The sequence below is a fragment of the Cryptotermes secundus genome, unplaced genomic scaffold, assembly GCF_002891405.2.
Source record: "Cryptotermes secundus unplaced genomic scaffold, Csec_1.0 scaffold89, whole genome shotgun sequence".
NCBI lineage: Eukaryota > Metazoa > Arthropoda > Insecta > Blattodea > Kalotermitidae > Cryptotermes > Cryptotermes secundus.
This window is the reverse complement of record NW_019725837.1, coordinates 118,363-190,451: the sequence shown is the minus strand read 5'-3', so window position 1 is coordinate 190,451 and position 72,089 is coordinate 118,363. Positions and strand designations below refer to the sequence as shown.

At 40.6% G+C, this 72,089-nt stretch overlaps 2 protein-coding genes across 3 annotated transcripts in view; both read left to right on the top strand.

The window, feature by feature from the left end:
* LOC111863516 (OTU domain-containing protein 5-B) overlaps positions 1 to 15,418 on the top strand; it is a 47,830-nt gene extending 32,412 nt beyond the window's left edge. Inside the window, exons 9-10 of one of the 2 annotated variants that reach the window (XR_004512914.1) lie at positions 2,587 to 2,766; positions 4,046 to 4,126. Coding sequence is in view for 1 of the 2 variants with exons in the window: in XM_023849880.2 (XP_023705648.1) it covers positions 4,046 to 4,205; positions 10,626 to 10,635 (170 nt within the window). In the remaining variant the exon portion in view is untranslated. Of the gene's footprint in view, positions 1 to 2,586; positions 2,767 to 4,045; positions 4,206 to 10,625 lie in introns of those variants that run through there. The other variant, XM_023849880.2, reaches the window with a different exon arrangement.
* Positions 15,419 to 42,948: 27,530 nt separating this feature from the next.
* LOC111863527 (carbonic anhydrase 2) lies at positions 42,949 to 71,281 on the top strand. Its single transcript, XM_033751101.1, has 8 exons — positions 42,949 to 43,012; positions 51,323 to 51,403; positions 54,523 to 54,711; positions 60,628 to 60,795; positions 60,885 to 61,023; positions 64,239 to 64,344; positions 66,556 to 66,783; positions 70,610 to 71,281. The coding sequence occupies exons 2-8, from the start codon at positions 51,346 to 51,348 to the stop codon at positions 70,709 to 70,711; spliced, it is 990 nt and encodes a 329-aa protein (XP_033606992.1). The 5' UTR covers positions 42,949 to 43,012; positions 51,323 to 51,345; the 3' UTR covers positions 70,712 to 71,281.
* Positions 71,282 to 72,089: the final 808 nt, after the last annotated feature.

The window sequence follows — 72,089 nt, the reverse complement described above, 5'->3', positions numbered from 1 at the left end:
TTCTCTGTGGATTTCTGTGTAATAGGCATAATCCCTTACAAGGTTAGCACTGACTTTTGAACCTCTTCAAAATCCGGATCATGCTTTTTCAAAAGAGCCATGCCAGCTTTGAAATTAGAGAAAACTTCAGAGAGAATTTGGAAGTTATGCCTTGAGGCTCAATGATGGATACCTCTTCAGGTACATCTTGCCTCTGCTCTTCCAGTGCCAAGGGATGAGAATTGGAGTCCATAAGTTCAGCTACATCTTGTGGCTCCACTTCTACCTCTACCTCTAACGGCCTTGCCATCTTTACAGTATTCTCAGTCACTTCAGGTACAGGATTTTTGAAGCTTTCAAAATCATCTGTCAACTCTGGATATAGTTTTTTCGAGGCACCATTCACTGTAAAGATCTTAACATCATTCCATGTAACTCATTTAGTCTTGATGCCATCTAAAATTGTAAAGCCTTCATCATCACTTCTTGCCCAGTTCCTTCTTCAGTGTCTGTTGCTGTAATACACCTGCTGAAGGTTCTTCTTAGGTAGGAGTGGTATAGCTTGAAGGAAATTGTGACACAGTGATCCATGGGCTGCAGCAGTGAGGTGGTTTTGGGTGGCAGAAATATCATTTGAACATTAGGGTGCAGATCATCTAACGATGAAGGGTGGCCAGGAGCATTGTCTACAAAGAGTCAAGTTTTGAAAGGGATGTTCTTACAATAGCCATTCATTCACCTCTGTTACAAAGCAGCTGTCAAACCATTCTTCAAAAAGTGCAGCAGTTATCCATGCTTTTGCATTAGACGTCCAGTGCACTGGAAGTCTATTTTTAACATAATCCCCCCCTCCCTTTTTTCTTTCCTGAATGGTAAATTAACATACACTAGCTTTAAGGTACCAGAAGCATTGGCACCTAACCGAAGGGTTAGCCCTACTTCAGGTGGCTTGAAGCCTGGCACGGTTTCCTCCTCTTTTGCAATGAAGGTTCTTGATGGCTTCTTCCAGAACAGCCCCATTTCATCAACAATAAAAATTTCGTCTTTTATATAGCCACTGTTATCAGTGATTTTCTCTAAGTCCAATGGAAAACTTTCTGCAGCAGCTGCCTCTCCTTGGGCTACATAGGTTTGCCTCTTCTTGAATCTGTCAAACCATCCACAACTGGCTCCAAATTCAGCATCCTTCGTTGCATCGCTTTTTTTAGCCTTCATGTCCCTGAGAAGATTTTGAGCTTTTATTTTGAATAATGACCGGTTTATAGGAACATGGCGATTAGTCTGATCATCATTCCAGACCCCCCTTCAAGAGTTTCTACATATCAGCAACAAAGGTGTCCTTTTCGTAATTATAGCAGTGTTCACTGGAGTAGCACTTGAGTGTTACCAGAAGTGGGAGGAACCTAGCCTTCTGCCCATCTCAGCTTTCAGTACATCTTTATCACTAAGTTTAATAATTTTAATTATTGAATGGAGTATAATAACCTTATGATTTTTCTTCTCACTTTTATCTGCCATTATATTAAGTTATTTTATATTTTAATCACAGCAAAAACAGTAAAGTTAAAGTTTTAGACAGTTTAATATTCGCTTCAGCCTATGCTAATCGCAGCGCACAATACAAAGAGACGCTAATGTACATAACAGTCTTAAAGACTTCTTTTAACTTTTATCTGCTGTTATGAAGTTATTTTATATTTTAACCACACCGAGACAGTAAAATAACAGCTATAAACAGTTTAATATTAAATTAATTGCAAAGTGTAACACAATAACATAAAGCAATGCAAGCAAACCATCTTTGTAAACAAACTGGCAACAGCCAAAGCAGTAGTTGGAAGCCAGTAGGGCAATGGCGTCATGCCACTGAAGAACCATAACTCCAAAGCAAGCGTCGCAACTTCAGGGAATGGTGGCAGCTCAGTGTTGTTAATACCCAAGCATGTCTTTCATGAGACTGAAACCTGTCAGAGTATAAACAACACAAGAAATAAATCAGGTGTATTTGTATGATGAATCTCATCTGCCCGCATATTTCAACCAGTTTGGATATTACAAGTATCTGTTAAAACAAGCATTTTGATTAATTTTATAAATTCCTGTTTTATTCTTACTGACTGCATCCTGCAATGTTAGCTGAGGTGTCATCTTGATAACCCATATCATCCCAATATTGCAGATTAAAGATAAGTTTTACTAGCTTGTGTACCCCATGATGGTAGGCTGCTGACCATTCTGCCCCAGCATATGTTATAAGCGTTTGTTCAGCAGGAAAGATTCAGATAACGGTAGCTCCAATCTTATGTAGACTTTGGCTCACAGAGTCTGAATCTCACATCGCTGTCACTGAAATACAAACCAGAACATGAACTATCAGGTACCTTGCACATTGTGTGATGCAGAGATCTGAGTTCGTTGCTTACGAATGACAGGAAGGGGGTCAAGAAATGGCATAAGATTACAGTTGCTGAAGCCTACAAAGACAAAATATGATGTGAGCTATGCCTACAGCTCACTCAGTCTCCCATTATTCAGTTGTTGTTGTTGCATATATGTAATGCAGACACATACCAGGATTGCCATGCTTGCATTTTACTTGTATTTTAGCGATAGGACTTTCAGGACAAAGTGGAAAGCTCCAAGTAACAAAAGCTGTCAGGGTTGTCCATTCCTTTACTGGCAGACCATCTCTCCTGTGAACTCAGATCAACATGGACTCAAGCCCACTGATCATCTTTATGCTGTTTTTACAGCATTTCTCCAGCTATACATGGAGGAGACAAACAGGTACTATCAACAGTGTTTGAGTACCCATGACAGAGACCTTATGCACCATTTGACATGATAGTACCTGAAATTTTGCTTGTTATAGCCCCTGATCACACAGGTGGAACACAGCTTACCAGACCCTTTGAAGGACTGCAGGTAGCTTGAACAGTTTCACAGGAAGATGCTGTTACAGTCTTCATGGTAGAAGTGAGCAAAAGTGGGCAAGTGGCTGGAAGTGGAGCAAAAGTAAATTAACCAGGATGATAGTAGTTTTGACCCACTTTTGATACCAGGAATATGAGTGATCTGACAGCCTGTCCAGTAGGTCCCTGCTGAGCAAGTTGACTCGAGCAGTAACATTTCTGACTCAAATTTAGGAGGAGGTAAATTCAAATCTCAATGAGAGGTACATAAAATATCCACAGAAATTTGATAATTAATGTGATGAGCATGGAAGCACTATGGAACATGTAATTCTAGAGAACTGTAGGAGGAATATACGTATTTTGTTTCGAAGCCACATAAAGGTAAACACCTACTCAACAAGCTATGATGCTGTAACAGAAATAAATTTTGTGGAAGCCAGCAGCAACCAGCATTGGCCACTTGTGAAAGTGATTGCAGTTTTGTGTCTGTTTCATTTGGAGCAAAGGCAAGAGTATACCTAACCGATGTGAAAAATATGTTAGCCTGTTTAACATCATGTGCATTACTGATAATCATACTAACTAAATTTGTGAGGACTGCTCCATGATGTGGGAAGACCATAGGTATCTCAGGGTAGCCATGTGAGTGAAACAGACACATTTTCATGTTTATATTTTACAGCAACTTCATACCCAAGTGCCTTGTACAAAGCATGTTATAGATATGAAATTCTTGCACTACCATGGTCAGTGTTTTGTTTGTGTTATGGTACTTTCTGTTTCCTGTTTTTATCACTTGTGCTTTTGGAGAATACACTTTTCGAAAAGGGAAGACACAGCTTTAGTTAAATTTGATTCAGGCCATGAGGGCATGCAGTAAGCATTAAATTTGGTATGATAATTGATAAGAAGTATCCAAAAGACTCTGCCATGTCCATGTGATTGTCAAAAGCTATCAAATTCATTTTAGTTTGTGTTCCACATTCACAAAACTCCTTTTGTGTTTTTAAAATATTTCAGTGAAAGTAGATTGTATGTACATTGCAAGCGATTTCATCCACTTTTCAATTTTGAGGGTAAAATTCTTCAAGCTTAAAATTTTGTGTCCAGTATTGTATCAGGAAATGATAATGTTTTTGTTCTGTCCTCAGGTCTAAATGAATGGGAGGATGGCATCTTGGCGCAAGTGTTAGCTAGATCACAGCAGGAGTACATTGACAGATTGAAGAAAGCTCGGGACAGCAATGACAACAGTGATTCTGTGAGTTCAAACAGTTCTAATGGTGATGTTCAGGGACCTTCAACCTCAAGGTAACGTCCACCTTCTGTCATGTTAGTCAAGAGTACAGACATTTATTGTTACTAGATTGTTTTAATATTCCTAGTATAATGTTTGTTACTATGAAACATATTTGTTGTTATTTACAACTGCTTGATAATTTAAAATAAACACACTTCTGTTTCATAGAAACAAAAATCCATTCCCTCTTAAATCTGGAATTGTGAGTCTAGGTGAGGCACATGCTGTGTTGATAGTGAGTTCAGAATGTTAAGGATAGATAAGAGGGACAGAAATTCAACCAAAACAGTTTTCTAAATTAACACCGTGGAGAAATGTTTTATGGTAAATTTTTAAAACTTGTATCAAGTGAGAAAGGAAACTACTAACTTATCATAGCAGTGAACCACAGCAACACTGTTTGGAAGTGTGGCATGCTCAGTACTGAAAGCTGATTCCTCTCCTCCTGTTCCAGTATTTGGGCTAACCACAGCAACACTGTTGGGAAGTGTGGCATGCTCAGTACTGAAAGCTGATTCCTGTCCTCCTGTTCCAGTATTTGGGCTAACCACAGCAACACTATTCAGAAGTGTGGCATGCTCAGTACTGAAAGCTGATTCCTCTCCTCCTGTTCCAGTATTTGGGCTAACCACAGCAACACTATTCAGAAGTGTGGCATGCTCAGTACTGAAAGCTGATGCCTCTCCTAGTGTTCCAGTATTTGGGCTCTTACAACATGAAATTATTATCCTTCTCACATAACAAATTTAAAAACTTTGTATCATTAAATTTGTTGTAAACTAAGTGCTTTTCCTTCTGCAAGGTGCCAAGTATACTGTGAGTTTGCCACATATGTAGTCATTGTTTATTTAATGTTGAAATAATACAGAATTGTGTTGTGAAAATTTTATAGAGAGAAATGGGCAGTTTTTGCCATGAATGTAGGCGTATTGTCAGACTTTGAGTGAAGTTGTTTTACTTCATGATTCAGCATTTTAAGCAGTTCTGTTTTGCATTCACTTTTAAAATTGGTCTTCTAGTAGAGTAAAAGCATTTTGTATGTATGTTTATGCTTATGTGGGAGTGGGAGTTTAAGTGCACAAGTGCACATATATCAACCTGTAGGGGAAGGTGGAACACTTAAAAATCAGATTTATGATTATGATAATTCCTACTTTGTTGGTCCGATGAATCCTGCTTTGTGCTCTCCTAAGTAGAGCTGTTTTTATATATGTAATTGAAACTGTACCTAGGGCAGAGGTTCCTAAACTTTAATATGTTGTGCCCCGCCCTCCCCCCAAAAAAAACATTTCATAAATTTCATGTCCCCCTCTTCTAGAACAATTGCATGCAGATTTGACATAAACTTAGCTATGAGTATATACGAGCATTATATATTTTTTGTCTTTCTTCATAATTTGCTATATATTATTCAGTGTATTTAATTTAAAGGACAAATAAAATATACACTTCATACCTGGATTAGTGGTATGTATACAGTTGCCGTGTTGTAGTGCACTCAATTTCACCTGTTACTTCACGACATGTTTCGGCAACATAGTGCCATCATCAGGTGCCCTAATTACGCTAATCTATTTCATTGATTGCCTTTATAAAATTATTTAAAAAATGCGTATTCGTCAACTATAATAAATTTACACCCACAAAAACTTGTTAAGATTATTCATCTTATGTGTCATACTTAAAACTTGCGTGTGGTTCTTCCACTATGGGGGTCGTTTTTCTTATATTCTGTGTAAACCGTGTCTTGTGATGTGTGTTCCCTTCTTAGCTACAACACTCGCAGCTAAGAAGGGAACACGCACCACAAGACACGGTTCATTGAAAACACTGAAATGTTGTAACTTAGGATATACGTTGTGCGTTCAAGTTCTAAGGTCTCCGATTTTTTTCTCACACAATAATCAAAAAATTTGAAACTTCTGTCACTTTTCAACGTAATCTCCCTGCAGCCGTACACATTTTTCACAACGTCGACGCCATGATTCCATGGCCGCTGCGAACGCTTCTGTAGGAGTGTGTTTTGACCACTGGAAAATTGCTGATGCAATAGCGGATTGAAAAACGGCATCCATGTCTCATCCATTGTCACAGTTGATGAAAAGAAAGTCCCATTCATGCCTTCATCATTGCCATGCGTGCAGCCTTGTGGTCATCCGCCAAAATTCGTGGAACCCACCTGGAGGACACTTTCCGCATTCGCAGGTCTTCATGCAGGATTTTGTGCACAGATCCCACGGAAATGCCAACTTTTGGGGGCGATGTTTTCCACACTCAATCGGCGATCCTCCAAAACAACTTTCTCAACTCGCTCGACCATGTTGTCAGACCGGCTGGTGCAAGGCCGAGATTGTTTTGGTTCGTTGTCACATAACGTTCGGCCTTCTTTGAACTGTCGCGCCCACGAATGCACATTTTTCACATTCATGACACCATCACCACATGTCTCACTCAACTGGCGATGAATTTCAATGGGTGTCGCACCACGCAAGTGGAGAAAACGAATGATTACTCGCTGTTCTTGTAACGAAAACGTCACCATTTTAAGTATCAAAAACACTCCTCACACTCGCCGCTACCACTAGAGTTCTGTGTGCCATAGAGTTCTGCCATCTCTGTCATGCATTCACAAAGAGTGCACACGTATTTTAAACAAAACCGCATGTGTCTATCTGCTCCCAGTCCTGAGAAAAAAAATCGGAGACCTTAGAACTTGAACGCCCCTCGTAATTCATCTAATTGCATTGAAAATACAGTGTAGTAATTTTGACAAGTTGGACACTTGCCTGAGGACTGCCAAGTACAGCCGAAACATGTAGCAATTTTTAATTTTAACTTTTCATTTTATTTTTAAGTAAAGGAGTAAATTTAAATAAAGTTGGATTTAAGACAGGAGCGAATGTGTGTAAGTGAAAAACGTTTGTTTCTCAACTTCTATATCAGCTGTTCTTCTGTGTCTTCTGACATATCAGCAATACGTCAAGAGACCGTGTTATTTGACAGCGGTATATTGCGAAGCTGCTGAGCACGTTTTACACCAACCATTGTTTGTATAAGGGGCAGTCAAATGAAAATGAGTCAGAAGCCAAAACATATTAAAGAACATTTCTTACCTCAAAAGTAATCTCCAAAACTGTTAATACATTTATCCCACTGGAAGATAAGATGGTCTGTAGCCGATCTTTATTGCTACTAGCTCTGGTATAGAAATTCAACTCATCTCAGGCCGTGTTCACTGGCCACGACTTGGGTGATTAGTGGGGCTTTAGGTGTAGGAAATTCACACTCAGCACCAATTAGCCATGTAAAGTCTTTATTCTTATCACACTATTCAAATGGTAACTGCACCGTACTGATCCACTTAACAGATTTGTGGATTTAGGCTTCCTTACTGTTCACTAAGACATACAAGTCAGTAGGCACCACAGAGTGTATATACGGGGATCAGGACACATGTACCTCGGTGAATGTAAATTTCGGAGTTCTCTGCCAAGCACGCTCTGAATGTTAAATATTTGCCCTGGTTACCCAAAAATTCGGGCAAAGGATGTCCCTCTTCAGATTATGATTGGCTGGACCGGGCAGACTGGGAGGTTGCTTAATCTTTCTCCAATAATTAGGAAAGCAGATATCCACACGTATAGAGTTTAGGGGTGAACTTTGCCACATGCTGCATGGCCGTCAAACTAGAACTTGGGGCAGCATAAAAACGACGCTGCTAAAATTATGACTTCCCCTGTCAAAGTTTAGAATTTCTAAAGACCCCGTCTCATGTTATGTATTAACTTGACTGATTTACTGATGGGTAGCTGGCTTCAAGCTTGACCCAAGCCACCTGCTGCGTGTCTCAGGAGAAATCTCCAACTGTGAGACGAAAGCAAGGAATCTCACAGAATCCTAACCATACACAAAACATCAGTTTACCATCCCATAAATTGGACAGTTACAGGTCAGTCCCATCCTTGAAAAAGCTTGTGGGCTGTCTGCAGAACCACATCTTTACCCAACCACACACGTCTTCGTCCAGTGCAAACCGATGTCCACAAATGTCTCTCTTCAAGTCACCAAAAATGTGAAAATCACATGGGGATAGATCTGGGCTGTAGGGGGGATGTTGAAGCACTTCCCAACCAAATCTCTGTAGTTTATTCCTCAGAATGTGGGGACATGCATTATCATGAAGAATGGTAATGCTGTTCGATAGCATTCCAGGGCATTTTGACTTTATGGCACATCTCAGTTTCCGCAAAGTGACTTCATAGTGCTGTGCACTGATTATGACCCCATGTTCGAGAAATTCGACTAGCAGAGGGCAGTTGAAGAAGAATGTCATCATCACTTTACCAGGACTTGTGTGTATGGCTTTGTATTTCTTCGGTGGGGGAAAATTCACATGTTTCCACTGTTGGCTCTGCTCTCGGGTTCAAAATGGTGGCACCAAGTTTTGTCCCCAGTGGCAATACGGGACAGAAAAGCATACTCTTCCTCATGGTATCGTTGCAAGTGACCCAGTGATGGAGCCATTCTCTGAGTCTTCTGTTCCTCCGTGAGTTGATGTGGAACCCACTGTGCGCAGATTTTGCAGTACAGCAGGTGTTTTGTCACAATGGCATGTACAGAACCGTGACTTATTCCCATCAAAAGACTAATTTCTTCCACGGTGATTCGTCAGTTTGCCCAGATATGACCATCCAACAAAGCAATAACATCAGGAGTGATGACACGATGATCCTGTCCTAGTCGAGCATCATCTTGCAGTGACACGTCCCTCTCAGAATCTCTTATGACATGCTAATGCACGCGAATGTGACATGCTGTGTTTGCCGTAAACAACAGACATGCGACGAATTTCTCGTCCTCCTACTCCTTCAACAGTCAGAAAGCGCACTACACTTCACTGTCCTTCTTTACCCGCCTCCATTACTGATGTTGAATGACCATATGTAACGCTAACCTTGCTTCCATCACAATAAACAAACGACTAGTGTGCAAGGGCACGCTGTCACTGTGCTTTCCTGAGTCCTCACCAGATGTTCATACTGTAAACAAATTCCAGTGTTACCAACTTGCACACCATGTGAGTTATGCGTGGTGAACCGTTTTCATTTGACTGCCCCGTATACCATGTCTGTTGCAGCAGAGAGTATCACAGTTTCAGGGATCATGTGCGGCTTCTTGTCCTGTACTATTCTGTATGACTGTTGATAAGATGCTTCCAGGGCTTTGCATGACACAACTGTAATATTAAAAAAAACTTGCTGGGTGCATATGTCATCACGTTTCTATGGAAGTATTTTTTGAGCTTCTATTTCATTTCTGAATGTTTTGATTTTTTATATGCAACTAAAGCTTCTGTTTGCTGTAGGTTCATTCAGTTTTCCTCCTGGTTTTAATTTTATGCACATTAAAATCTGTGCATTATTCTGTGGTTCAGAAAACACTGATTCTTGACACTGGATCGTACCGATTCAGCATAGTAAATACTACAGGATGTGTGTTCTACGTCTGTACACTATGGAACAAAAAAGTTTACATGTTAACATATTATATTTCATCACTGAATATTTCTATGTCTTAACGTTCTGAAGTCTCACTGAAGACTACCTACAATATAAATGTCTTAATGACCAACTTAAATTAACAGTTAAAAAGATAACTTCATGAGGTTTGTGACAACAGTTGTATTGCTTAGGACTCAGTTTTCCAGCCCTAGAACGTGGAGAACGTTGGGGGTGGAAGTAGTCAGCTTGAGGGGTTGAGCATCTATCTTGTATCCCTTAACAACAGTGGAGTGACTTGGTTTAACGATCAGTTTGCTAGCGTTCCTCACAGAGGCACAAATCTGAATCCCTAACAGTACAGAGGCATACATTGTCGTTTACTTCCTAAAATCGCCAATGCCCTACAAGTTTGAATTCTGTGTTACTGAGTGATAACTAAACCACGTCAACCAAGCACAGGATGTTAAAAATGTTTCTCAATGTTTCACTGAAAACAGCTTTTCATACAAACAAAATGTCCCCCCCCCCTTCCACACACACCCAGTTTGGGAACCTCTAACCTAGGGGCTCAGTAGAGTAGGAACCTCTTGATATCATCTCCATCTGAAGACAGGAACAGAACCCATTTCTGAAACATTGAGTTTCTTATATGAAGAACCAAGATGATCAGCATAGTCCAAATAAATAGCATTAAAGGTTAAAGTATGTTTTTCTATCATAAGTTATAAAATTCTGACAGGCTTGTGTATTCAGGCAGTGGATATTTGAGCGCTGGTTCCCACAATATGTCTATTTGTCCATTCGCTTGTACTACTGTGTGAGTCAGTCTGGAAAGATAAAACCTTCTGTACTATTCTGAAGCCATAATTCAATGATAATTAATGAAGGTGAGTGATAAATATACTTTTCTGTTTTCCCTTTTCTCTTGAGGCTTAGGTGAAAATCAGTCAGAAGAATGCTATGCAACAGGTGGTGAATGTGGGGTTTGCAGGCTGTAGTCATCTGTTTCTTGGCTGGATCCAGCCACTGCTCATGAAGGAAACTGCTCATGCTACTGCCAAGCAACAGCGGGGTTCCTTGGTTGAAAGCTATCTCCACCGCCCCATTGTTCTATTTCCCTGTGAAGGTCAAGGTTTATAAGAAAAAGAATGTGTAATAGAAATTGTGAGTAGTCCAGAACTAAAGCCTTTAGTGCCGTAATAGCTGACAGAAAGAAACATTTTAACGTTCAGTTCATTAACCCTGTACACGTGAAAGTATGAGTCTTGTGGATGTAGTTTATTACCATGTGGTGTGCTCCTGTAACAGAATATTGTTTTTATGTGACACTATGTCTCCCAGGTTCTTGCGTGCGTGATTGACTGTGGTTCTCACGTGGATAAACAGCAGTAGATAAAAAGTAAGAAATGTTTAAGGTAAACAAAAAATTTTCCAGTTTCCCTCTTTATGTAACCCTTATTCTTATTCAGTGCTCTATTTTTCTCACAGAAGAAATTTTATAGATCCTATTAAGTAGAGAATTTTTCTTTTAGAAGTTACCACTTTTACATGCTTTTGTGACATACTTGCCTAATGGAGTAAATGTGAAAGAATGTTTGCTTAATACCAGCACCTGTTATGTGCAGTATTAGATAAAACAGTGACTGTCAGCAGACTTTTGTTTTCTGGTTTTAGCATAAGCTTGAACCCTGACTAAGTTCTCACAGTTGCGAATGCAATGGTAAATAAGAATGCACATGAATGGTGTGTAAACGTGTTAGTGATGTAGGAACTTGGTGTATTTGTTCTTCATTTCTCTGAATCTAATATATATTTATATTACTTTTTCTAGGTTAAACGTTTAAAATGTTGTTAATCCTTTATATTAACATACAAATCTGGACATTTAATCTGTTATTGGAACTTTCTTTTTGTTCCTGTCAGCACAACTTTCAAACTTTGAGAGGACCATTTCTCTGTCTACCCCCCTACCCCCCTTCCTCCCCATGAATGAGTCTGTGATATTTATACAGTTGCTGTTCACATGAATAGTTCAGCAACAGTTAAAATACAGTTTTATTTTTTAGACAGTTGAAATATAGTTTGATGCTTCTAGGAAACATTATGGTGAAACCCCCATTTGAGATTTCTTTGGGGGCCAGTGAATTTGAACACTGACCTGAAGAATATCTTAAATGTGGGAAATGTAACATTGAGATTATTGACTTGTGATCATTGAAATTGGATGTTTAATGAGGGATAGCCTTAAATAAGAGAAATATTAAATAGGGGTTCCACTGTATATATTCATATCCCATTAGAATTCTGTTTTTATATGCAGTCTCTTGAGTGATTATTTTTTTATTTGCCCAGGGGATGAGTCCTACATCAGTGCCTCTAATGTAGTGTTCTACATATTTAAAAGCATATTCATTGTAATAGCATAGCACTTAAAATATGAACATTTATTGTGGTGCTATCTTCAATTTCAGTCATTGTACTGGAAGGTTTGATACTTGATAATGAAATATTATATCATTATATAATGATCATAATGGAATTAATAACATTCCTAATTTGAGCACCATATTGTATTATATGTGCTATTTACAATCATTAATAGCTCCTGTGTGTATAGAGAGATTTATGTAATGGTTGATGCATATGTCCATAAAAACAGTCTGTTAACAAGAAGTTGTATAACAATGACCATGTACTTCATGTGTAATAATCTGCACCTATTTCAGTGTAGATGGGATAGATAAGTTGTTAATGTGAAGAGAAATATATTGAGTCTTTATGTGCCCTGCGTCCATGTACATTTGAATGTGAGTGCATACACACACTTGGTGATTTTTCTTTCAGAGAGAATCTGTGCTGTACGTGGGAGATCCACTGAGATGTCTTTGTCCTGCTCTTGTCATTTTTATGGATAGGATATGTATGAGACCCCATTTCTTGTCTTTGGACTACTCACCTTGTGTCATAAGTAGGAAATACACTAAAATAAATTGCTTTGACACTAATCTGTAGTATTGTTATGAGGATGATGTTTGTACACTGAATTTGAAATATAATTAGTATGGCTTGTAATGTGAACTTCATTCTAATGACAAAAAGAAAAGACATTGGCACCCTCAGTATATTCAAGTTATGTGTATGGGAATGTTTCATATAAAAAAAGTGGATTCTTTCCGGCACTTTGCTGTTAATGAACAATTTCTAGCCAGTTGCATTTATTTTGCACAGCTGTAATAGCAAATTTGTTCTCCAAGCTGTTGTACAGGAGGCAGTCCATGAAGGTGCCATTGAACCATACCCTGCACCTTTTCCATATTTGGGACATAGAAGACTGCATTCCAGAGTCTCAAAACTTAATGTCTGAATAGAGAGATGAGAAAATCAAGCTTCTTGGTTCAGATAACTCTAAAGATATCAAGAATGTACAATTATTCCTCACTATTTTCATGTCTACATAACCATTTCAAGCAACTTTGGAACTGTTAGCATAACATATCAGTTCTGATGCATTCACTTTCCTGTGGACAGCATAATATTCATTTTGTTTCATTATCTTGAAAACCGTGACATGTATTGGATATGAAATGTGAGTTTCATTTCTATTTACAACTTTTGTTCAAAACAGTTTTCTTTCTGTTAAGTATTCGACAAGTTCATGTGGGCTTTGCATGAGATGCACACAGAAGAGCAATTTGGTACTGCCCCTTATCATTGTCAGATTTTAACCAAAATTGAAATATGTTGACATGTCTTAGTCAAATTCGCCTCTTTCATATTTCATTAAAGTATGTTTAGTGGTTCACAGTTAGATACAACCAGACATATCTGGACAGACAAACATGGCAAGGCTAATATGGGTGTGTTCACAAGTTTTCATTGTAAATGCCTAAAAAAGTAAATACAGTGGTGCCTGCATTATTCCTTAAATCATTGTGCCATATAGTGATATGTAATTAAAAGGTGGGCTTGAAAATTTTATATTTAAATCATTTTCAGATATTACAAATACTTGTTATAATGAGCATTTTTACAAACTTATCAATTCTCATTATACCAAGGTTGCAATGTATTCCCACTCTTATGTGTGGCCTAAGTATAAATTAAAAGTTATTGCTTGATTTCATAGTCACAGTCAAAGTGGTTTGGTTTTCCTACCCAGAAAATAAATAGACAAGAAAACAAAAACAGAAGTTTACTTGGTATCATTTTGATACGCCAGTAAATACTGTAAATTTTTGTTTATTATTCGGAACTATATTTGAGTTCATGTGAAGTGACATATGCAGCTGAAAGAATTTTTATGGAGTTGTACGTTTTAAGGCAACATGGGAGTTTATATTTGCAAAAGCAATGGTTCTTCTTAAACATTTGTTACATCTGATCTTTACTTTGATAGATATATGTGGTCTGTCCCAAAAGAAACTGAACTTTCTTTTTAAAATATTTATTGATAAGCTTACAACTTAAGAATACTTGTGTCCTTCAAAGTACTCCCCTCCATTGTCTATACACCACTTCCAACGTTTTTTCCAGTTCTGGAATGCGTTTTTTGGGATAGCGCATAGGTCCCGTAGCAAATTTTCTTCTACCTCTTCTATCATCTCAAATCGGCGACCTTCCAGAGTAGATTTCAACTTTGGGAACAGAAAAAAGTCTGCAGGGGCCAAATCTGGAGAGTAGGGCAGTTTGGGTGATGACATTTGTCTCATGCTTCACCAAAAATTCATGGATGAGGAGCGACATATAAGCAGGTGCGTTGTCGTGGTGCAGCATCTAGGTCTTGTTTCTTCAGCCCTTAGGCCTCTTCCTTCGCTCTGCCTCCCTCAAACACTTCATGACCTCCAAGTAAAACTGTCCATTGACTCTCTGACTACGTGGAACAAACTCTTGCTGAACAATGCCCTTCCCATAAAAAAAAATGAACAGCACCTGCACATTTGATCGACTCTGATTTTCCCACCCAATACAACGATTGAGCCTTTTTTTTATATCATACCTGTACGCCCACTTTTCATCACCTGTTACAATATTTTTCAGAAAGTTTTCATCAGCATTTGAACGATCCTGACTGACCGTGACATGGTTCACTTCTTGCTCATCTATCAAAAGACATGGCACAAATTTTGCAGCTACACAGTGCATCTCCAGTTATTTGGTCAAAATTTTACTGATGCCTACTTCTTCAGAATCTTCTCTGGAAGAGTTAAGCAGCGATTTTCACGAATCACAGCACGCACTTTCTCAACATGATCATTGTCCGTTGATGTAGAAGGCTGTCCAGGTTTGGTATCATCTTCGGTGGAAGCTCTGCCCGATTTGAAACGATGGTACCATTGTAACATTGTGTAAGGCTTAAGCAACCCTCTCCATAAGCTTGCTTCAATGTCTGAAAAGCCTCTGTAAAATTTTTTGCCAATTTAAAACAGAATTTTGTGCAGACATGTTGCTCTTCAAGGTCCTTCATGTTTCAACTTGCAAAAGACACAAGAGACAGGTTCACTCTACCGTACTCGATGACTAATTGATATGACATGATCGTGCATGTGTCAGGTTAAAGTTTAAGGTCACCGCTACACAGCGCCACTGTCGCGAGTCACCTGTGTTGGCTCGTTGGCGCCCTATTTAACAAGTTCAGTTTCTTTTTGGACAGACCATGTATGTATTATTTGTGTATTGCATTGTAAATCTAATAGAACTGAAAATAGTATGGAAGTTTTTCAGTTTAGCTCTCTTTTTATTTACATGCCAAGTTCAACAGTCAGTGAATTGCAAATTACAGAGTCAGCATGAATACAAACAGCAGCAGCAGTAAGACAACACAGGACGAATTGAACAAAAAACAAAGAGAAATGGATGGACTAGGCTTCTAACACTCAAACATGAGATATTAAAACTGTCTGTACATTTGCAAACTTCATTTGCAGCAGAAACACTTCTAGCTTAAGGGCAGTGGCTGGAGGGGCAACTGAACCTGGTAAAGTTACCTACATTCCAAGTAGGAGCATGAATGCTGACTATTTCGAGGACAGAGGGACAATATTTATTGCCACTGAAAATATTTATTAAAAATAAAGCACCAAAGTGACAATACCTAACATAGAGTGTCTGCAACTTTAATTTTTCTGGTATATTTTCATAATGATATTCCACATCTTTAAAAAATCTGTTATGGCAAAGGGCTGCAAATTTTTCTTGTATGAGCTCAAATGTATTGCAGTCATTAACTGTAACAGAGTTCCAAGCAGTAGAAGCATACTACAGTTTAGATATGACCAAAGCAAAATACAGCATCAGTATACTGTCTTTGGTAGAAATGGAAAATGTAGGTATACAAATTAACCCTAATAATTTCACTGCATGTGAAAAAGGAAAATTAACATGGTGATGATAAATGAAGTTTACAATCAGTATGTACACCCAGGTCTTCAGTGCAATGTAAAAGAATTTCCATGTCTGTATTGATACAGACTTTTTGTTTTCCCGATAGAAGAAATAACTAATTTTACAAAATTTAGGCATCATAAAATTTGCTGAACACCATATACACAATAGCTGACTGAAAGTAAACAATCATTAGGTGAATTGGTAGTTTGACAGGCTTTAATGTCATCAGCAGAAAGAAGACAGTTGTAGTGATTAATTATGTCACACAAATCACTAATAAAATTATGAAATCAAAGGCCCTAAAACTGGCCCTTGAAATATGCCTGACAATGTGACAAAAGGCAACAAACATATGCCGGAGAAATGCACACAAGACTGTCTCTTAGTTAAATAACTGAGAAACCAGTTTAAGTAACTGGAAGATAATTAGTGAGTTTATGGAAAAGCAATGTGTGTGGAAGAATATCGAAGGAATTGCTAAAATCAAAATAGAATCAGTTTGACCATGTGTACAGACTAAAGGGGTAACAAAGTGAAGGAAAGTTACTGAATTGGTAACAGTAAATTTAGGTTCATAAAGCATGTTTGGAAGAGTTTAATTTGGATTTTAAAAAGTGAGAAACATGGTCATGTGTGATAAAAGCTTTGACAGAATTGTTAAGAATAGCTATGGACCTATAATTTCCAGCAGAGTAAGTTTGTCCTTTTACTGAAAACGGACAGTTGCTGGTTGCTTCCACAAGTTACGAAAAGTATTCTGACATAGGCTAAAATTAAAAATGAACTTGAGAATTTTATGAATATATATATTACTTATAAGAATACACTGAGCATTTTACAGTCAATTTGTTAATTCTGAAAAGTTTTAACACTTAAACAAAGTTTATTGTAGAATGCAGCAGTGGTGGCTCCAAATTTAAGGCCATGTGAATTGTGACTACCCAGTACCATACAAATTCAGAGGCAAAGAGCATAATTTATTTGCTGTTGAATACAGCTGTCTCTACAGTAAGGTTTCCCATCCCTTTGCATCTGTGGCACAGATGAGTGTACAAAGTACCTTCTTATTCAGACTTCTTTCATCCCTGACCCACATAATATAGCTCATATGTAGCACCAGCAGAACACCACATCGGAAGATAGTGGTAAAATTTGTCTCAACATGCAGTAATTTTGTTTTTAATGACTGCTAATCAGGCTGGATGATGTGTGTATGGGAAAGAACATGTCATGTACAACATAACTGTTCACAAAACTAATTTTATATTACCTTCCATATGAATCCTCTGGATGGAAGGCAATATGAGGATCAAATCGATATGTAGGACAGGTTCTATGGAGAACTAGAACATGTATTCAGTAAATTCCCTAAATACCATATTAAAATTTTGTTAGGATATTTCAATGCCAAAGTAGTTAGGGAAGACATTATCAGACCAAAAATTTGGAATGACAGTTGGCCCAAAATTAGTAATGATATTGGAGTTAGAGAGTAAACTTGGCCACATCCAGAAATCTGATTGTTACAAGTAAAAGTCCCATATCATAATATTCATAAATTGACTTGGATAACTCCTGATGGAAAGACACAACCAAATTGACCATATTTTGGTAGACAGGAGATGGCATTCAAGTATACTTTATGCCTTTATGAAAAGTTAATCAACTCTGTCCAGTGTGACTGATAAAACGTTTTCTTCTTTCTCTCCTTAATCTTTCATCCTTGACATGTTTCCATCTTAGAGACCATCTTCAGAAGGATATATCAATACAGGCAGAAACTACTATTACAATGTGACTGGTCAGTATCAGTACATACATACAGTATCACAATGCCATGAATATAAACTCTGATCCTGTGTTGTTAACAACACAGCGCGGCCCAAACAACAGGGCGACACTTAAAGAGTCCTGTTCATCAAACAACAGAACCACAAGGTGGTAGACACTCAACTTCCTTTAAAGAGAGGCAATATAAAGGACATGAACCAAATTGGTTCTAAAAATCTTAACAAAGTCCTTTTAAACCACATTTGTATACAGACTGACTATAATAATTTATGCATATTTTAATGTATTCATGCAGGTCGCTGTAGTTGTTAAAGGATCAGAGTTTATATTCATGGCATTGTGATGTTGTATGTATGTATTGATATCGACCAATCACATTGTAATAGTAGTTTCTCCCTGTATTGATATATCCTTCTGAAGATTGTCTCTAAGACTGAAACATGTCAAGGATGAAGATTAAGGAGAGAAAGAAAGAAACGTTTTATCAGTCACACTGGACAGAGTTGATTAATTTTATAATATTGCTAGTGTGATGGACCACGATGAACCAAATCAAGTAGTTGATATATGATCATCCAGTGTAGCAGATTGTGATATTGACCACTGTCTGGTGGTGGCAAAAGTTAGCGAGAGACTGGCAGTGAGTAAACAAGCAGTGCACAAAATATCATATGGAGAGGTTCAATCTCAAGAAATTAACTGGGGTAGGATGTAAAGAGCAGTATTGTGTTGAAATCTCAAATAGGTTCACAGCTTTGGAAAACTTAGAGACTGAGGTGGATATTAATAGAGCTTTGGAAACTATTAGGGAGAATATAAAAATTTCAGCCAAAGAGTGTCTAGGTTATTATGAATTGAAGAAGCATAGGCCATGGTTCGATGAAGGATGTTCAAAATTATTGTACCAAAGGAAACAAGCCAAATTGCAGTGGTTGCAGGGTCCGAGCAAAATAAATGGAGATAATCTGAACAATATAAGAAGTGAAACCAGCAGGCGTTCCAGAAAAAAAAAGGGAATATCTGAAAGACAAAATTGATGAGCTTGCAATAAACAGTAAGAACAAGAACATTGTAATAAATTAACCTGTATAGAGGAATAAATGACTTTAGGAGGGGTTACCAACCTAGAAGTAAATTAGTGAAGGATAAAACTGGTTATCTGCTTGCAGATCCCCACAACATTTTGAATAGGTGGAAGAACTACTTCTCTCACTTATTGAATGTACATAGGGTCAGTGATGTTAGGCAGACAGAAATCCATACAGCTGAGCTGTTAGTATCTGATGCTAGCCCTTTTGAGGTTGAAATTGCTATTGCAAAGTTGAAAAGGTATAAATTGCCAGGTAGTGATCAAATTCTGGCAGAATTTATTTGAGCAGGAGGTGAAATATTACATTCTAAGTTCCATAAGCTAATTAATTTTATTTTTTGTAAGGAAGTATTGCTTGATCAGTTGAAGGAGTCTATTATTGTACCAGTTCATAACAAGGGTGATAAAACTGACTGTAGTAATTATTGTGGGATATTACTGCTGTCAACTTCGTACAAAATTTTATCCAATATTCTTCTCTCAGGTTTAAGTCCATACATAGATGAAATTATTGGGGATCATCAGTGTGGGTTTTGACATAACAAATCAACTACTGTTCAGATCTTGTGCATTCATCAGATAATGGAGGAAGAATGGGCATACAATGTGACAGTGCATCAGCTATTCGTAGACTTCAAGAAAGCCCATGATTCAAATAGGAGGGAAGTATTGTACAATATTCTGATAGAGTTTGTGTTACCCATGAAACTAGTTAGGCTGATTGAAATGTGTTTAAACGAAACAGATAAAAGTCTGTATAGGTAAACATTTGTCTGATAATTTTTTTTATTCATAACTGTCAAAAAGAAGGAGATGCTTTATCACCACTGCTTTTCAACTTTGCTTTAGAATGTGCCATTAGAAAGGTCCAGGAACACCAAATGGTACTAAAATTAAATGGAACACATCAACTACTTGTCTGTGCTGATAATGTGAATCTACTGGATGATGACATAACTACCATAAAGAAAAACGCAGAAACTTTAATTGACATTAGTAAGCAGTTTGGTCTAGAAGTCAGCCCAGAGATAAGTATGTATATGTTGCTGTCTTGAAAATGTGGCACAGTTCAGATATTTGAGTATGACTGTAACAAATCAAAATTTGATTCAGGTGGTAATTAAGAGGAGGTCGAATTAAGGTAATGCTAGCTACCATTCAGTCCAAAACATTTTGTCTTCCTGTCTGCTGTCTAAAAACATAAAAATAATGTACAAAACTATAAATTTTGCCTGTTGTTCTGTATGAGTATGAAACTTGGTCTCTGACATTAAGGGAGGAACAAAGGCTGAGGGTGTTTGAGAACAGGGTGCTGAGAATATTTGGACCAAAGAGAGATGAAGTGATGAGTTGTTGGAGAAAACTGCATAATGAAGAGCTTCATAACTTGCACTTTTTCCCAAATATTATTAGAGTGTTCTCATGAGTATCCAAAAATCTAGTATATTACATGACTGTAGATGCTATCTCTCATCTCTCAGTGGGTCCTGTGACAGATTTATTGCCATTAGGCCATGCTTCTTCTGATGACAGTACCAGACTTACTGCTAGAGGACATCCTATATATGATTTGTAATAATATTTCATGCACCCCTAAACCTGTGTAATGAGAATGTCTTGAGGGTTTCTGTGTAATGTCTGTGTTATGCTTGTATTATGAAATTGTGCAAATATAAGGAGGCACATTTATTTATTTTAGATTTTCAAGGTTGTAGTTTTATTTTGGTTTTCTATCAGTATTTAGGGGATTCCTAGGCCAGTGTGTGGCAAAGCTTTCCACACATATGTATTCCACTAGTAGGATATAATTTCTATATGAGAAGGGAAGATTTGCAGGTTTATTTCTTAATTTCAGACAGTTTTGAGACTGGATTAAGTTTGTAGCTCTGCCAGGATTCCAGAAATAAATTAAGATAACAGTCAAAAGGAAAAAGACATGTAGTAATGATAGTGGTGATAAGCTGCCATCTAAATTGTTTCTGAGTTTGAACTCTGAAGTGATGCAAATATGCCGATGGAAAGGATTTGATGTGACTTCTGACTCCACCTTTTAATGAGTCTTTTACTTTACATTTGGCATAAAGTCCTTTTCTTTAAGAGTAACTTCTGTTTGTTCATTGATTTTATTGCATGTGTTCAGATGAATTTGTCTCCAGTGTGTTAAGTGTTCACGAGAATCTTACAAACTTGAGTCCCTCCCATTCCATTTAGTCAGATTAAAAGCTCAACTGCATCTTAGTTCTCTCTTTCCCTCTTCTGAAGAACCAGTAGTTTTGTTGGAGGGTTGTACAGTTATCAGCTCTTTTGCTCATCAGTTTTTGTTAGGTCAGCACACCTTCCCTGCATAAGTAAATGTAAAAAAAAACTTAATTAAAATATATTGCTTTCAGAAATTATTATATTAACCCTCTGATTCAGAAATAGGAAATAAAAGGTTACTTATGTTGTCTACTGCGTTCTGTTTGCTTCTGAAAGAAGGTGTGTTTGTTTATGTACTGTGCAACTTGACAGTGCCATGTACATGATGCTAGGTAAATAATTGTAATCATACAAGTACAAGTCTTCTGCTTCAGAATAACTGCAACTATTACAGTTTTCTCATTCTAAAACGTAATTAAGGAACAAGGTTTACAAGTTGTTTAAAATGTAGAGGTTATACAGAAGAGTGATGACAGTGACTTTCAGTTTCTCAATTTTTGTTAATCACTGTAATAATGTACATTTTCTGTTATTTAAAAACACTGACTTACATTACGGTAAAAATAAAAAACAATCATGCAGGAAATTGTATAATTTGAACCAGTCTTTCAGTATAACACAATTGTCTTAACATTCCGTACTTCTAATTTCCATATGAGACAATTGACCAAATTCAGTATCATTGGGCTTATATAAATATTCTTATTTTGTGGGCTGAGTTACAGAGACATTTTCTTTTGCATTAGCACCCCATGAGAAATTTGAAATAAATTACAAATATTCTGTAGCAATACTTGCTGAATAAACAGAAACAAACAGGAATAATTTTATCTACTTGCTGGCTTATTCAAAGCTGGATTGAGAGTTTATGTTTGTGGTAGTAATCAAAGCTTCTCTTCTCATCGTAAATGTTGTCAAGTTCCAATTCAGCATCGTAAAACAACAATTTTTTTTACAAAGCAGTGGTTGACTGAATCAGCTGTACACCAACTAACAGCTTGCCAAAGTATGTTGTCGGTCTCTTATTTAAATGTGCAATTTTAATACTTTTTATGACTCACTCAGTTACAAGAAATTTTTATTTCCAAGTGTATGGTTTCTTTTCCCTCCCCATCCAGTATTTTTCCATTCAGTTGTAACTCTTCTGGCTTATATTCATGATGTACCTGGTTCAAATCTTAACCAGGATGTGAACAACACAGATGTGAAATATTTGTGTTCTGGTTTTCAGTTATAACCACATAATGCCAAAAATTGCATCCATAAGTAATTATACTTATAATTTTAATACTTTATAACATAACTCTGGTCCAGGGACCAGAGTACTTTCTACATAAAATGACAAGCGCCCAAAGTGTTAAGCTCATGTGTTGCATTTTACAGCAGCCTTTAGCCACACATGAAATTTGCCTTTGTACTTTTCATATTTCTGCAAATTTTGACAGCAAATTTGCTCCTGTTTTGGTAAATACATAGTGAATTTCCCTGTAGACCCAGAACTTAATAAGAAAAAAAAAAACGTTATTCTCCACACTTCATATTTTTGTATCCTATGGAGTCAACATAAAAATCATCAAAGAACCCTATTTCTGTAGCTCAATAGGACAGACATTATAAATAATACCAAAAAAATGTGTGCTCAGACTATTGGAAAATATAAATTGAATATTGGCCTCTGTTGAGCAAAAAGTAGAGAACTTCTGTATGATAGCTGGCATAGAAAATCACCATGGTTGTGAGTGTTGTGTGTTCCTGTGTCAAAAATGTTATTGCCTGAACTTATAATTGCAGTTTATATGTACAGTGTGGTTGCTTTCTAATATTCCATTATTATCCCCAGTTTTCAGTTTACATATTATCTTTTCCAACCTCATACAATGTCATTATATGCATTACTTGGCAAAGGATATTTGGAGAATTTCATGTATAGAACTCATTTATTAGGTTATTTGAAAATGAATATTTCTATATCTGTCAATAGTGGAGTAAATTTCCTGTGGTAATGGGTCAATATACATCACAATAAAACTTAACATCTTGATTATCCCAGTAAATAGCATTCAGTAGAACAGGATCAATGCAATGCACCAGCCACTAAGTTCCATTAAATACTGATTTCATATTGTGTAATACTGTAAATGTAAAATTAACCTGTCTTAGTTGTGCATTGCAGTAATATAATGGAACATGTGCATGGTGAGGCTGGCCAAATGTTGCATTCCGTCTATACTATTGTCCCCAATTTAAAATCTGGCTACCAGCCCTGTAGTAGCAGGGGATTTACAATCTTCAGTTGACAGATGTTAGCAATTTAAGGGAAGAATGGCTTGCTAACAAAATAGTACATAATAATGCTCCTGCTGGTAGCAGAACTGAATGTTTTTTTCTTCTAACGCTTTTCCAAAGAAGAATGCTCGCCATATCTATGTAGACTGGGTACTGCTTTATTTGCACCTCATAGTGGAGCAGAACATAGTTAAATTTAAATGCTCAGAAAAACTGGGTTATCACCACACACTTCTATTTTAAGTGGAATACACTGGAGTAAATTGCAGCCACCACATTTTGCTTATAGGCTCTGTGTGAAGGTTCCGTTGAGTGCATTTGTTAGTGATTTTATTGGCAAGCCCTGTGCATGTAAATTCTGGAAGTTGTTACTGTTACACTGTAACTGCAATGGAAATTGCGTATTTGAAAGTGTAATGTTCATGATGCTATAATATTTAAGTAATTCAGGTGTCTAATCAGCTAAGCTAGGTAGCACAGGCAGTACAGTCCCTGTCTGCAGTAGGATTAACTTGTTCCTATATATGTACAGAAAGTACAGTTTGACAGTATGTCATAATACCATAATGTTTATTACTGTGTGCATGATACAAATTGTACATTTGATTCCATATGTAACATGTAGATAATCTTATTATTCCTGAGTATATGTGTTAATATATGCATTTGTATTTTTAAAATTAAAGGTATGTAAAATAAATGAATGGTTCATTTTAATAAAAGCAAACTCTATGAAATGATTAATTTAGGTGTATGCAGTATTCTCAGAATGATATTTCAGTGAGAATCAAATAAATTACTGAACATACTTGTGTATGCATTTTTTAAGTCAAGTAGACAGTCTTAGGTGTGCTTCTGGCTTGTATTGCTCAATTATATAAATCCATGCCAGTATTGCCTTCTTTTATAACACATGGCAATCCCTTATTAAAGCATACCATTGTATTCTTTGTCCGCCAATATATATACCTCTGGTTTAATTTCTTATATACCGGATCATTTGTTGAACATTATTCAATGTTTAAAATGTGTTAATTTATATTAAAACCTAGCTGTGAGTAAATCTGGGATTGCAGTGATAAAATATCAGTTTGCATCTGGAGCATGCCTGTGTCGGTAACAGTTCAAAATAATATGTTTTATTGCTGACTTGAAGGCACTGCCATTCCTTACTGCTGCGTGCTGAGCAGTGATGATGTAACCATAATGACAGTGAAGGTTTCAGAATTCTAAATCAAGACTCATAAGTAGCATATCTGTTGCATGTGTACACACAGAACATGCTTTTAAATTTATAAAAATATTGTTCTTTAATGCTGATCTTGAATTGCAGCATGAGAGCTTTGACTCATGTACTGTCTGCATCAGTTTCCTTGAGACCTGCATGCCTGCCTCTTGCTCTGTGTAGCATCTTTGTATAGTATGGCAAGTATCTAGTGGAAATAATGACCCCAAGCTCCCATGCTCAGTACAGTTAAATGAATTATTGTAGGTACTGTGAGTTACTGATTTGAGCAGTAGAACAGAGTGGCACAGATATGCAGTATCCTGACAAACTCTTCTCCACTCCCCATTACCCTTTGAGAGGGAGAGTTTTACTTATCAGGTCATTACAGTACACATAAGTGAAGATACATTGCAAGTCTTGACCTGCCCACTTCTTTTCCTGAACTCCTCTTCAACATAAAATCTGGTACATGAAACAAAACACTTCTATCATTTTCATGTAGGAGGTAACACAACTAGTAAAATTTGTTACCAACATGATATCTGAGTATACGTTTTGATGTAAGTTCAGATTTTGGGGTGGGCTGTGATGCCATGTTGTCTTGTAGGCAGATAGTGACATTTCAGAGAAACATGCTGCCTCCATCTTCAGATTAAAAATGAATGGATTGAGGATGTGATCAGGTTATATAGGCAGGATGACATAATATTCTTTAATTTTAATAACACATCACCTTTGTTCTTAAAGTTTCTATCTGCACATTTTATGGAATGCATTTATAACCTGAAAAACAATGATAACTTTAGACTGAACTATTAAGAACTAAGACCACATCATACAACCTTCTTTGCATTGTGAAGCAGGCTATTAGTATTGAATATATTGGTTTAACATTCAGTACCTTATATCTGAAATTATGGAAAAATATGTCACATTGAGTTCTGACTGAATTTTCAAATATATGAAACTTCTGAGAGTTATGTAGCGCATAGATTACTGTGTTAACTCATGTACCCTAATATACAATAGCTGAGTAGGTTACCTACAGGAGAAAGAAAGCAGTAAATAGTGGGTGTGTATGCTCAGTGGCTCAACTCCGTTCAACATTATATCACATTTCTTATCTGATCAGTGATTAAAAGTTAACAGAATAAGATGAAACTACAGAGGAGGGGGGATCAGGATTGTTCAGAGTTTAGTAGAATTCTTTACCTGCTTGCAACAATAAAATTCCAGGACAAGCATTTTGAGTGACTCCAAGGCTTTCTCCATTGAAGTACCTCACAAGGAAGTTTATGAGAAGATTATGTTAATAGAGCATCACGTTTGAGCTCCCATTTTAACTCTGAAATGGGTTTTCTGAAGGTAGTCAATCATATTATTCTCCCTACTTCTAAAGTTATGTCTCACAGGTTGGCCACAATGCTGACTTAGGACATTCTCCAATCTGAAAACTTAAAATCTAGAAATTTAAAGAAAAGTCAATCGGTAAGTTACTGACATGAGAACAAAAGTGGCAGGCATTAGGTATGTGCATGCTGTGACATATCTCATGAATACACTCAGCCTGTCAATTTTGTGGCTTTTTCATCTGTGAGAGATGCCGTCCCATACTCTTGCCAGCCGGTCTCAAGCAGCGGGAACCCTTATGCATTCAATTCATGATCTACTTGCTTTCTGGATCACAGTGATAAATCCAAGTATCAAGTGTCACTACTCTAATTAAATGTTTTTTTCCTGTGTGGGAACTGAAGTTCTCACAGTGGTGGTTATGAAGAATCCTGTGTCCCAGGATATGAAGCCATGTAGTTTGGTTTAAGTTAACTGACTTATGAAGCATTACTTGACTTTCAGTGGACTGTACTGTGTTATATCCCAGAACACAGAACTCCTCATGCATGCACAGTCCTAAATATTTATTTTTTAATGTAGTAATTACCAGACAGACTTGAGTAAAACCCTAATAGAGGAATTAAAATGATACCTAAGTGAACAACAACAAAGAAGAGTATACATATGAGTTATAACCAAAATCATCCATGAGCCAAGTACTTTTATTACAGATTCTGGAGAGTAATGTGTTAAAAATATATAATATAAATTTGATGTACATACCTTTTTTTATTGTTATCTGCTTGATGTATATATAGGCTGAAATGAAACTACAGTATTCAATTTCACTACGAACACACAGAAAACAGAACACACTCTGTATCTCAGCCATGATGCAGCTGTCTGTTCACAACCATAGAAAGGGCAATAATCTCTTGCAGCTACAACAAAAGGTCTTAGCAGCAGAGATGGGACTTGAATAGCCATGCTTTCATTCTTCTGTCCTGTAGTCAAAAGATTCAAAATCTGAAGAGTATATATAACAAAGAAGTGAAACTTGCCGGCAGAAGACCAAATGATTTTATTGCTTCCATCTGTTATATGACACCAGGGACTGCTAAAATATGTCAGCTGTTACAAGCAGGACTGATTTTATAATGCAGAACAACTCTGTGAAGAAATGGGAAACCATTTTTACAGAACGCATCAAAATTAAAAGAGAAAAACTGAAAATAGTGTATAACTCTTTGTATAAAAACTGCAAATCTTATAATATGCAACACTATGTTCTCTGCCGATACAAACAAAGTTAATTCCATCCATTTATCATAAGAATTGTGTTAGATACAGCATTTTTAAACACAAGCTTAAAATTATTTAAGCGCCCTAAGAGGAACGGACATTTTAGACGCAGAGCAACAACGGGTTATTAAACATGCACCAGCAGTGGGCCTTTAAATAAACTCTGGCCAGCTCAAGCTTACCGCCGTTTCAAAAGTCTGGCATTTAAAGGTTAAGCAGTCATGAATAAAATATAGCACAGTTCTAGATACGATTTTTGTAACAGATTTGTTTATGATATTAAATTTTGTCATATCACAGACTCTTTTTCTTTTGCATTACCATGAAAAAAGAATTTTGTCAAACACGAGATACCAGTTCCATGTTTCCTGCACTGATTTGTCTTATCCTTGAACTCTCAGGTCCATACCGCAGTGATTGATGGCACGGTATCTTCTGGAGTAGGTGATGTTATTCAGTTTGGTCAAGAAATTCTCTGTTATGGAACTGAATGTTTGTCAGAATCTTCATAGGTTTCACGTGATACCTAAGATATGTATGTATTTATTGTCAGTGCTTGAGGTGGAATGAAAATAGAACCAGGATGGTTTTCCCCTTTTAATTCATAGGCATTTACTGCCAAAAAAGTAACGGGATGCTTTTAAGCCATTTAGAAAAGAACCGGGATACCATTCTGCCCCACCTCAAGCCCTGTTTATTGTTTTATTTTGTGTTCTACTCATACATACCCTGCCGCTTTCATCCATCTTTGTTTCATTATATCCATTCCTTTGCAGCATCTCTCAGATCCAGATACCCTCATCTGAGTTATGTTTTCAGATATTGTGTCTGCTTTTCCATCAGAGTGATATTGTACATGTATGTACTAGTGGAAAAACCCATTGAAATTCAAGAGAGAATCGTTTATTTTGTATCCTCAGCCTTTCTTCCTTACCCTTAACTTGTTACCTCATTTCTCTGTTAAAACCGTGAATTGCATTGCATGTTGAGCCTTTGCATGGCACAGCTTCAAACAGAGCTGCTGTGTGGGTGAGTATGTGAACATTGCTGTGGCTTGAGACTGACAGAACGTGTATGGGCAGATATCATGTATGTGGCATGAGAGCAACAGTACATAAATAGATAACAGTGGTAGTCATAAACTGTCTCCTATTTTGTATATATCTGATCTTACTCATAACTAAAAGTATAGTAGAATGTTATGGATTGAATGGTAGCATACTTTTCACACATTTGACCTACTTTTCAGTACATTATGAATATCATTTTGATTTGTTATTGTCCCAGAATCCTTGAACTTCAGCTTATGTTCATGAAACAAATTTAAAATTTTGTAGAGTATGTTTTATAAAACCAAGTATTCCCATCAGTAAAGAACAAGAATGAATGAAAGAGTTATTTGGTGGATCAAATGATGGATTAGAGCCCCAGATATAGAGCTGGACACAGTAGTTTTGCAGACTGTAATTTTATTAAATGTACAGAAGAGAAAGGTTGCGTTTTGTAATAAGAATATAGTGTTAGCTCTCAAAGAGAAGGGGAAACTAAAGTAAGTGTAATGTTGTGTAATATGTAAGAGAATGTTGAACATGATGAATAAATCTAATATTTAACATTAAAGTACTAAGAAAATTATCTAACAGAGGGAGATTGTGGGATGACATAAATAGCGAATGTCATATTTTTTTCCGTCATCAGGCTCCCCTGACATGTTGGTACTTATCCACCAAGCTACATGGTGACATGGCCCACAAGATGGTGATCTTCACAGTCATGGTTGTAAGAACCTCAAATCAGAAAATTTCCTTGTTACATGTGTTATTCAGGATGGTTCTGGGGCCAGCTTGGCCTACTTTCTAGTTGGTAGCAGGAGTACCCACTAAAGACCCACTTCCATATGGTGTCAGTTTCTGAGAGAGCATGGTGTTTACTTCCATACCTCGAATTGTCTCGTGGAAAATGGTGAATGAGACATCATTTCCTTGGACTAGAAGCAACTCTAAGACTTGTATTCCAGAGATGCTTGGCTCATATCTTAGCCAGGACATAGGCTGTCTTGGCAGAATTTCTTCATGATTATTCTTAGTCCCTCCAGGCAAATGTCACAACAGTACCTCAGATAGGCCATGAGCACTTCATTTCCAGTCTGCTACCCTATCATTCAACACTGTGCACTTTGTAATGCTGAAAGTGTCATAAAATAACCTACTGAGAGAAGAGAATACAAACATTTGTTTTGTCAGATGTCTGCGGTTCTGTGACTAATATTAACGGGATCTGCATTGGATGACTGTATTTATTAACATTTCCTTTACAATTGCAAGCAGTTGTAACAGCTCAAAATCAATGACTGCCTAAGACTCATTCCATTCCTTACTGGACTACCAGTGTGTTCTCCCCCTGTGACGAATGAGGAATGAAGTATTATTTGCGACTGAACTCTCCTGAACTTCGAGGCGAGCCGAATATAGATCACATTTAATCTGTTATCGTGTCCATTCGTTGTCACGGATGTGTTTTTGGCGAGCCGTTGTCTAGCAATGGGCTATTCCTCGTCTATTTGTTGCCGTTGGAGCGTGCTTACCGGACCGTTGTCCAGCAATGGTCACACTCGTCACAATATTTCATATCCTACTCACTGGTTTAACAATAATTATACAAAATGCAGTGATAAAGTGCGGGGCATTTGCATCAGACACAGGAAAACTGCCCCTCACGGCAGCATTTAATTACTGAAAGCAATTTCCAGAGTACAACATAAGTACAATGACCTACAACTTATTTTATTTTTATCATACTCTTATTTGAGATGGAGAATTCAGGTATTGATAGGTTAGGTTGAGTACATAATTAACTGGGAGTGGGGTATAGCATGTAGCATGCATGGGACAAAAATCCATACAAAATTATGATTGGGAATTCTCATCGCAAGAGGCCACTTCGGTGACCTAGGCGGATAGTGTTAAAATAAATCTTAGTTATATGGTTCAGTGGCTTTTGTGATAGTGATGATGAACCTTTGGGTTTCATAGCAACANCTTTCTTCATAGTCACCGCCGTGAAAGCCTCAAATCTTACAACATGATATTTCATGAGTCGATGATTTGATGCGTGTTAATATAACGTGAGCCGGTCACGGTAGCCGAGCGGTCTAAGGCATGTACTGTCTTCGCTCGCTTGGAAACCGGGAACATGGGTTCGAATCCCACACAAGGCATAGATGTTTGGTGTGTGTATGCGTTTATTCTGTATTTGTGTTGTCCTGTGTTTAGGTAGAGGCCTTGCGACTGGGTGATCACCTGTCCAAGGAGTCCTACCGTCTGTAAAATTATAATGAAATTGAGAAATCACCCCTATGCTCCAAAATGGGAGCGAGAGGAGGAAGAAACATATAACATGAAATTTCCGAGATATTCACTATCCACTATTAATGTAGACCTCTTGAAACCCGCTCGATTGTGCCCTTTGTTACCGTAAGATCTCGACAGATATTGGTTTATCTTGGATTAACAACATATCACTTTCGTCCCTTCAGACGCCATGAGCCCGTGTCCCTTCCTCGCGACGCCGAAGACGCCTTGACCTAGAGAGAAGGTCAGAACTAGAAGTGAAAGCTATCTTGGTGCATTGACTGCGAATCGGAGATGACGTTCTCAGTTCAACGCTTTTCTTCCGTCAAGCCGGCTTCGTCTCGTCCGGACAAGGTACGAGCGCTTTATACCCACTGCTTTAACGTTCCTTCATTTGGCAAGCTGTACGCAGGGTTGCACTCGCTTTTCGGGGGGTTTGTAGTTTCATAAAACGGTAAATGTTTTCCTGAACAGCAGTAATAACTGGCTGATCTTTGTTGTGACAGAGATGCGATATATTTTCTCGGAGGTATGAATCAAATTCGTAGAAGTTATTTCGAAGATTTTCGTTATTAAGCAACTGCAACTCCGCGTGTATTGAAAAACGTAACAGGATGAATGCTGGATTGTTTGTTAGTAACTGATATGCATCCGGAAGTTCATCTCGACATGAGTTTTATTGGTTTTGTTGTGTCTCCAAGAAAATTTTGAGATGGTTTCCAATTCGTACGCCGTTGTTGCCCACCTCAGTTTAATTCATCAAAACCAAATACCCTTACGTTGAAGTCATTCCAAACTACTTCTGTTTCTGAATTATTTATCTTGGCATAAAACTTCCGCTGTTTAAAAGCTTACACATTCAATTGCCACATAGTGAAATGTTATGCTATAATGAGGCAAGTTATAAGTTTTATGTATTATAACTGACAACGTATAATCTACCATATCAGAAATGGTTGTCACTTGTGTTGTACGTTTACTGTTCCAAAGATTACATTAAATTTTTCCCTTAGTATATTGATTTATTTTCGTAAGTATACACAATTGCTATCACATTATCAAAGGAATTTAACTTCCATACTTGCTTACAAAAATACATAGAGTTGTCTCAGCTGGAGTAGGCTTATGGAGCATCAGAAACGTGTTTTTATAATTAATGTCTGCTGCTGTTAATGGAATATTTAATTTGTTATGATTTTCAGTACGTAAAAATTACGCAAAATTTATGGAGGAGGGAATATAAAGTGTAAAGAATAAACTCTTAAAATCCCAATTCTCCTCGTGTTTACGCGATTGTTTCGCGCTTATCCCTCTTCCAAATTCAGGACATACTTTTCGGTTAGACGTTAGAATTATATTTTACTTTTGGCACACGTGTTCCGGCTTCATGAGACATCATCCACACCCTACATGAAGAAATTACGTTATGTTAAAGAAAGTAAATTTTTGTCTCATACAAATAATAAGAATGTCCATAATATAACTAGAAGCCGGGATAGCGTAGCCGGTATAACGACTGGCTAGGGGCTGGACGACCGAAGTGTCAGTGTTCGAGTACCGGTAAGGTCAAAAATTTTCTCCACTTCGTCGAGACCGGCTCTGGTGTCCACCCAACCTCGTATTCAGTGGGTACCGGGGGATATTTACCCGGGTGTAAAGCGGCCGGGGCTTGAAGCTGACCACTCACCTGCAGATAGTGCCGAGGTCAAGAAAACGTGGGTCTATACATCCACTCCCCCATACGCCTTAATGGCGCAATGCTTAATTAGTTAAGCACAGGGACAACTTTACCGTAATATAACTGTCATGTTAATGTACAATTAAATTGTGGTGCGTGATTAGCCGCAGCACAAAAAGAAGTACAGTTACAGCATCTTGGATGTGAGCGCGCTGAGTGTATGTTCTGAAGACGTCAGCCCGTATCCTGATGGCAAATCCGTTTTCAGCAGGCCTACATATCGCGAGATGAACCTTGAATAATATGGACCTGATTAGTGAGCACTTTCGTTGACGGGACCCTGACTCTACTGGTTGTGTATATTAAGCCATAAACACGTTTGTGTATAGCAGGGCTGAGTTTAATGTGTCGGTGAACTGACGGACTGAACTCCTATGCGGTGATTACGTATAAATAAGGCCGGGCGATCATATTGATTACATAAAGACTCGGCCAGGGGCAAATAGCCGCAACCTCTAAGGCACCTTTAAGCCAACTCACCTAAGAATACTCGGATGGTACTGAAAGTCGTGAGCGAGTGGGAATCATCCTTTGCTGGAAGACCTGAGTTAGAGTCCCAGCCCGAAGACCGATTCATCAGATTATTCATCGCTTCCCTCAGTCAGTCCAGGAAATGCAGGAATAGTGCCTGAATTAGGCCACAGCCACTTCCTTCCACGTTCGTTCCAATTATTTATTCGGTAATCATCATTCGAGGTACTGACACAGCCGTTGAACAGAGAACATTCAGATGCCATTCTGTATTTCGACAAGGAAATCCGCAATATTTTCTTAATACTTTTTTGTGTGTCCAGTTTTCCTTGGTCTTGCTGATTTCAATTTCAGCAAATCACGCTTCTCAGAGTGAAAACAACGAAATGAGCTTGTAGATGCCTGTGGAGAATGGGAAACAGAGCTTTCATTGATCTCGGAGGCGGTGTATAGCATGACCTGTTTATGTTAATTGCATACTTGCTGACATGTGATAAAAGTATGGGCAGTGAGGCCATGCAACAACATCTGTTCTTGTCTAAACTAGTCGGGCGTAATTGTTTATCTTTACTCAAAAGAAGAACGGAAAGTATCGATTAAAATCTTGCAAATCTAGGCCCATTATATCATTTTATCTGCATGAGTAACTAGGGCTCAGGGATATCAATATTTATTTATGTTTATTACTAACTCTTTTTTTTTTTGTGTATCTCCATTTATTTGTACAACTTACCTTGAAGGGTTCCCATAGCAAGATTAGTATAACAAGAGGAATAGCGATGTACAACGAGGTACGCGGTAACATAGTTGGTTGAGGCACTATCCTACAAACCGGAAGGTCGCGGTTTCAAGTCCCGATGAGGTCATTGGACTTTTTTTTTCAATTCACCTAATCCTTCCGGCCCCACTATGGCCCTGTGGTCGACTTAGCCTCTAAGAGAAATGAGTACCAAGAATATTCCTGTGGGGTAACGGGCGACCGGCGCGTAAGGCTGACAAACTCACTGCCATCTGTGAATCGATTGTCTAGAGAAAATGTGGGTCCCTCGACGTCTCACAACCCTAGAGTTCTTCACGACCTGTTACAGGGATAGCTTTACATTTTTTACCTTTTGCCTAAAATCCATGTGAAATATCGTGTGAGGACAAATTGTGAAGCTGTAGGTTTTGTAATACTGGGATTAGTCCTATTATTTATTTCTAGATATAAACAACTTTCTACGCATTTTCTTATCATCCAGCATCCAAATTGCTTCCGCGTGGCCTACATAAAATATCATAATAGCTATACATTTTACTTAGGATAACATTTCATGCCATGTCATAGTCACACTCATATACACGGGCCATCATGTTTATCTAACCGTGATTACAAGTGATTGCAAGTTAAAATCCAGGCTTTCCAGTAGAACTGCTGACGTTTCTGGGCGTTCCTTCTTTGGAATCGTATCAACCAATTGTATGTTTGCCCCGTTTCAATTTCGACACCAGTATCAGAGATACTAACTGACCGACTTCCTTGGAATTCCTTATACTCGAATGCCTATATATATATATATGCGGCTGAACTCCGTCTTGGTACTCTCATATTTTGGTAATCGATGCAAAAATGGCGACTGTGCGAACTTGTGCGGTAAAGACTCGGTCATTTTCGAGGTTGGGTTACGTCATGCTGTACTTCTTGAACATTTCATCAAGAAGGACGAAGTTTTTGGATAAAATGTTAGGAAGAACATAACAGAGTGATTATAATAGGTTCTGAACTTACAGACCGTAAAATGCCGTGCACCAGTGACGAAGGTCTTTAATGCAGTTTTATACTGATATCGAATGGATGTGTCGCGCTAAGCTCTCAGAAATTAAGTTCGCTGTTTTTTTTTGGGGGGGGGAGGGGCACAATTTTCACACATTTATAACAGAAGATTAAGAAATTGAGCATAATGGATAACTCACTGAAATATATAAATATTATTCTGTCAGTCCCATTGCAGTACTCTCTTGCACCTTACTTACTCATGGACCTCATGGAGCTGAGCCCTTCTTGAGAAGCCAAATCTGAAGCTACTCAAGAATTTCCCAGCATTTTATGGAACCCGAAGGTTCATTACCGTGTTTACAAGAGCCCCCCACTGGTCCCTATCCTGAGCCAGATCAATACAATCCATACCATCCCATCCTGTATATCTAAGATCCATTTTAATATTGTCCACCCATCTACACCTTGGTCTTCCCAGTTGTCTCTTTCCTTCTAGGTTTCCCACCAATATCCTATATGGATTTCTCTTCTTCACCATTCATGCTACATGCCCTGCCCACTTCATCCTCCTTGACTTGATCATTCTAATTATACTTGGAGAAGAGTACAAGTTATGAAGCTCCTCAGTATGCAGTTTTCCCCACCTCCTGTCACTTCATCCCTTCTGTACCTTACGTGACATATTTATTTGAGTTGACCTGTTTGTAACGCCCCTCAGGAAGTTTTACATCTCTAACAAACCATGGCGGAATTTCGTTTTGCAACGCAGTCTTGACACGAGTAAATGCAGTCCAATTCACGATCTTGTCTGGCAATACAAGTCGTGAAGTCACGTCTTGCCCCCCGCCCTACACGAAACACATATCCATTTATAATAGTTCACGAAAATAGACCTGCATATCCGAAGAAAACTGAATATGAAATCTCCATTATTATTTTGGAGGAACCAATAGTTACTGAGCCACTCAAGAAGTTCCCAACATGTTATGGAACCCGAAAATTCATTATTATGTTGACAAGAGCCCGCCACTGGTCTCTATGTCAGACAAATCCAGCCCATGCTCCCCATCCTGTATCTATAAGATCCATTTTAATTTCTTCCTCCCATATACTCTAGGTTTTCCTAATGGTCTCTTTCCTTCAGGAATTACTTTGCGTGCCCGCTAGAATTTTGAAACATCCATAATAATTTATTGATTATTCGTTGATGATCGCAAAGCGCTTGCCGATTTGCATTTTAGGAATAGGATTCCTGTCCGCTGCCGAGAATCTCTCTAGGGCCATGTGTAGGCTGTCTTCAGGTGCCGTTTTAATTGAGGGATTTGGGTGCGAATAATGGCACCAAAGCGAAATCTTGTAGGAAAGTAACTTATTGTAGATTCTAAAGGGTTCCGACGACGGTGTATATCATTCGGAATTACGGGGTCTTTGTTCTTTAGCCGTCGTCCGGTATTGTGAAAACTAAAGAACACAATATTTCGGAAACAGAAACTGCTTCCGTCCTCAGGTGGGAGACATCTATTCTGTTAGATCCCTTAGAAAGAGCGAACCTCAATTCCGAGGTAACTTACCGTTTGCTAGTCACATTTTATGGAATCGTGTCTGCTGAAAAAGTTGTTTTCAAAAGTAGTTTGATGTGAAGCAGAAGCTTCAAGATATTCATAATCTAATTGTTCCAATACCATCATGTCTTCTATAGATACAAATGGTGCCCACTATAAATCATAAGCTTCTCGCAATTACCCTTCGCTCAGAGGCCACAGAAATGGCTCGGATTCCGTCATCCCGGTGTGCACATAGGTTCTAGCTCAGCATCCTCTTCCGGTACATCGATTTGGAATACAACTCTGGCCCATCAGTATTAAATCACAGCGGCCTATATCCTGTGCTTGCAGATGACTATCTCATGGCGTGAGAAGCGACATCGTGCAGGGTTCTCCTTTCAGACGTGTTTGTTCGATGAATGATTTCTGACCTCATTTATACACAACGAACGAAAGAATTCTTAAATGCGATCCTGAAGCCATGTTTATCTAAACCAGAAATATACATTCCGTTGGGAAGTTTTGCAGCTGGCGAACATTTCGATCGTTATAGATGCTAGGGTGTAGGATGAACGACCAGAGAATCTGATTTCGATTCCTTGTGGGGGAGGGGCTAGATCGGCTGTAGAATCCAGTAGATACAGGTGGCTGTTTCACCGTTTGTTAAGCAGCCGGGGTACGAAGCTGGCTGTTTCTTCCCTTCTGGTTTCTAAGGTTACCTGCACCCCCCATACGCCTTCATGACGTGGCGTGTAATTAAATACTTAAAAATGGGACCCTTTTTGCCTAAATTGAGGTCGTACAGAAATACAAGACCTACTCTGTGTGTGTATCTTTATATTATGTTTGTTTCTATAAATATCTCACATTTTTGTTGCTGTATTTACTTAATGGTGAGTCATTTAACCATGTAATTATACCGAGTAGGTTTTCTCAAGAAGTGGCGGTTCTGACTCGCATTATGCTGTAGAAGTGAGCGGTTCGAAACTCGGCAGGGACACTAGTTATCTTGGCTGAGGTTTACTTGGTTTTCTTCAGATCCCCAAACCAAATGCTAGGATAGTGCCACAACCTCTACAATTCATCAGATCTTTCTATAATTCGACGCTATATAGTGTGAGACACTGACAGCGTCGGTATATAGATCACACACTTGTACGGGTCGGGACATTGAAGACATAGAAAAAGAAGAATATGAGAGGGATCAGTAGATGAAGGATAGGGAGGAGGAAGAAATCGTTAAGAGAGAATGGAGGAGAAAGAATAAAGTAATGAAATGGAGAAGGAGGAAAAATAGGACAGCGATGAGGCGGAAAAGAAGGGTTCTCCTTGATGCCTTGGGTCTAAGATGATTTAATTAATACAGACATATAAGCTTTCACTAAGGAAATAACTTTTCACCTGATAAAGTGGGTAGAGCCAACTCCCGAAACATCGTGTGTATTAAATACGCCTCAGGAAAGATCCAGCACTAGTAATGCAATGGGTGTGCGCGTGTATCCCAGTGTCACAGACCTCTAAGCAATCATTAGAAATATTTTATCTCTTACGCTTCACTTGTGTGTTTCATTTATAATATGAATCAGTGATTCCAATATACTTATGTTAATTATTTAATGCTCTGAATATTGAAAGAATATTACTTTTAATACTTAATTATAAGTATTAATTCTAAGGGGGGCACGCGGTAGCTATGCTACAAGCCGGAAGGTCGCGGAATCGAATCCCGATGAGTTGGATTTTTTCCTAATCCTTCCGGCCGCACTATGGCCCAGGGGTCAACTCAGACTCTAACAGAAATGAATACCAAGAATATTCCGGGGGGGGGGGGTAGAATGCGGCCGGAGCGTAAGGCTGACAACCTCACCGCCATCTGTGAGCCGATTGTCTAGAAAATGTGGGAACGTCAACATCTCACAACCGTATGGGCCTCCACGGGCTGTTACAGGGAAAATTTATTTTTTTACTTAATTCTAAAATTCTGCAGTTTTTTCACCGTTTGTTAGATATCACTGGCATAGACTTACTGCGTACTGTAAACCTGTTTAGTGACAACACATATATTTTCCGGTTTAAACAATACAGCCTAATTAAGATCCTAGGGATCATATGTTCTGCTCATGACATATTAACATTTTAGACAGATTTGGTCTCTTTCTAAGTACAACACCACCTGTACACATGAAGAGGATGTGTTTCCGGGAGTTTCGTCCGTATGTCCAGTGACCTTGAATATTAGTACCATAGAGATGAGTTTGCAAGCTTCGTAACTTATCATTTCACATAATGGAAAATTGCATTACTTTCATTCCGTATCATTCATATTGTGAAAACTAAGTGCCTAACAGAAATGAGTGTCAGGAATCTTCGTGGGGTGTAAAGGGCGGGCGGCGCGCAAGGCTGAAAATCTCACCGCCAACTATGAGCCGATTGTCTGGTCAAGTAGGATTTGTAGTGGACAAAGTGGCGCTGGGGCAGGTTTTCTCCGAGTACTTCGGTTTCCCCTGCCAATCTTCATTCTACCAATTGCACCACAATCACCCTCACCTATCATCTGGGGCTGGTACAATAGGCCAGAAGTGACCGCAGTACAAGGGACTTAGTCCTACCCCACTAGCAATCAGAAATAGTGAACATGTCACCCATCTTAAAAGTGAAAACGCCTCGCTCCAATCTTAACTACAACAATTTCAGGAAACAGTTGATATTTGTCAATAGAAACCAGGATCCCAGCCTCAGGGATCCTCCTCCAAATTTTAACCGCAGAGAAACAAGCAAGCATGCTTAAAAAAAAAAAGTGAACCCTCAGCAGGAAACTACCAGGAGTTGTCCGTTCCGGATCTTCGCATAGCGCTTCAGCAGCTAGGGCTAAGGAATCCGCTGATTGAGGATTTACTTTGGACGTTGCACCAGATGGTCGGTATTTCTCCGAAGGTTTCTGCAGCGCAAGCAGATTCTGGCGGCTGTAGAACTGTCATATACAAAAGAAGGCCAATACTGATTCTAAGTCTTCTAAGTAACCTTGCGGAGCTGAACCCTTCTTGAGAATCCGCCAATTATGTAGCTACTCAAGAACTTCCCAGCATTTTATGGAACCGAAAATTTCTTTACTATGTTCACGAGGGCCCTCCACTGGTCCTTATCCTGAGCCAGCTCGATCCAGTCCATACCATCCCATCCTGTCTCTCTAAGATCCATCTTAATATTGTTCACCCACCTACGCCTTGATCTTCCTAGTGGTCTCTTTCCTTTTGGCTTTCCCACCATTATCATATATGCGTTCGTATTCGCCCTCATTCATGCTACATATCCTGCCAATCTCTCCCTCCTTCACTTGATCATCTTCGTTGCGAAGAATACAAGTTATGAAGCTCGTAATTATGCAGTTTTCTGCAACCTCCTGTCACTTCATCCCTCTTCGTTCCAAATATTCTCCTCAGCACCCGGTTCTCAAACACCCTCAGTCTATGTTCCTCTCTTAATGTCAGAGACCAAGTTTCACACCTATACAGAACCACGGACAAAATTATATTTTTGCCACTATTGATACCACAGCAGCAAATAATGTAAAACTCCGTCGCCAAACCCTTGCTGGTGTACGCAACTCGCCTTCCTTTCCGAATATTTCAAAACAGGGTAGATTCAAGGCCCTCTTTTTTTCTCGTTTCAGCCCTAAGATCTGCACCGCTGAGGTTCAGAAGTCACTGAAAGGGAAATTAAGCCCTAAGAAATTAGTTCGCTCCCGGCTTCCATCAACTCTAATACTACCAGGAGGAGCAGAGGTAGCTCAGTCGGTATAGCGACTGGCTACGGGCTGGACGACCGAGAGGTAGGAGTTCGAGTCCCGGCAGTGTCAAGAATTTTAATTTCTCCATATCGTCCTACCGGCGCTGGGGTTCACCCAACTTCCTATACAATGGGTACTGGTGCTGTTTCTCAGGGGTAAAGTGGCCAGGGCGTGAAGCTGACCACCCAATTCCAACTAGTGCCGAGGTCAAGAAAATGTGGATCTATACATTCACTCCCCCATACGCCTTCATGGCATAATGCTTAATTAGTTAAGCATAGGGACAAGTTTACTTTTACCTTCTTACTGGCAGCAAAGAGGCACGTGGGGAGAAGCGGTTAGGTTAGGCAGCGGTTTTATTGCCTTCTCTAATCGTCCCAACCTGTCCATATTTTTATCGAAACGTTAGGAGTCCTCATACTAAATGTTCTAATCTATATGGTAATGTTTATTGAGACACATTACTATATTAAAGTTCTTGGAATTTTGTTAGTCCTAATCCTTACGTTCACAGTAACGTTGATCACAGTTTTTCACAAGGCTTGAAATGTTGCATTTGATTCGTTATAATATTTTTCCTTCTCGATTATGACATTTTCTGTCATATCCCATTCAGGTCTAAATTAGATTTCTCTTCTGTGGACTGGAACTCTATCACTTTTATTAATTGTTCTAAACTTGAAAGAATTAAAAAAGAAAACTTGCTGCCTCATATTATTGTAGATTTATTTCTGGCACTTTTGATAACATACGCATATGACAACGTGTCTATAAGACTAAATCTTTCAACACTGTAGTCCAGGAGGCGATTAGTCGCTAATCAAATCTTGATATTACTTGTTTCCGTGTAGCTACTCGGTCAATCAGATATTTTTCAAATTTGTTGTTCGCCATCTTGCAAAAATTAGTCCTTCAGCCAGGTATGCTCATGCAGCACATTTTGTCTTCAGATATAATGATATATTTTACATAGTTCATTTCGTTAATTGATATCCTTAAATCTATTAATAACGCATGTCACAATTGTTGAGTTTTTGCGACATTTATGGCATTAAATCTTCAGAATTTTTCTTTTCATGTAGTTTATGTCTTCTTCATTGTCCATGTCCGTTATACTCGTAACTTCTGTATTAATATTTCTTCTTCAATGCTATCAATTATCAAGCATTTTAGTAACTGAAATTAATTGAATTGCTAGTATTATACTTCGTATCTCAGAAGGCGACGACAATGGAATTCGTGAGGTTATACCTGGGCCACCCAGTCACTGGAAGACATAAATACAGGGACCTTGTCCTCCAAGTTGGGGTTGGACGCATGGCTGACGACTTCGTTTTATAAAAATTTATTGTTCAGAAAAATCTGGTAGAATTTTCTAAGGAAGGCCATGGCTCAAAAATTCATGCTTTTCCAACAACGAAAACGATTCGGGTTGAGATGTAATTGTTGAATATTTAGCTTCCTGCAGATTTGGATGTACTCGATGTCTATACGTATCAATGCAGTGCAATCGTAATTATGCTGCAAGAGACTGTCGTACTCACTGCACTTACAGAGGCCTGAAGTCTTTGGTTGCAGATAATACGAGTACTAATTCTGTCGGTAGGTGAATGTGCCGTCAGTAGCCTCTCTCTCGTCACCTGCCGTCGTTTTCATGGAAAGTGGTTGTTGAGAAGAGCTTTTTAAACCTGTGTTTTGTACATTTGCAGTACTGAATTTTATGAGCGGATTGTGAGTAAGCGAAACGAGGCCCAGAAATAACATAAATTAAATGAAATAATTGTAAGATTTGAGGTTTTCACGGCAGTGACTACGAAGAATGCCGTTGTGTGATCTGACATTCCTCCGAAACTTCGGTTCACACAAGATCTGCACGGGGCCACATCCCAGAAGACGGCATTCTAAATGACATAATTCATTTAATTTTTGTTATATAATTATTTCGCAACCAGCTAGGGTAGGATTTCTATTTTCTCCACAACGTCCAGACCGGGTTCGGGACCCACACAGCTTCCTACACAATGGGAACCGGGGTCTTTTTCCTCGGTGGTTAAACGGCCGGGGTATGAACCTGATCACTCACCACTAACTAGTGCCTGCGCCAAGAATGATGGAGCTATACCTCCACTTCCCCATGTGTCTTCAAGGCATAGTGCTTAATTAACTAAGTAGAGGCACAACTTTACCTATTTAATTGTTCTTAAAACGTGGTCTGCAAAAGTTTTAAATACTGCTTGCTATAAATTTGTATATTACGAAATGACAATGTGTTCAGCTTTATGCGTAAAGTATAGGCAAATAAAAATCGAAGTTCACTCTATTGAAATTTCGTATACCAAGTGTTCGCATATGTAGACATTATGTATTTTATCTGGTGAAGTTACCACCATCTCAGACTGTGTAACGTCAAATGACTTGACGATAGTGAACTGGATATGATCTAGAAGGAAGCGGTCATGGCCTAATTTGAAGTATAACCCCGGAATTTTTGGCGGAAAAACTGAGAAAAACCATGGAATATTTTAGGAATTTGATGCCCAGACCGAGATTCGAACAAGGTACTGACCTCGCGAATACAAACCAGAAGCGTTACCGCTTGAATCTCCTTGCTCGGTGCGGTATTACTCTACAGCGTGTGAAATGTCTACATGTTAGAAATGTAACATTTTCAAGAGGACGCTCAGTCAACAATAAATCTAGCCACCAAAAGCTTATTACCCCGTGCGATTCCATTGACGGCTATGTCCGGTCAAATGACGTCTCTTCAGAATTTGTTTTTTATGAATTGATATTCACTTTCAACAAAGATTTTATGAACAGGATTATAGGAGAGGTCTCAGAGACGTCTGAATATTACGTGACGCACCTTATCGTTTTACATTAATGTTATCTTTGTTTTAACGCCACAATGCTTAATTCTGCTGAGCATAAACTAACAACAGCAAAGACGAGGGTCATCTGCCTTCCGCGGCAACAGTCAGTGGCTGTTCTAACGTTTCACAGAGAGGGATTACTGCTCACAGACTTCACAATACATTGCAAAATCTTCTACAGGGAACGTTAGTACTTGCTATATTACATCTATCTCATTAGAATTAACTTGAATGATAATGTTGTAAGTTCCTTTGTTGCTAGTGGGGTGGGACTAAGTCCCTTGTACTGCGGCCACTTCTGGCCTATTGTACCAGCCCCAGATGATAGGTAAGGGTGATTGTGGAGCAATTGGTGGAATGAAGATTGGCAGGCGAAACCGAAGTACTCGGAGAAAACCTGCCCCAGCTGCACTTTGTCCACCACAAATCCCACTTGACCAGAACCCGGGATCGAACCCGGGCCGCTGCGGTGGGAATCCAAAGACTAACCGCTTGAGATATGGCGCGGCCACTAATGAATGTACCATAGTCACAGAATTTTAGATTTTATGAATGTTGATAAATATTGAAAGTTCGAAAATTTTGGTTGTCTGGCGACCGGAGAATTTGGCTGGCTACTAATGTCTTGCTTGACATTATTGAGTTGGTATTTGGAGTTCTGGAATCTGCAGCAGACTAGAGCTATATCCACACATAATTATGGGTCAAAGACCTAATAATTAATTTCTTATTTAAAGTCCATTAGCTGCCTTGTGCCTGTCCACAGTACAGGTTACAGAAATGAATCTTGAGCTCCGAGGGGAGTCTGGGGCCGTATCAAGGCGCCGGAAACTGACGATCCAACTTTTATCTGAAAGCCAAAATATTTGTCTGGTTACCAGATCTTCATAAGTGTATCAATCCTTGAACACGCGCGCGCATATATCGTATAATTTACAATATGGGCCGATATATAACCAACCATATTATCTCTTTAGTATTTTATTTCTGATATATATACATATATATGTTTGTGTGTGTGTGTATTCCTGTGTATACAGTTGCGCATGCCTGCATGATCGTGCGCTTGCGTGCATTTCTTCGACCTGAAATATAATAAGTTTGGTAATAGAGACCGGTTTTTAACTAACGATGCGTGAAATTCACGAAAACGCTGAAGACTGCAAAATTATCTTGACGGAGTTGATTTGCTTTCAAAATAAGATCTGCTGACAACTGATGCTAAAACTCCGCAGCCTTTAGTCCGAAAGCGAATTATACCTACCGAACGACAGCCGCTTGTCGGCGAAGTTAGCGCCAACTTTCGTGTATAGAGAGTGTCGCGTGGTCAGCGCAACGGATTCTCACGGCCGTTGATTTCGGTTTGCTAGACGGGAGTCGCCACTTTTCCATTCAAGTAGCTCCTCAATTATCCTCACGAGGCTGAGTGGACCCCGTTCCAGACCCAGTACTTCTCAGAAAATCTTGTATCGCCGGGAATCGAACCCGGGATCTCTGGATCTGTTGCCAGGAATTCTGACCACTAGACCACAGAGGGGTTCGCTGAAAACTGATACAGGGAATAAAAACAAACTCGTAGATTTTTAAACTCTTCGTCAAAAATCCTGTTTATTTCGAACTCTACGTGTACTAGCCCATAGAAACCTAAAAGAGCCACTAATTTTGCGTAGAGCCGCTAGAGGCGATGAGATATTTCATTTACCACTCCGTGCAAATACTTCCCTCTTTCAGAGAGCTTCCTGTTCAATAAATAAAGTGGGTTGGACCGGGTTGGGCTCTCTGCGCATCCAGTACCGACTTGTATATCAGTGGCTCCCATAATGCTGTGATTTGAAACGTTAACACACGCCATCTGTTGTGAAATGCTTTAATAACTGAGAGCTCAAGGGTGTCGCGACCTCACGCATTTGCCGAGAGGCTGCAGCAAAAACCCGAAGAGGTTAGAAACAATAATACGAGTAAAAACCTACAATTCGTTCCCTTCTAAAGCCAGTAATTAGTATGTGCAAAACATAAATAGTGATAACGATTTCGATTTTTATCATTTTAATGACCTAAAATACTGGAGGACGCATTTAGAAGACCTCGCATGTTATTTAATTGCGCTTTCTTTGATTTCACTTCCAGGAAGAAACGTGATCCAGACACTGAATATACGAGTAAAAGTAGTGTTTTTCCGAGTACTTCCATACAGAGTTTGAAAATTTAATACCTCCTTTGGCCATGCCATAGCTCAGACGGTTCAGACCGGTTCAGACGGTCCCCGGTTTCTTAACGCGGATGTCCGTTTTCAGTCCTAATGCAGTTCATGAGTGATTTGACGTGCGCAAAGTGGCATTTGAGCACATGGTTTTCCCAGTACTTTTTCCCCATGCGAATTATCATTCCATCAATGCGCCATACTAATTTAGCATCAGGAGCTGGTAATACAGACCAGTCTGATCGAGCAATACCAAGAGATTCAGTGTTATTCGTCAAAAAAAAAAAAGTTCAGATTTAATAGAAATGTAATTTCGGGGCTTGTTATGAAATGTCGATGAACCCACCAAATTCTAGGCTTCCGCACACATTGCTGAAACTTAAAAACTAAAATTTTACAAACAAAACAAACTCTGTGGACTGTAGTCTGCAAGCGAACTATACCGACCGAACAACCGCCTCTTGTCGGAGAAATTAGTGCCAACCTTTGCGGATAGAGGGTGTCGGTTGGTCAGCGCAACGGATCCCCACGGCCGTTAATCTCGGTTTTCTAGACCGGAGTCGCTATTTCCTTGAAATAGCTCCTGAATTATCATCACGAGACTGAGTCGAATCGAACCTGGGACCTCTGGATCTGTAGGCAGGAACTCTGACCACTAGACCACACAGCAGTTGTTTTAAAAGAGACCTCAATTCTGTCTTAAAATTCACCGTGTCTAAATTGGTTTTCTAATCGGTGGACAGGAAGGGATGTACAAATAACATGGCCTCAGAACAGCTCATATCACAAATTTCTTTATTTCTTCAGCGTCCTGTTCTGAAACACCTCAAATCTCTATTCTTCCTTTAAAGCCGGAAAGTATGGAACGGAAATAACCTGAGAATTTTTGTACGGATTGTTAGTTCCAGAATCTTCTGAATTCCCAAAAACCACGTATGCAGGGTCTAGTGATCAGAGTTCCTGGCTACAGATCCAGAGGTTCCGGGTTCGATTCCCGGCGATACCAGATTTTCTAAGAAGTGATGGGTCTGGAACGGGGTCCACTCAGCCTCGTGAGGATAATTGAGAAGCTACTTGAATGGAAAAGTAGCGGCTCCGTTCTAGAAAACCGAAATTAACGGCCATGGGGACTCGTTACGTTGACCACATGACACCATCTATCCGCTAAAGTTGGCACTAACTTCGCCGAAAAGCGGCGGTCTCTCGGTCGGTATAGTTCGCTTGCGGACTAAAGGCCACGTAGTTTACTTTTTTGGTTTAAGATACTAGTTGCAGTGTCGATGTATCCACAAGAAGGAACATGATCGTGGGACTATAAGGAATACTGTCATCTGGAAAGTGATGCCGTGTAGTCTGATGGGAAGTTCATACGGAGTCACTCCTCAGAAGACAGTATACTTAGAATATGATGATAAATTTAATCTGATAGAGGTGGAGCTTCAGAACATGATTCGGCAGGAAAGTAATAAGAAATTGAACTCGGGTAATGCTTGCTACCATTCAGTCCAGAACCTTTTGTTTTCTCGTCTGCTGTCTAAAAACATAAAAATTAGAATATACAAAACTATAATTTTGCCTATGGTTCTATATGTATGTGAAACTTGGTCTCTGACATTAAGGAAGAAACATAGACCGAGGGTGTTTGAGAACAGGGTGTTGAGGAGAATATGTGGACTGAAAAGAGATGAAGTGACAGGAGGTTGAAGAATATTGCATAATGAGGACCTTCACAACCTTTACTCTTCACAAAATATAAATAGAATGATCGAATCAAGGACGATGAGATGGGCAGGCATGTAGCACTAATAGGGGAGAAGATGAATGCATATGTAATATTGGTGGGAAAGCCAGAAGAAAAGAGACCACTAGGAAGACTAAAGCGTAGATGGGTGGACAATATTAAGATGGATCTTAGAGAGATAGAATCGGATGTTATGGATTAGATTGATCTGGCTCAGGATAGGAACCAGTGGAGGGCCCTCGTGAACATAGTAAAGAAATTTTCGGTTCCATAAAATGCTGGGAAGTTCTTGAGTAGCTGCACAATTGGCAGCTTCTCAAGAAGTGCTCAGCTCCATGAGTGAGTGGGTGAGAGGTGGAGCTAGTTACGTTTCGGTGATTTGGCAACAAAGTTGCTAAGTATATGTACACGTAGGTTTCTAGCAAGTATGGAATACAGAAGTCCTCTATACCGAATCCATGAACTTTATAAGTTTAGGTTTATTTTATACAGTATATTTAGGACTACTAAGTGTCCCGAATTATAATGTCCTGTCCTGCCAGTCAGAAACATATTTTATAGCAAGATGATTTACGAACTGTGCATATTTTTTAACTTTTTTTTTTCGTGTGCCCAAATAAGGAATACACGAAATACTCCGCTCTGTTATTCTTGGAGTTTGCCTGGTATTTTAGAGCTGTTTGTTCAGAAGGGATGGACTGGTTATTGGAAACAAAAATACTTATGTGCTCTTTATGGACAATCTTCTCTGAAGATCGAGAACAGTTGAGAGGACATTAATTAGGTAGCTTGTAGAGACAGCGTGATCTTGAGGATGTTGTTTGGAGCATGTGCATCATGGGTCTTGGTTTAGCATTGTTTAACCTTCGTTATTCTACAGACAGGTCGTTAGTTAGTTTCTCCTTCCACAAGCAGAGCCTTCCGAATCTTTCCCAACTCTGAAAAAACATTTACATTATGATTAAGAGATACGAGAGGGGCACGTAGTTGATTGAGGCACTACGCTGCAACTCGGATGGTCGCGGGTTCGAGTCTAGATTAGGTGGATTTTTTAATTTACCTAATCCTTCCAGCCACACTCTGGCCCTTGGGTTGACTCAGCCTCTAAGAGAAATGAGTACCATGAATATTCCTGTGGGGTAAAGAGAGGCCGGTGAGGAGGCTGACACCTCACTGCCATCTGTGAGCCGATAGTCTAGAGAAAATGTGGTATCCTCGACGTCTCACAACTTTACGGGCCTTCACGGCCTGTTACAGGGATAGCTTTACCTTTTTTTAAAGACACGGGAAGCAAGAAACCATCCCCAAAACTGGTCTCACCTTAATTAACTACCTGGTGGCTGAATCCAAAACTTCAGCGCAGCTAATACCAAGTCTGTCACTGGACACGTTTTGAGACAGCTGCATACGTCTCTAATCCTTGCACCTGTTCATGTAAAATTCATCTTTATGTTACACTCTTATCTACTGTTGGAACCGCTGCAACATTGTCCGTTTCGTGCCCGCTACAGTGTGTCGTCAAGAGCCTGCAGGCTACAATGAGCGCGTCTGATCGGATTCGCTCTCTTCTCACAGATCTGTAGACCAGTCTGCATTAGTACTTTCCCCTAACAGCAATTGTACTGAACATCAGGTGTGGCTCCCAAAGTAGGCGACGCACCCCAAGGTGCTCAAGTGGAGTGGAACGTGACTGTGATACTAACTTCATGGTGCACGTTCTTTCATTGAAAGATGACAATCACTCAGTTGGTCGATTTGTTTCTGTAGCTCATTAACCGTACCGATCACAGTGACCGCGCGGTCTAAGGCATGAACCGTCTTCGCCCACTCTAACACCGGCATCGTGAGTTCAAATCCCACTCGAGGCATGGATGTCTGTGTGTGTTTATTCTGCATTTGTGCTGTTCTGTCTGTACGTAGCTTGTCTTACGATCCACCGTCCAAGGAATCCTATCGACTGTGTATAGATTAAGAAACTGAAAAGGCCGCCAATTTCCACAAGGGCTGTGGAACCATAGGTAGATAGCGTATTCCTAAGCAGAGCAGGAATATGCAAGAAGTGGGACGCGACATGGCAGGAGGAAAGTACACTCTCCAGATGAAGAGAACAGGTGGACCTAGTTCATGCAAGTGATGATCGTGAGTAATAAGAACCAGGAAGTACTTATTAAACTGGATAATTTCATTTGATATACGGGAACAGTTGAATTATAAGTTGGAGCATGAAGTGATGTACAGTGGCGATGCTATATGCGTGGTAGATCTGTAACCTAGAATATTAGGATGATTAGTTACTGATGAATTATAAAGGATTTGGAAAAAATCCGTCTTATCCGAATCGAAGTTCTATCTCTGGAGGGACTGAGGAAATCCACCAAAGTCATCATACAGGATAGTCGATGTCCTGGCCAACATTCGAACCGAGCATCCCCCGAATACAAATCTGCAGAGTTGTCGCTACCCCATCCTGCTCTCTCAGTGCATAAATGAAAACATTTCTTAACATTTAACTATTAAGGGCATGAACATAAAATTGTGGTAAAACTGCCGGTCACTGAACAACTCGTGTTGGCAAGTGAAATCTCAAATCTGAGACAGTAAAATATGGTCACGAGTCCTAAGGGACTCGGACCCGAGAAAGACTGCACTGGTAAGGGTCACTAGCATATACAAAAGACAGACCCGTTCTCTCGTCAGAGAGGGCGCTCCACAAAAGCAATACCGTCACTGTCAATCAGTAATAAGTATCTGGCTGCAAGCCACAGATGCGTGCTTTATGCCAAGACAGACTGGCCGACTGACCGTCGGTCGTAAAATGAGACTCAGCCTCAGACTCAGCCAGAAGCGACAAGCGAGAAGTCATAAGTGAACTTGCGTGTTTGCGAGAGGCAGACTTTGTTCAAGCAAGCAGACTTCGAAGACCTACTTTTCTGGCTTATAGTTAAAGTCATATAATTATCTGTATTCCCTCCTGGTAAATTGTCCAACACATCGATTTATCTAATCTGAAACCCATTAATTACTTGTCGCTTTACCAGGACAGTACGTGACAGTACCATTTCCATCTTATTTCTCTAAAATCCATTTTAATATTACCCACCCACATACGTCTAGGTCATCTAGTTTTCTCGATCCTTTTGGCTTTATCATCAAAATCCTATATGCATTCCTCTTCCCCACATGCGTGCTACATGTCCTGGTCATCTCATTCTTCTTAGCTTGATCACTATATTTATAGTTATGTAGGTCCTCATCATTCGACATGAAAGCTAATGATCGTCATCAGGATTTTATGAGCAGGAATATCTGAAGGGCGATGAGGTTGGGGTGCCCCAGTTTGGTGCGCATCTTGTGAAGTTCACCTACCTCTGATTTGTGTTACTGTGGCGGCTTCCTTTGTTTCTCCCGCCGTTACGGCACAGCACGTAGCAATATGGCAGTTTTATGTGTAATATTGTAATTCAGTTGCAGTCCGTGTCTTCTGGTAATATGTCACGATCGGGTTGCTCTTATGTGAAGGACCTTGAGAATAAGGGAGAGACTGCGATGAATTTAAATATTTATTTCTAAAATATATATTTGAATTAAGGTTCTGAGAAGTAGTGGGTCTGGAACGGGGACCACTCAGCATCATGAGGATAAGTGAGGAACTGTTTCAAGGAAATAGCGGCTGCGGTATAGAAAACCGACAGTAACGGCCGTGGGTATCCGTTGCGCTGCACAGGGGCCGCGGCGGTGGGAAGCCAGCGACTAACGGCTTGAGCTATAGCGCGGCCCCGCTATTAAATCTAACTTAACTGTGGTATAATTCTTTCACATTTAATGGTTTACAGAAGTTATGAAGTACTGCAAAGAATGGAACTTGAAATGTAACCGAAACAAATCTAAAATATTAGTGATACGAGAGATGGAGTGTGAACTATCAACGAATTGAAGTGATTTAGGACTAACATATGAAAGTATTAGTGTGGTATAATTCTTTCACATTTAATGGTTTACAGAAGTTATGAAGTACTGCAAAGAATGGAACTTGAAATGTAACCGAAACAAATCTAAAATATTAGTAATACGAGAGATGGATTGTGAACTATCAACGAATTGAAGTGATTTAGGACTAACATATGAAAGTAGTAGTGATGGAATAGACGAAAACTTAATACAATGGTCAAAGGGAATCGACTTTAGTAGCCATAAACAAATTCCTAGCAAGATTTTAGATGCATATATATGAGGTACTAAGCGAATCTAGCACAACTCATGACAGAGATGTCGGGCCGAGGTGGAGGATGGAAAGAAATTGTCGAAACGCATACTATGTAGATTCTGTAAAGTAATATTAGGGGTCCTAGTGTTTGCAGAAAACAACGTGGCTGGAATTATGGAGGGATAGTAGGAAGGGAAAATTTCCTTCTTAAATGGCAACCTCAGTTTCGCGCAATACCCCCACTTCACAAACGAGGCTGTAAAGATCAAGTCATGGCAGTGCAACAATTAACCTGGCGTGGAGGCTATTGCTACTGCCGTGTTCTAATAGCTCATATTCTTTCCGTTGCAGTTGAGACCTGTTCCTCCGCTGTTATGGCAACTTCTATACTGTACGTGGCGGTTGCTACCCTGTGCCTCTCCCACTTGTTCGGTAAGTTGCATCCGCTCTTATGGCAACTTCTATACTGTACGTGGCGGTTGCTACCCTGTGCCTCTTCCACTTGTTCGGTAAGTTGTATCCGCTGTCTACTTTACCCCTAGGGCATACTTATCGAGAAGGATAAGCTGGGCGGGAATTGTAGCTCACGTGGAAAGAACAAGAAATGCACACACAATTTTGACTGGGAATCTCAAGAAAGAAGACAATTATAATATTAAACTTAATTTTGTAAATAGTAGGTTAGAGCCTATAATATGTAAATTTACTCAGAAAATGATCCAATTACGGTATTTTCCGTCCACTATTATGAACCGTTGAGTTGTAACTCTCGTGAAAGAAACAAGAAATGAATAAAAATTTCGGTTTTATTATTTCATAAAGAGAGACCAGTTCGGAAGTGCAGACGAATTATGACGTTAACATTAATAGCATAGAATATACGATATATGAATATCTCGTTCAGTAACAGAATTCTGTTTACGCGGATAGAAGTACTCGAATGGGAGAAGCAAGAAATGAGAATATATTCCAACTCCATATAGCCATAATCTCCATACCGAAAGCGTCGTGAAATAACTAACCCACGGAAGGAAGAGAAAAAGAAATTGATAACAAAAAATTTGGTTGGAAATGTTCGAGAAAGGAGACCACGTGGGATAAAGAGGCACAGAATCGGCTATAAAACTAAAATTATTCTTAAAAGAATGCAATAGGAGCATCTGAAGTAGCTGACATTAAGGTTCAATAACAGAACTATATGAACATGGTGTTCAACCTTATGTTCCATAGCAATATGAAATTCGTCACTACTTGTTATCTTCTGGGATATATCGCCGTATCACAGTTGTCCCTGTGCTTAACTAATTATGCACTGCTCCATGAAGATGTATGGGGTAGCGGATGTATAGATCCACATTTTCTTGACCTCAGCTCTAGCTGGAGGTGAGTGGTCAGCTTCACACCCCTACAGCTTTATCCCCAGAGAAAAATCTTTCAGTACCCATTTGATAGGAGGCTGGGTGGACCCCAGAATCTGTCTGGACGTCGTGGAGACGTGAAAATTCTTACCCCACCGGGACTTGAACTCAGACGCCTCAGTCGTCCAGCCCATAGCCAGTCACTATACCGAGACTACGATAAGGCCGTGTAGTCAGTTGAAAATAGACGGCGTTTCGGAGGAATATTTCGTTTCTATCTTCATAACCACTGCTGTGAGAACTTCGAATCCTGCATCTGTTAAGTAGTTAATGGAATTCAGTTAGGGGAGAGCAAATACGGGTTCGTTGGTGCATTCTGTGTAGGCAGTAGATGCGGGACTTGTGTCGCAACATAACATGCCCTCTCTCGGCAGATCCTCTGGAACGGACTCAGAGACAGACAGATGCTTGTATTAAAGTGGACTTGAGGAATATTTTTATGCCATTATGGTTTAGGTTCAGTAGGCTCAGAACAGGTTCCGCTGGTGGTTGTTTGCTTTTACAGTATTAAATCTTGGGGTCCAGGTTCCCTTAAGACTATGGTCTCGGCTGTGACACCATGTAGTTTTGTACGTCATGAATGAAATTTTCCTTCGTGTTAAGGGTGGAAGTTCCACCGTGAAGATGGATGCAGCAGGATAATCCGAAACATTAGCAAAGACCAACTAAACTACACGGTAATCTACCCTCAAGATGAAGGCAACAGATTTCTTCTTCTTTTTCTTGGAGCATAGGACATCCGTGAAACACTAAAAAAAATTAAATTCGCTTAGTGGGGGGTGGAGTCCAACTGGGTCCACTCGGCACGGCGGCCACTGATTGACCTATTGTAGCCTGCCCAGATGATTATGATGATGTAGAATTTGGTGGAATGAAGATTGGCAGGTGAAACCGAAAGTACTCGGAGAAAACCCGCCCCAGCCCCACTTTGTCTACCACAAATCCCACTTGACCAGATCCGGGCTCGAACCCGAGCCGCCGTGGGAAGCCAGCGACTAACCGCTTGAGCTATGGCGCGCCCTCCGTGAAACGCTTTGTTTCATTTCAGTTGCTTAATCTAAGACAGTCGGTAGGACTCACTGGACGGGGGATCAGCCCGTCGCAAGGCTGCTACATAACACAAACACAGAATAAACACAATAATGCCTTGAGTGGGATTCGAACCCACGATCCCAGTGTTCAAGCGGCCGATGACATTTCATGCTGCGCGGCCACTGTGATCGGCAGCAGATTCCTACGAAACATTAATAACCAACTATGAGACTACGCTTGTTACTCAGCAAGTTAGCACAAGCCATGTCTCTGACTTATGTTCTGAGAGTTCTCGATTCGAATCTCGACCGGGACATCAACTATCCTTACTGAAATTTCCGTCATTTTCCTTAGTCTCGACAGGCAAATACGGAAATCTCTTAAATTAATCGAAGGGCCCTTCATTCCACATCGTTTACAATTCAATATTCATTATTGTGGAATCGTTCGATGTTATATTCTGAATTAATGACTCCGTGGCCTGTAGTCCGCAGACGAACTATACCGACCGACGCTTGTCGGCGAAGTTAGTGCCAACTTTAGCGGATAGAGGATGTCACGTGGTCAACGCAATGAATCCAAACGGCTGTTAACCTCGGATTTCTAGACCGGAGTCTCCATTTACTTGAAATGGCTCCTCTGTTATCCTCACGAGGCTGAGTGGACCCCGTTTAAAACCCACTACTTCTCAGAAAATCTGGTAGCGCCGGGAATCGAAACCGGGACCTCTGGATCTGTAGGCAGGAACTCTGACCACTAGACCACAGAGGAATTACTGACACCGTCGTTAAACAAATAAAAATTATTAACAACACGGTGTTCTACCCGGAAGATGAGGGCAATAGATTCCTCAAATTTCGGTAGGCACTTACGAAACTAAAGGCAGGTTTGCCCTCAAGAAGGAGGCAATAAATTCCTCCGGAACGTAGGGAACCACATTCTAAACTACCGCTCTCCTACCGTGAAGATGAGGGCATTAGATTCTTCCGAAATATTGGAAATTACGGACGAAGCTCAAGAGTGTCATAGCCGAGAAAGCCACAAGGAAATTTTCGCCTCCGTGGAAACCTCGAATCCCATTCACGTCACATTTTTGCGCAGTAACGGCCCTGGGTCTGGTGCACCATTACAGCGACTTCCTGCCGCCGGCTACAAGCTGGTTCAGCCTGTGGCAGCCGAAGTCGAACAACCAGCTTCTCCTGTACGTGCCGAAACCCGCTACTCACAGCCGGTACCAGCACAGCAGGGCACTGTCCGGACACAAGCACTTCGGCTACGCGAGGCATAACGGTAAGCTTCCCAGCGATTAAAACGGGTTTCAAAGATGTAGACAAACACTGGAAAAGAACATGTACTTTCCTGGGAAATTAATTTTGTGTATATATTCCCTATTTGAAATAAGACATATCTGGAAGAACTAATTACCTAATTTAATATGACACAAACCGCATAGAAAACGTAAAATTATGGGGGATACAGAGACATAAAAATAGCAAGGCGATCTCGTAAGCTTCATTATCCTCAAAACGAGAAGGGGGAGGGGGTGGAAACGCAGACAGACAGACAGACAGACAGAGACAGCAATGTGGTCCCGTTCATTCATTCATCAGTAATCTGTTAGACGACAGGTCCACAGTCTCTTCCAAAACCGTTCCTCCACTTAATGCGATCTAGAGCTTTCTCCTTCAAATGAGAATAAGAATATCTTCTTCTGTCCCCAAGATCATCCAGCATCTTCTTACGTCTTCTTCCTCGTCTTCTGGTTCCCATACATGGTGTCTCTGTTTTTGGAAAGAGAATATCCAGGGAAAGTGATAATGTGGTAGTTTTTCCATTTGCTTTCCACATTGCAGTACAACAGCCGTTCAAACCACGAACTTGAAGCATCTCGAGCATCATTTGCTCTGTGCTTCAAGTCGCTACTGATGACGCTGCTTCTGGCATCAGTTTTTGGTTTTTGGTATCTCTCTTCGTCTGATGCCTACCCTTTGACCTGTCCAGCAAGGGAGGCTCTGCCAGTAGCTACGCTGCCGCTGGTATAGCTCTCAGGCTTCTTGGCATACTCAAACCCCTCACCACGATAAGGTGGAGACACCAACGAGGGTGGTGACCTCATAAGCTTCAAATATCTAACAAATTGGGAAGATACACAGCGAGATGGACAAGACACAGACGGATACAGAGTCAGAGAGCAAGGTCATCTCATAAACCTCCTTTAAAAAAAAAATTAAAATAAGCTACAACATAAAAGTAGGCTTCTGAGATCACCTTGCTGTCTGTGTGCTTATCCGTCCTATCGTTGCTAGGCAACGGATTGGTAAACACGTTCCAGCTGCAAGGAATACGCACACAACAATAGAATTGTTGAATGCGTCATTTTCTATGCGGTTCATATCATATCAAAGGAAAATAGCCGATTATGTCTTCCCAGAACTTCTCGTATGAAGCACAGTGCACTTATGGATTTTGTGTAGTTCTCACAATGAACATCATTAACCGGTTGATTTTCGTAACTGAGACACAGTATATTTTTGTGAGAAATGCACTGAAATGTTAGTATTGTTTAGATGACTTTTAGATTTCACATCACTGAGTTAATTTATATAGGTGTCTTCCACTTATTGCGTATAAAGTCAACAAGAGAACTTCACAAATTTGCGATAACTGCTACAGGCCTGTTGTGAATAATACAAGTAAAAGGTGTCCGGATGAAAGGTCTCCAAAATAAAAAATATATATCTCGGAAACTTTCATACATATATCCGGTTTATGTTAACGAAAAGGAAAACTCTTAAAAGTTTTTTTTCATGCCTGGCTTACACGTATGGGCCAGCTGGTGATCTTCGGCGAGCTCAGTAGCGATGTCGACAGCACAGGAACAGGTTCCACGCCTGTTGTGGCTAGCAGAGTTGCAATCTCTTACGGCTCTCCAGCGCCGTTTTAGAATGCAATATGGACGCCAGCCTCCTATACGGAAAAGCATTCGGTTCTGGGACAACAAACTGAGGACTACAGGTAGTCTGTTGAGTGCAAAAGCTCCTGGAAAGATACGGACCTCTGGAAAAAATGTCAATCGGATTAGAGAGGCATTCCAGTGAAGTCAGCGCAAATTAATTCATGCTGTTAGCTTGCAGTTATGTACAAATTCCACGTTCACCAATGCACGGCGTGCTACACAAAAGGCTTCGCCTAAGAGCGTAGCGTACAAGATTCAAATGATTCATGCACTAAAACCGAGTGACAAGTAACACGCACAAACTTCTCTCTGGACATGCCAGAAAGAATTGACGCGTAACACGATTTCCTCCGCCAAGCGGGCTTCTCGGACGAGGCGACGTTCCATATCAGTGGAGTTCTAAACAGGCACAACTGCAAGATTTGTGGCAGTCAAATCGACATGTGAGTTGGAGGGAGGCAGCCCCAAAGTGAACTTGTGGACCGGCTTAATGCACGACAAGTTGATTGGACTATTTTACTTTTCGGAAGAGACTGTAACCGGACGTTCATAATTGGACATGCTGGAGCTGTATGCGTTGCTCAAATTACCATCTCAAACTCTCCCCCAACAAGATGGGGCACGACCACATTTCTGCCACCATACTAGGAATCACCTGGACAGAGAGATGGCTGGGAGATAAATCGACAGAAGTAGACCAATCGCTTGGCCTCCTAGATCGCCAGATTTAACCACACTGGATTTTTCCTTGTGGGGTTATGTAAAGAACATAATGTTGTATTTTAGCGTCCTGTTGCATTGATAATAGGTTTTAACAAGTTTTAAATATATAAACTTTATTAATATATAAGGACGTATACAAATTTAATATTATTTGTAAATGGACATATAAAGGCAAGCAGTGAAATAGTTGACGGATCGATATACCTGAAGATGGCAGCATACTGCCGAAACGTGTAGTGCAGAAGGGGTAAATGGGATTGTATGCACTTGAAGACTGTTAATACATACACATTATGAATAGTAAAGAACACTGTCTACCAAGTTAATATCGACCACATAATGGACGCTGTGGCTATGGTAACACCAAACATGCTTCAAGTAAAATGGAACGAGATCGAATATTGTCTGGATATTTGTCGTGCCACCATTGAAATTTATCGAGGAAGTTATATACGCAGAAAAATTTTTGATAGTTTCCCCTTGTAATGGTGTAACCCATAAATGTGCATAATAAATGCCCTCTGAGATATAATTATTTTATTTTGGATACCTTTCATCCGGACACCCTGTATTATAGACCTAATTGCGTGATGTAATTTGTATGTAATCGAAGGAAGCCGCTTATATGTCATTTGTTTACTAAGCAGAAAGTCACATTCAAATGCGTGCGGTTAGTCAGCCAGTGACTAGATTATTTTTCTTCCACGAGTATGAATTTTTACGTTTGCCATCTGTCAGTCACACAACTACTGAATCGCTTGAAAGAGAAATCTCTGTAAACTGGGCCCCGACCGAGCAGCCATCAGCACACTTATTCTGTAAACGTGCCTCATCAGCTGTGAATTGTATGTTCTGTGAATACAGTACAATATGGGTTTGTTCTGACAACGGTCTCTGATTAGTATCGCACGATTTTTGTTTGTCTGGCGAAGGCAGCGTGCTAAATAGATCTACTAATCGATTAAGAAATTAAGGTGTGCACTCTACTGTCTTCGATTGTTCGAATATTGGGATCGTGGTTTCGAATCCCGTATGTGCCATGGATGTGAACCTAAGCTTATGACTTGTTTTGTTTATTGTACTACAAAGTCCGTCAACAGTGTAACAAATTGTTCCTTCTTTCTCACACTTTCACTTTCGACACATGTTTCGGCCCTAAATGGCCATCTTCAGATGTCTTACTATGCCAAAACTGCTACACTACATTAATATTAGATATGGTAATGCAACAAGATGCTTAAATACAGGATTGCTTTGTTTTGTGCTTGTATTCTCCTGTGAAGGCTTTGCGATCCCTATTTCTCCCCGGGAAAAAATAAATTCACAAAGCTGTGTTCTTCTTGAGAATCCGCCAGTCGATTAGCTACTCAAGAATTTTCCCAGAATTCTGCAGAACCCAAAGGTTCATTACCGTGTTAAGAAGACCCCTCCACTGCTTCTTATGATACGCCGAATGAATTACTTGATACCACCCAATCAGAATTCTCTAAGACCCATTTTATCCTTCTCCAACCTAGCTCTAGGTCCTCCTAGACCTCCCTTTTCTTCTGGCTTTCCGACCAAAACCTTCTATGCATTCAACCTCTTCCCATGCCACCTATATGCCTTGCCCATCGCATCACACTTGATTTGATCATTCTAATTTTTTTGGAAAAGTGTAAACTTTGTGAAGCTCCTCATAATGCAGTTATTTCCCAGGAGGTACTGCGTCAGTATTACAAAAGGTCGAGTCAGGAAAGCCGGTCATTTGGCCGGGATTTGAACCTCTCACTTTGCGAATAGCGAGCAGGATTGCTACCACGACAGTCGGTGAAATGAGCCATTTTACTCTACTCTTTGTTCTGATTGCATGTGTCAGCCCTTGGTTAAATTCCGGTTATACTGTAAGAGTGAAGTTACGTCATGTGCAGAAACCTCTATTGCCCTAATCCTTCCAGCCGCATTTTGGTCCCGGGGACATCTCAGCCTCTAACAGAAATGAGTACCAGGAATCTTCCTGGGGGTAAAAGGCCGCTGGCACGTCAGGCTCACCGCCATCTGTGAACCGATTGTCTAGCAAATGTAGCCTGTTACAGGGTTATCTTTTCTTTTTCTTTTTGTGACATACCTATGCATATTTAAGCATCACATCATGAAGGTATATGGAAAAGTGGAGGGATTGCTCCATGCATTCATAATCTCGGAAATAAGTGGAGGTGAGTCGTCAGCTTGATGCCTCAGCTGCTTCATCGCTTGGGGATAAGTCTCGATGTCCATTGTGCAGGAGGCTGAACGCTGCGGAGAGGAGAAGGGGGTCCCCCCTACCGGCTAATGTGGGAAACGAACCCCGATTATTCGGTCATCCAGCAATTATTCCACTATTCGGCGCTAATCAGTGTAGCTGAAGATTCGCGTGAAGCAGCTGAATAATTAATTAATTAAACTCATGCCTTTTCTGTTATGCTGGTCGCATGAAAGTAGAACACTGAAGCGCAATTCCTGAAGGCATAAACCGGTTTCTTGTAGCCCTAACCATGACATTGACCCACTTAGAGAGACAGGTACCACGCCCCCGCGGACATTGTCCTCCGTCTCAGATGTATCAAGACTGACCTGGGTTAACAGAACAGATTATCTCAAGCGATGCTGTAACCAAACCATCTCCCTTGATTCTGGAGCCATCCGGTCTCCGCGTTGTCTTGGGGACAGGCGCTATTTTTGCTGAGGGTTTCATGGTTTTCGAAGTTTATCGTCCAATTAAGGTGTGTCGCATTAAATCGGCAGCGACCAGTACTTTCCAATGAGGAGCTTCATAACTTCTACTCTTCCCAAATATAATTAGGATGATCAAGTCAAGAATGATGGACTACGTAGGGCATGTAGCACGAATGGGCGAGAAGAGGAATGCATATAGGAATTTATCGAGAAAGAAGGATGATTATGAAGACCTAGACGTCGGTGGGAGAAGAATAATAAAATGGATGTTAGAGAAATAGGATGGAGTGATATGAACTAGATTGATCTGTCTCAGGATAGGGACTAGCGGAGAGTTCTTTTTGAATTGATAATGAAACGTCGGTTTACATAAAACGTTAGGCCCCAATTTGGGCCCTGGCCAACCTCCATGAAACTCTCCGTTTCACTTCGGTTTACTAGATCTCAGACATTCGGTAGGAATCCTTGGGTAGGTGATCAGCTCGTCGCAAGGCCTCTCTAACTGTACAAAAACACGTAAAAACGTACACACACACAAACCCACCAAACTTCCATGCCCTGGGTGGGATTCGAACCAGCGATCCCGGCTTCCGAGCGAGCGAAGACAGTTCATGCCTTAGGCCGTTCGGCTATCGTGACCGGCGATGATCTAATTTATACTTGCTCAATTAGGATTTGTGGTGATTGAAGCAATTCTGGGAAGGTATGAGGCTTGCCCCATTTTTCTGGCAGCTGTTACTTCTCCGAATTGTGTGTATTTATCCACTGTTATCAATGTCAGAGCTAAACATTCTCATAAATCGCACGATTTCTTGTTTATATTTTGTGTACAGGTCCCGACGTGTGGCCTTTAGAATACCCACAGTGCAGTGGGGCACGACAGTCACCCATCAACCTGGAGGCGGATGACATGTACCGGCTGGTGGTGTCGAAGCAGCTCCGTTGGCATGGATACAGGACTCGTCCCCACAGCCTCACCCTCACAAACAACAGACACACAAGTACGCGGTAATCTCTTCATGTGGCAGAAAATACATTTTTGGTCTTAACGATCGCAAGATCTAGGTAACAGATTTGTTTGTATTTTCAGTTCAAGTGTCGGGCAAGTGGAAAATGACGCCATCCATATCAGGTGGACCCCTCGAGGGTGAATACACTTTTTCTCAACTGCACTTCCACTGGGGTTCCAGTGACACGATCGGCAGTGAACACACAGTTCGCAATGTCAGGTACCTCACTTGCACAGACGTTTAGGTTAAGTCGACGTCACCTTCGGTTTGAAGGAAGAAAACATTGCGATTGCGCAACATCATCATCATTAATGATAACATCCGAGTTCCGAAACAGGCGATTGATACTGCGTATTCGAGACTTACAACGCTCATGAAGTCAGCTGTCTGATCCTGGTATAGCTCGTCCTATGTAGTGACCAGGTTATGGGTGAACCACCTGGATTGCATTTCTGGACCGGTCAGAGTTTCTTCCGCGTTTTCCTTTCCCCACTAGCTCCATATAGCTAGAGAGTTTTCTCTACTCCACAGCGTCCAGACCGTCTCCAGAAGCCACCGAACCTCTTATCCGACGCGTACCGGGAGCTCTTTACACAGCAATAAAGCGGTCAGGGCGTGAAGCTGACCATTCACCTCCAACTACTGCCTGCGTCAAGAATAGTGAAACTATACCTCCACTCTCCAGTACTTCTTCATGGAATAATATTTAATTAGTTAAGTACGTGGACAAGGTCGTCCAGGCCGGCTCTGGGGCCCACACAACCTCCTACACCAGTCTTGTCCAACGCGTTGATCGCGGGACGATTTTTGGTCGATCTCATAGGCCTATAAGAAAATTATACTTGAAATCATGTAAATTCACTTGTAATATAATATGATTATATTCAGATTTTTAAGAGAAAATATGTATTAGTCATTTCTATTTTTCTGTTCTTAACGAACAAAGTCTATACTTTCAAGGTACAAGGGTTGGATAAAAAGTAGTGGCAACACTGCTGTAACATGAAAGATGTGCGTCAGGTGGCACTAGCGCCGTCTGTAGCTGATAGCAGAAGTTCAGTTGAAGTAGTGCAGTTAGTGACTCTGGTTGTGTTTCATTGAGTTGCATTGTGCATCGTCTTGAAGTGCAGGAGCCCAGTTCAAGCACCCTAACAACATGTTTACCAAACAAGAACAACGCTCCTGGATAAAAATTGAAGTTGCACGAGGTTGTAGTGTACGAAACTGTTATCAGGGACTGCGGGAAGCATGTGGTGATGCTGCTTTGCCATATCGCGCAGTGGCACGGTGGGTGAAATTGTTCCGTGAAGGGAGGGATGCCGTTCAGGCCAGCCGTCACTCAGGACGACCCCATGTTGACAACCACACAATTCAGCTTCTTGCTTCTTTGATGGATGTCGATCGTCGATGGGCGGTGCGGGAGTTAGCTGCTGAAGTAGGCGTATGTCACAAAACCGTGCTCCACATTCTGCACGATATTCTTGGATACTGCAAAATTGCAGCGCGTTGGGTACCCCATACAATGTCCGAGGTGCAACAATGGCAACGTTATGCAATTGCACAGGACTTGTTGGACCGGTACCATAAGGAAGGTGACAACTTCCTTGGAAGGATCGTCACTCTGGACGAAACTTGGGCTCGCTCATACGAACCGTACTTAAGCGACAGTCAAATCCTGGCTCTCCTCGTCCAAAGAAAGTGCGCCCTACACAGAGTATTGTGAAGGCGATGGTCAATGTGGCATATGACACTGATGGAGTGATACTGCACCACAGTAAACGCTGCCTACTACTGCAATTTCCTGCGTAATCATCTTCGTCCAGCTCTCAGGAGAAAATGGCGACACTTATTGGCAACGAACCCCATAATCCTTCATGACAATGCAAGGGCTGATAATACTGCTGACACTGTCAAGGATCTCCTTGCCACTGGCGATGGGAGGTACTGCAACATCCGCCATACTCACCCGATATGAGTCCGTGCGATTATGATCTCTTTACCAGAACGGAAGAATCACTGTGAGAGACACGTTACAACGCTAGAGATGAGATTATTCGTGCTGTAGGGCGGTAACTGATGGACATCAACAGAAGTGGACGCACTGGTAGTGTACGACACCTTCCACAAATTTGGCAGAAGGTGGTTCACATGGGGGGAGGTTATATTGAAGGAATGTAAGTGTGTTTAACTCAGGTAATAAAGTCATTTCAGAACTATAGAGCTGTTGCCACTACTTTTTATCCGACCTAGGTATGTTGCTTTCACAACAAACATCATGTGTCGTGTTATTTTTACCAATATTTTTGCTTAAAGCAAGGTACGACGATAGGAGGGGGTGGTAGATCACTGTCAGGTTTGACACTAAAAAGTTGATCACAAACTGTTTGAAGTTGGACAGGCCTGTCCTATATAAAGGTGGGAATACACGAGCGCGCCTCGGCTGTAACGCGGCATTACATTGATGCGCGGAGTGATTTGGTGCACCTCGAAGAAGCGACGCGCACGCAACGAACCATCTGAATGGGGCGCGCAAGCCGCGAGCACCTCAGTTCCATTCTGTCTTCGCCGTCCACACGACCCCACACGACGATGGAAGACGAGGAAGCGTCACTTTTTTTTGTTGTTCTTTTTATAATAATCATTTTCTCCGGGATTCCACAGTACAGGGAATGATTTCTATGCCTCTATGAGCCCCAAAATATCTTCTTCTGACCACTCCATGTTTGAGGCGTGCGCGCTTCACGAGACAAATGGCAACCGAACCCGACCACACTGAGGCAACGAATCCCTTTGTGTTCGTCAGAAAAACCGACAGGAACCGGATCGCTGCGCGCCATTTGAGGCGTGCGCTGCGCGTGTTCAAAGTCACGTACACACGAGCGAATAAGTCGCAAATCCCGTTCGATCTATGTTGCATTACAGCAGCGGCGTGCTCGTGTATTCCCACCTTAATGGGTACCGTGGGCGTGAAGATGACCACTCACCTCCAACTAGTGCCGAGTTCAAGCAAATGTGGATCTGTACATCCGCTCCCCCATACGCCTTCGTGACGTAGTGCTTAGTTAGTTAAGCACAGGTACAACTTTACCTTTCACGTGGACAAGAGGGACCTACCCCGCCTACTATCCAGCGGATATCGGAGAAGCCGGGGTCCATCTAATGCTGACGTAAGGCTGTATCTCCACCTGGATTCGTTGAGCTGATCGCGCGTCACTCTCTATCCGCTAAAGTTGGCACTAACTTCGTCGACAAGAGGCGGTCGCTCGGTCGGTATAGTCCGCTTGCGGAATAAGCCACGGAGTCTTTTTAATAGAAACACGTGACCCTCCACATACCTGATACATTTATTTGATCTTCGACTCTGGCGTTAATTTGTGCTGTGTTCTTATAACTCAGCTGTCCCTTGATTCTGTGATCACTGCTGTTGCTTTCAGCTTTCCTATGGAGATGCACTTGGTACACTTCAAGAAATCGTACGGGAGCCAAGACGAAGCACTCAAGCACGAAGACGGCCTGGCAGTGGTCTCCTTTCTCTTCAAGGTACAAAAATAAAGTTCCCTGTTGGGGTCATAAACAAAAGCTCTCTTTCCTCTGATTCAAAATGGATGTTATACTTATCGCAGATAGTAATTCACAGAACTCTTTTACAAATTCAGCAGGCATATGCACATCTTAACTGTGCAGATATTTCTCATCTTCAAGCAATTTGAAACCTGTAACGTCGAGAATATCTAATAGCAGGCGCGCGAAGTTCTGAGATGGGAGCAATGCTATCACTACTCATGTATGTGTATAACCATATATTTGAAGAATACACAGTTCTTGATTGACGGTTTCAAGCGAAACGGAAACTCCGTAACAGCAAGGCTACCATCTTGGATATTTTGGCGTAATGACGTTAAGTCTTGAACCACTACATGGTGATATACGAGTATTTTACATATGCCTGGGATGGGAGTAGTAAGTCTGCGAAAATATATGAAGTATCTCTTTTTTCGGAAACCTAAAATTTAATACTCTAATAGTACTTTTACCACGTCTTAATTTCGCATTAAATATATGATCCTGAACCCTCCACCAAAAAAAGATGTCTCCACCTTGTCGTGGTGGTAGGACTCTGTGGCCTGGAGAGCTATGCCGGCGGTAGTTTATCTACCAGAAGGGTTACCCATGCCGGAAAGGTCAAAGGGTAGAGTCCAGACTAAGAGAGATACCCTGATCCCCAAGGTTGGGTGTTGGGCATGAGGCTCACAAACTTCATCCTGTAAAAAGAATTTTGTTCAGAAACCTAACAGCCAGCCTCAGGTCATCATGCTTGGACCCATTCCTATGGCAGCACGCATTGGTTGTGGAGACTGGTTGTAGAGGAGACCAAGGCTCAGCCAGGGCTGTAGCGCCGAGTGGCAGGTAGGTAGTAATATGATTCTGACATCCTGAGACCGGTTATTTTTTTGGAGAGAGAGAGAGAGACGCATGGAAGTAACGAATAGATTAAGTGCTTCAAGCTAGGGCGCGCCATAGCTCAAGCGGTTAGTCGCTGACTTGCCACCGCGGCGGCCCGGGTTCGATCCCATGTCTGGTCAAGTGGGATTTGTGGTGGACCAAGTCGCGCTGGGCAGGTTTTCTCCGAGTACTTCGGTTTCCCCTGCCAATCTTCATTCCACCAATTGCTTTACAATCACCCTCACCTATCGTCTGGGGCTGGTACAATAGGCCAGAAGTGGCCGCAGTACAAGGGACTTAGTCCCACCCCACTAGCAATAAGAAAAAAAGTGCTTCACGCGGTCTCTTTGTGGCATTCTACACGAGAAAAGCCGTCTAAAGCTGCATTTCATCGGCAGTTATCAGAATTAGATTCAGGAAGTGCACCAAACATCGAAATAAACTCGAAGCGATCCGCGCTGCATTGCATCCAGTCTCGGATTAACATGTAACAATCAAATTAACAGTTTTTATATATTCCTTGCTCAAAATTTCATGTTGGGACATGATGTCTGCGACTTTTAGCGAGGACGGTATCCATAACAGATTTTTGTTATTACATTATACATTATCATTTCTCTTTAAGATTAAATCAAAATGAAGTTTGTGATTATTTTGGTTAAGCGATAATTTGAAGTCCGAAGTAAATTGTTACTGTTTATGCAGCACAATTTGTCTGCGCATGATCATGTTGTCCGGTCAACATTTCGTGTTACAAGTATTCTTTTACAAGATGAGTTTCTCTTTAGAAGTGAAATGAAAGTTAGTTAGAGAGCTCGTAGCACTAGAAGAATATTTTAATTTACATTTCTACGTCTTTATTTTGCAACCAGACCCATAGTACGAGGGTACACGGCTTGCTACTTACTATTACATGATTCAAACTGGTTATTCGTGATTTCCTTTAGTTTCCCCGGGTTCGATTCCCGGGGCTACTAGATTTTCTGAGAAGTAGTGGGTCTGGAACGGGGTCCACTCAGCCTCGTGAGGATAATTGAGAAGCTACTTGAATGGAAAAGTAGCGGCTCGTGTCTAGAAAACCGAAATTAATGACCGTGGCGATCCGTTACGCTGATCACGCGACACCCTCTATCCGCAAAAGATGACACTAACTTCGCCGACAAGCGGCGGTAGCTCGGTCGGTAGAGTTAGCTTGCGGACTAAAGGCTGCAGAGTTTTTGTTTGTTCCCAGGCAAGTTTATTGCCAATATTCCAAGCACAACATTATTATCAGTCGCTCACACAGGCGCCACACTCTTCACGTTACAGCTGAGTGAGCGGCCAAACCCGGCCCTGAATGTCATCGTCCCTTTCCTGGATGCGGTCGTGGGCGCCGAGTTGGAAGTGACCCTGACGCCACCCTTCCCACTACAGATGCTGGACGTCTCATTCCCATCGGAGTACGTGACATACTTGGGTTCCCTCACAACCCCACCGTGCAGCGAGGTGGTCACTTGGATCGTGTCGTCAAGCCCGCTGCTTCTGTCTCCTGGCCAGGTGAGCTGAAGGAGCTGCCGCCGTACAGCCGCACTGTGGTCGTAGGAACAGCTTTACCTTTACCCTTCTGCCAAGCCTCGTGACGATCGGTTCAGACGTTCGAGTAATATGAAGGACATAACAAATTTTGAGAGGCTATAGTGTTTGTATTTCTGATGAGAGGCATTCATGATTAAGCCATTGAGATGGCCTCGGGTGGCATAATATACATATTAACTTCCATGAAGATTGGTTCAGGCATTTAAGTAACATTGTCGTTATTACCGCAAGAATCTGAGAGATTGGAATGTTGGTATTTTTGGTCGAAGTTGTTTATGAAATGATCGCTGAGATGCCTTCATGTGGCATGATAATCATACCAAGTTTTATGAAGACTTGTCCAGATATTCAAACAATATTAAGGTTTTGCCTCAGCAATTTTAATGGATACAATGTTGGTGTTACTCATGGAAAGGAATTATGAATTGCATCATTGGGACTGGCTCAGGTGGCATGATACATATTCCAAATTTCATGAAGATTGGTGCAGGTGTTGAATAAATATTAGGATTTTGCCTCAGAAATTTGAATAGTCGTAATGCTAGTGTTACTGATGGAAGGGATTTATGAAGTGTGGCTTTGAAATGTCCTCAGGCGACATGATATACATACCAGTTTCTATGACGATCGGTTCAGGCAATTAACTAATATTACGGTTATTATGGTAAGTCATTTGAGAGTCAGTAATATTGGTATTACTGTTCTAAGGGTTTTATGGAGTATTCCGTTGAGATGACTTCATACGACAAGATATATTTACTGGTACAAGGATCCAAGCAATACTTTTTTTCTTCAGAAATTGGAGCTACCGTAATGTTGATATTTCTCACGGAAAGAAAGTATGAATATGCCGTTGAGATGGGCTCACGTGTCGTAATATACACACCAAGTTCAATAAAGATTTTTGTTTATGCATTCTAAAATTGTTAGGGGTGAATACGTGTGCAGACTCGCTGAGTGCAATGCGATCTTCTAAACCTATCTTTATTTTCTAATTAGGAAAGTAGACTAAACAATTGTCCCTTATACTGCAGTTCATTGAAGATTAAGTGAATTTTAATTTTCAAATAGGTGCATATTTAAATGTTTTATTGACGTGTGAGAATCCAGATTCATTGTAATTTACAAGCGAAGTTGCCTACTAACCTCATACTAATCCTGGAACCCAGCAGTTCCCAAACTTTTACGGGTCACCGCCCATTTTTTTTCCTAAACTCGTCCTCAGGTCTCCTGGTCTACACTGTAAAAAGCATTCTTCAGATTAAACTTTTACACAACCCGCTAAGGAAGACAATAACAACGAAAGAAATACTATTTTTAAAACAATTTCATTGAGTTATTCATTCATTCATCAAGAACAGTATATCCCTTTGTTGGTCCCTGGCCGCTTTTTCAGATCCGTAATCATATACACAGTCAGTAGGACTCCTTGAACGGGGAAAGTAACTATTTCACCTTAGTATATTCTTGATGCACTAGATGGGCTTGATAACGTGATACCAGTTCCCCAGTGTCTAGTCTAAAAGTCACTTCAATCGTAAATAAGCGAACAACGCTCTTGGAGGGTCCCACTTCGAGAGTCCCCCGCCTCACCTTTTCCGCTTAGCCCACTCTAGATAATCCCACGGCCTTCCAGAGGGTGATAAAATGCACTTTGTGAACCGCTGATGTACACGTCTTGTCTGGCACACGAATATAGGCAACATCTCCGACTTGGCTGTTTTGCGGGAAACATAAACTGATGGCTCTGAGATGCAGTTCGACTCAACGAAATTTATTCGTTCAGGTTGATTTTAACAGATTCCAGAAATAAAAATTTAGTTATATGTGACTCTGCGTTCAAGAAACAATGGATCTCTACAAACAAATTTATATTGTGGTCTTTGGGGTAATGGTACTGTTAGTCTCATACGTGATCACTTGTTATCTCCATCTTCAATGTAGCATCGCCTGAAGCTACTGCCTCCATTTTCAGGGTAGAAGATTACTTACACTACGAGAGCGTGTAATAATATTTCTATTTGGTGTGGATTGGCGAATTTGACGTTCATTCGCATTTCTTCCTTATAAATCTTATGTAATGAAGATCAAAACGCACTGTTCGAAAGAGCTGACGATGCCAGACATTGGTAGATGACATAAATAATATAGATCGCTACTTAAAACGGATCGTGATGTGGTGTACAGGTTTATCTATAACGGAATACAAGAAGGAGTTATTAATGTTTATCCAGTCCACCATCCATGCAGATTACAGTGGTAGTCCAGTGTCAGACGCTGACGTCTCCGACTGGGATCATGGGTTCGGATTCTGCTCGGGGTATAGATACGTATTTGTCTGCGAATCTCTGTGCTTGTGTTTTCCTGCGTAGGCAGAGACCTTGCGACTGATCGATCCCCCGTCCACGGGGTGTACTCAGTGTGTTTGAACAAGATTTAGAAACCGTGAAAATGTTAGCCCCTGGACCACATTAATTTGTAATGTTACACATGTAGGATTCTGTCTTATGTACTGGTGATTAGTGAAGTCAACAGCAGCCAAATTGATGTTACGGTAAATCGTTAGTACCGCTGCTTCATATTCTAGGGGTCCTGATTTCAAACTTCCTCGCAGAGTTTCGCTTTCCTGACGGAGAGTTCCCGCGTTTTTCCTCGCTCCCTCCAGATAAATTTCGGAATAGCAGATTACCTTAAATGAGGCCTTAACCATTCCCGTCCGCAACCTTCCCAGTTCTTATTCACTGGTCATCCTAATGCCATTCAGTGTTCTAGAATCATAACAACTGTGGTCTAGTGGTCAGAGTTCCTGCCTACAGATCCAGAGGTCCGGGTTCGGTTCCCGGCGCTACCAGATTTTCTGAGAAATAGTGAATCTGGAACGGGTTCACTCAGCCTTGTGAGGATAATTGAGGAACTATTTCAAGGAAATAGCGGCTCTGGTCTAGAAAACAGAAATTAACGGCCGTGGGTATTCTTTGTGCTGACCATCGTATATCCGCTAAAGTTGGTACTAACTTCGCCGACAGGGACCGTGCCATAGCTCAAGCGTTTAGTCGCTGGCTTCCCACCGCGGCAGTCCGGGTTCGATCCCGGGTCTGGTCAAGTGGAATTTGTGGAGGACAAAATGGCGCTGAGGCGGGTTTTCTCCGAGTACTTCGGTTTCCCCTGCCAATCTTCATTCCACCGAATTCTCCATCATCATTATCACCCGGGGCAGGATACAATAGGCCCATCAGTGACCGCCGTGTCCAGCGGACCCAACTGGACTCCACCCCTCACTAACTTCGCCGACAAGTGGCGGCCGCTCAATTGGTATAGTTCGCTTGCGGACTAAAACCACAGGGTTTTTTTACATAAACAAAGAATAAGTAAATGATTAAATAAATATATAACAGGAATGCATGTGGTGCAATAACCCCAGTAGAGAGTGAGTGACCAGTTGTATTCATCAAAGAGGAGGCCCCATTTCAAAATAATTGAAAGTGTTCGAGAAGACAAAAATATGGTCATGGGGTCCGAAGGGACCTGATACCAAAATTAACTGCGCTGGCAAGGACTAGCAGCAATTTACCCTAATTACTGACTCAGATGCAGTGTCTCTTATTCGTTAAAGCTGTTAGTAGCAGATTTCTCCCTGCAGGGCAACGAGACATGCAAAATAGCAAAGAACACTTTCATATTCATGGTCAAAAGTGTCTGGAGCTTTTTGATTTCCAGTCAAAAACTTTTCTGTGCGTCTGTCTCATACAAGAGGACTCGTACACCGATGGGGCGTTTTTTCTTTCAGCTCGCCAAGTTCAGACTCCTAGGTTCGGCAGACAGCAACATGGAGAACAACTTCAGACCTGTGCAACCCACCAATGGACGACCTGTGTTCTATGTCAGCTGAGACAGCCAAACGTTATTTTCTGTTCTAATTTATTTATGCACACATTTTGTAAGTAACTATTCAGTCAACAGGAAATTATCCTGGCCCTGAAACATGATAATGGTATCATACTCCATATCTTGAATAATTTGAAGTAAATTTTATAACACTTGTAGACTGATATTTAATTTTAAACTATTCAGGCTTTATTTTAGTCATTTCCGAAACCCTATAATCAAACATTCACTTGAATGGGAGAAGCTACATATGTCTGTTCCATTCTTAGAAGGATATCGGAGTTGGCGTGGCAGTAATGGTATCTAATATTATCAACGTGCACAAAACAACCTCCTATACACTTTCATGCTCACTCTTCTCATGTAGTTAGGTAATCTAAATGTATCAAATTTAAGTATGGGTTATCTCAGAACGTGAAGCCACGTAATAATTACCACATGCATGTCATGAGTTGCATAGATGGTTTTGTGCAATCGTAAGGAAATTAACAAATTATATCAACAACTGAAAACTTGAATGTGTTCATATTTTGTTCATATATAGATGATATTTATAAGTTATGACTTATATCAGTACCTACAAATAGTTATGTTATGTTTTCTATTATAAAAGTATCAACTGAATTTATATGTCTCGTAGTTCAAAACGCACTTGCATCATCTTGAAACTGTCCATCCATTCCGGTTTATTCCCGTCCTTACAGAAGTCCTCTTCAAATACTTCTGAGCCAGTTCCATCTACGGCTAATTTACATGTTGGAATCCCATTTCCATGCATTTAACTTTGATATTATCCGACCCAGCGAATCGTAGGAGGCGACGAAAAGGGAAGTCTCAAATCTGAGAGAGTATAATGTGGTCCCGAGCCCCAAGGGACTTGGACCGGAGAAAGACTGCGCTGGTAAGGACCAGCTAGATATACAAAAAACAGACCCGTCCTCTCGTCAGAGAAGGCGCCCCACAAAAAGAGGACCTAACTGTCAAACAGTAATACTGGGGCTCGACACCAAGACAGACTGACTGACCGTCAGTCGCAATGTGACTGTGACCGACTGTGACTTTGACTCTGACGTTAGCATCAATCACAGTTACGCTTACATGGAGAGAACATGGCAACTACAAGTCTTCTAATAGCAATCACTGGCAGCCGACTCTGTCAGCGCCGGTCAGCGCTCACTAAGCCAGCCATCTGCGGCTGGAGCTTCGCCGGCCAGTCGGTCTCGCCTCCACTAGAACCGGCTAGCTCGTTGCTGCAAGAGCTTCGCTCAGATCGCAATCACCGGGCTGCTGCTGCTGCAAGGAAGATCACCATCACTGGCGTCACTGGTTCAGGCTAGCCCGCTATGAAAGTAGTTTTCTCCCGTATTCATCAGGCACGCTGT

What these genes read in the sequence shown, in the direction of transcription:
- LOC111863527 (XM_033751101.1), top strand. Translation starts at nt 51,346, where the DNA reads ATGGCAACTTCTATACTGTACGTGGCGGTTGCTACCCTGTGCCTCTCC. An exon ending in CGGCTACGCGAGGCATAACG is followed by an intron (nt 54,712 to 60,627) that starts GTAAGCTTCCCA and finishes TTTTGTGTACAG; the next exon opens with GTCCCGACGTGTGGCCTTTA. An exon ending in CACAAACAACAGACACACAA is followed by an intron (nt 60,796 to 60,884) that starts GTACGCGGTAAT and finishes TTGTATTTTCAG; the next exon opens with TTCAAGTGTCGGGCAAGTGG.